Source organism: Panthera pardus, unplaced genomic scaffold (genome assembly GCF_024362965.1).
Source record: "Panthera pardus isolate Hobbes unplaced genomic scaffold, ASM2436296v1 HiC_scaffold_21, whole genome shotgun sequence".
NCBI classification, from domain to species: domain Eukaryota; kingdom Metazoa; phylum Chordata; class Mammalia; order Carnivora; family Felidae; genus Panthera; species Panthera pardus.
Genome location: NW_026526777.1, coordinates 41,842,518 through 41,906,040, shown reverse-complemented (window position 1 = coordinate 41,906,040; position 63,523 = coordinate 41,842,518). Strand labels below are relative to the sequence as shown.

At 50.2% G+C, this 63,523-nt stretch overlaps 1 protein-coding gene across 2 annotated transcripts; it reads right to left on the bottom strand.

The window, feature by feature from the left end:
• Positions 1-4,314: 4,314 nt before the first annotated feature.
• Positions 4,315-46,371, bottom strand: KIAA1614 (KIAA1614 ortholog). 2 transcript variants are annotated; one of them, XM_019428044.2, is made up of 10 exons: positions 45,916-46,371; positions 43,381-44,324; positions 42,604-42,667; positions 32,696-32,839; positions 23,355-24,904; positions 21,567-21,723; positions 19,768-20,026; positions 10,688-10,815; positions 9,617-9,801; positions 4,315-5,527 (listed from the first exon to the last, which is right to left on the bottom strand). In XM_019428044.2, exons 1-10 carry the CDS (start codon positions 45,966-45,968, stop codon positions 5,334-5,336), a joined length of 3,678 nt encoding a protein of 1,225 aa, XP_019283589.2. In that variant the 5' UTR covers positions 45,969-46,371; the 3' UTR covers positions 4,315-5,333. The 2 variants fall into 2 exon arrangements, with proteins under 2 accessions (XP_019283589.2, XP_019283587.2); XM_019428042.2 differs by having other exon boundaries at positions 21,567-21,744; positions 45,916-46,367.
• Positions 46,372-63,523: the final 17,152 nt, after the last annotated feature.

Sequence of the window (63,523 nt, the reverse complement as noted above, 5' to 3'; positions counted from 1 at the left end):
AGCCCACAGCCTGAGAGAGCTGGGCAGAGCTTCTTGCCAAGGAAGGCTACTGCCATTTCTAAGCAGGTGCTCTGGCTCTGTAGGAAGGAGGGAGACTTCAGAGAGGATGGTGGGGAGGGAGGGAGAGAGGGGGAGGGGAGAGAGGGGATCCGGTGACAGCCTTGTGAATGGCTCCAGAACCAACCTGGGGATTTGGGGTAGGAAATGGGTTGAACAGATGGACCAGGGAAGCCCAGGTGTTGCCAGGTAAGTTTGATGGAGGATAAGCAAGAAACTCTATTTGAAAAGAGAGCCACAATAAAGAGCCCTGGCACCCGATTATATGGGAGCACAGGGAAGAGGAACAAAGTCAGCATGCAGGTGTTCCTGGAATGCTTCCCTGGACAGCTGGACAGGCATCTCTAGTATTTTTGAAGGCTGCCAAGGAGTCCGCGGGTGGACAAGGGAAAGGGTGTTCCAGCAAGGGCATTCGAATTAGCAGCAGGAAATGGGTGAGTGAATGCGGGAATCTGGGGCGTGGCCAGATCAGGGATCCAACAGTTCCTGCCCCTAAGTACCCACGCGGGAATCCCACTGCACGGAGGCCGGTTTGGAGGACCAGGAAGTCCAGTCACCTCACTGTACCCTGCCCCTGGGACACGGGCTTCTCGGCGACAAGGCTGTAGGATCAAGGATGCCTCTTCCCCTAGGGGCCATGCACATACGGACGAGCCACCAGTCCAGGAAGGTTCAGCAGAGTTCTGCGGGCAGCGCACCGCTGGAAGAGGTCGCGGAGGTCGGATGTGGAGCTCCGGGTAACAGAGGGAGGACGGAGGCAGCCTCCCCTCCAACCACCACTCCCCCAGGCGGTGCCGAGGGCGTGTTCTCAGCGCGCTCCAGAGCAGGGGTCAGAACGATCCTTTAAGTTACAGCTCAGGACACACACATACACACACACACCCCTCTGAAAAAATTGGTTCTCAAAACCTACACGTGCCTTGTGCGAAACGCTACCTTTTAAAATATTGGTGTCGACCCACAAGACATGACCCACGAGTGGGTTACGCCTGCTTTTCGGAAACTCTGTTCTGGAAAATGATCTTGTCCCCACTTCCTCCCGCCCCCCGCGGGGAGATGGGAGCGCCAACGCAATTTCCCTGCAGAAAAACTGAAGCCGAACCCCTCACGCCGCCCTGGTGAAGATGGGGGGCGGGGGTGCTGGGGGCAGGGGTCGGCCCAACCCGGGTGCTCGAGGGCCTCCGGATGAGGTGAGCCCCACAGGGTTCCAGGAGGGAGGACGCGCACGGGCTGGCCGTCACAGAGGGCCGGGTTCAAATCCATTCTCCGCTAGTAATATTTGCAATGTGACCTTAGATAAATAATTTAACCTGAGTCTTCGGCTGCCAGTTTGCAAGCAGAGATGAGTAGTCCGTTCCTCGCAGAATTGCCTCAAGGATTCAGTACTGAATCCTTAACGTCCCCAACAGAGCTCTGGGAGATCGGAGGAGCAGAGCAGGCTGGGAGACGCCACAGTGACTGCACGCCTTTGAATTAGCCTTCATTTCCCAAATCCGAGCTGCGCCTGTGGTTCCTCCATCCTGAGACTCGGAACACTGCGCGTACCGGTCCCCATTCTGCGTCCCCCGCCACGCGTGCCAGTCCTGAGTCGCCTCGCTTCCCGTCCCATCCCTCCTCCTGCTCAGGCCAGTCCTCCCGGTTGTCCGCTCCCGCGGTCCCCAGCCGTGCGTCCCTCCGGGGCAAAGTGAGGGCCAGCCTCTTCCCGGCCTCCGGCGCCCAGCGAGGGCTCCTGCGTCGTGTGTCTGTTGGGGGCTGGGAGCGTGCAACCCGTCCCCACCCCGCCCCCAGCCTCTGGAAAACTCCCGGCTCCAGCCGTCCTGCGCCTCCAACCGAGCCCGCGCCAGGCCGGGCGGCCCCGGGGCGGGGCAGTGCGGCCAGAGCCCCGTCTCCCGCGCCGGCCCCCGCGGACGCCAGGAAGGACAGCGCGGACACGACAGCGGGAGGGCGGGCGGCGCGCAACAAAGGCCGGGAGGCCGGCGCGGAGGGCACCTCCCGGGCGGCCGAGTAGCAGGGAGGGCGCACCCGCGGGGAGCCAGCCGCCTGTGCGACCTGCCCGGACCCGCGGGATCGCCCCGCCCGGCCGTCCCGACTTGCAGGCGACACGCGCGTCGGAGCAGAGTAGCCTGGCGGGGAGGGCGCGGGGCGGTTGCCTGCGAACAGTCGCTGACACCCGACAAATTTCGGTCCCCCTTCCCAGGGAACCTGGTGCCGGCCGCACTCCGCCTTGGAGATGAGCTCTCGCCCCCCGCCGGCCCCTCCGCCACCGAGAAGAGGCGCCCTGAAAAAAAAAGGTTCTAGCAGGCGACGGTGGGAGCGAGGTTGGTCAGGGACCGCCCTTCCCTCCCAGATCCCCCCACCCCCGGCTTCCGCTAGCGACTTCTGACCTTGCGCCCCACCCCCACCTGTCACCCTAAGGATATTGACATGTCTGAGGCCCAAGTTGGAGCCACTTTCTGTTCTGTGTAGTCCCCAAATCTGATGGCTTCTGTGGAGAGAGCTCTGGACACAGAATACCGATAAACTGCCCTGGGGGGTGGGGGGAGGGGGGAAGGTCATAGGTTAGGTACAGGAAAAAGCCACCTTTGCACACGCTGTTATCTTCTGTGCCTGAACGTCCTTTTCTTCATCCTTCCTGTAAGTTCCTACTCATGTTACAAAACCCTGCGTGGGTGTCCCCTGTCGGTAAGCTCCCTCCCCCCAGCTGATCACTCAGGCTGTCTACCCCAGAGGCCAGGTGCCAGGCTCTCCTGCCGCACACACCAGGCCATGTGGGCATGTTTGTGTCTCCCTGAGACTATGGCAGCTTGAGCCCGTCTTTCTCATCTCCAGGGGATCCTTGCCTGTCAAAGGGCCTGGCTCCTAGTTACTCCACTAGGTTCTAAGCAGGCGCTTTCTGACAGTCCTGGGGGTGACACAGGGCTGACCTGGTTAGCAGCTCCCCAGACAGAGCAGACCTACACGAGTCAGGGCCCCTGGCCTCATGTTACTCAGGAAGAAGTGCAGGTCTAGTTCACACAGTCCAGAGTGTCTACTCCCCTCTGTCAAGCCTTTTTCGGCGGGGGTGGGGGGTGGGGGGGGGGAGATGTCACAGCTGGAAGAGTGGCCTTGAGTCAGAGAGGCCAGGTCTGAATGTCCTGTCACTGTTGCTCAACTCAGCTCTCCATCTGTGTAAAGGCAGATGATACACAGGGCATAAATGGCAGGTCTGTTTTTAAGGACTAAATAAGATGTGTCAAGAGCCTGGCCCTGGCCCTGGGAGGTAACAAAAGCAGATGCCCAGTATTGCTTAGAGACCTTTCCCAGTCCTGTCCTGGCCAGAGCCCCCTACTTTCCCTTCCTTCCCAGCTGGAGCTGGAAAGGCACGTTGTCCTCACCATACAGAGAAAACAGAGGTGCCTTTGCTCCCATAAGTTTTTTTCAATATGAAATTTCCCAAGCTTCATGAGCTCAAGGCCAGGAATTAGGGGTATAGGAGCTGCCAGTGTTTTCCCCATGACTACTTCCTGTCCTGCCATGGGGCCATTTCCAAGCTTTGGGAGCCCCAGGTCGGTCTCTGAGATGTTCCAGCACCCTCTTCACACCCTGAAGGCCCAAACACTTGTTCCACTGGCCCCTCTGCTCACCTGCTGGAGCCACCCCTCCTCATTCCCATCCCAGGTGGCTCAGTCTCCCCATCCTGCAGCACTCTGGGGCTCTGGGAGCACCCTTCACCCCCTAGCCTCCAGGGGGCAGTAAAGAGGGAGTTTTAACTGGCTCCTGCAGGTAAGGCCTGGACCCAGGAGAACATTCACTATACGTTCCACAGGATTGCCAGTCCCCTCCCCCCCATCACCTTTCCCTCAGGCCACATGTACCCTTCAGTGACCTTGCCCAGTGAAAGCTGCTATGAACACTCATTTTAACTAAGGCTGTGTGTTTTATCAAGTTCTAAAACAGTACTGAATTGCTCACTGCACCCCTCACCCCAGCATCACCCACCGGAGGCCCCTAGCTCCATTCTTTCCCCTGTTCATAAACGCACCTTGCCCCAGGCTCCTCTCTCAGCCAGAGGACTGTCCCTGGAGGCTTCTGCATCCACCCTGGCTGTCACCCCAACCCTGGGGGACTACCCTAGCCTTCCCTCTGGCATGCTCAATACAGTTCACTTCTGTCCCTGTGTCCTCCCTCCCTCTGCCCCCAATTCAGGCCCCTGCTCTTGGCCACTCAAGGTCAAGTGAACATCCAGCCCAGAATTTAGCGACTTGGAGTGAGAGAAGCTTCAGCTTTGCTTTTTAATAATTTAAGACTGACACACGGCCATCCATTCCCAGAGAGTCCCAACCCTTTGGGCCTAGAGCAGGGAAGCAACCTGGTGAGATAGCCCATCCCCCTGCCTGTACCCTGTCATTGCACTTCCTGCTGACCCACCCACAGCTGCCACCGGGGAGTCTGGGCAGAGAGCTTGTGGCTGGGGACAGCCTGGCACCAGCCACAGCCGTGCCCACACTCTACAGGAGAAGGAAGACAGGCCCTCACCGCCAGCTCCAGTGTTGCCTTGGGCAGAGGCAGAGGGCAGGCTGGTGGGGGCGGGGCTGGCCAGTCCTACTGGCCCTGGCTGCTCTTCCTGGAAATTCGTCTGGTTTTTTTTTCCCTTCAACTTTATATATCACAAAAATTTCCCAGAAACTCTTAATATTCTGGCTACCAGATAACATCTCCCAGATGTTCTCACACCAGACCACATGTTCCAATGTTTGGCTTGGAATATATGGCCAAGGGCTGTAAGGCTGTCACTCCAGGACACTTTGCCCATTTCCAGAAAAAGAACAAAGGTGTTCAATGGGATGTGGAAGGAATGAGACTTTAAAGGCAGGCTCAAGGCCAATATGGCCAAGAACTTTCTTTGGTTCTGGAGTGTGGAAGGCTGGGGGAGCCCTTGACAGAGAGTGGGACAGGACTTGGGGGTGAAGATGTGGTCAGGGGCCAACCCCAGTACCTGCCGCCTCTCTCTCCTCTTGCCAACAAAGGTAAGGAAAGAGGCTGACCCCACTTCTTGCATTGAAGGAGATCCAGGTCTTTTTTCCCCAGTTCCACGTAAATTAACATCCTTAAAACACACAAGCAGGCTCCTGCCCTCATGTATGGTGGTCAATCACGGACGCCCTGCCACAGGGGTTACATGCCACGGTCATCTGTCTTTGGTCCACAAAGCAGCTTTGTGCAGTGCATTTCCATTCCTCCTAGGCCAGTTCAGGGCTTCTGCGGGAGTGACTGTGCGGGGCGGGAGCACCGCTGGGTCACCGAGGGACGGGCCTCTGCCTCAGCACACGGATTGACAAGCTGTCTGCGTGGGCCAGGAGCTCCTTGATATGAGCCAAGCCCAGCCCTGCAACTTTGGCCCCATTTACCTCGAGGATCTCATCCCCTACCCCCAGCAGCCCTGAGTACAGCTTGGCCATGCTCGAATCAGCTATCTCCTGCACGTAGAACCCTGTAAAGGAAAACAGAACAATTTAACAGGTGAAATCCAAGGACATGCAGCTCTGTGGAACGCTGACCAGGTGGGTGCTGGTTAGCGTGGGGTGGGGAAGCAGGTGCTCACACAGGGCACTTCTCCATGCACACACATACACACACACCCTCGTTATTCTACCTCATAACCACAAGGCTGTCTACATAGATACAGTGTGCCTGCCCTCATGGTATAATTTCATTTTTCTGTCTCCTCTTTTAAAATGCCCTTTAAACTGTTATTATTTGTGTATACCCCAGTGTGAATGAACTAACCTTATCTTTTTCTGGGATGAGCTTTGATTGTAGAATAAGGAGGAAACTGATGTTCGAAAATTAAGAAAAAGACCTACTATGTGCCTGGTACTGTGCTAGGTAGGATTCATAAATACGATCAAGTTGCTGTCTTCAAGTAGCTGGAGTGGTGGGAAGGCTCACTGGAGTAATGAACGTGGCTGAGGTCAAATGCAAATCTGGTTTGCTTCCTATTATTGTCTAGGACTAGCACTAGCTTCAATCTTCCTCGGATGTGGAGGCTCACTTGACCTTTATTCACACACATCCTGTCCCCCACACTGCCCCTAAGAAGGCCCTGCTGGCCAGTATGACCACATCCCCTGGGTCTCTTAGGTGCAGAGCGAGCTGGAGAGAGCCTGCTTCTTCCCCTTTCCCTGGATCCGACTTGGCGAACCCACGTCAGTGGAACAGGCCCTGTGGAGGCTTGGGGCTGGTGAGGCTGAGTTCCCCTTGCCTCTCCTGGCTACACAGTGCAGGGAGTCCTGCTGAGGGACCCTTCTCACCTCAACTTCTGCCGAAAACCTTCCAAACTCCCCTTGGACTTAGAGATTAAAGGGTCTTTCAGGGAAAGCTGGCCACCACCCCGCCTCACAGGCTGAGTGCACGCAGGTATCTGAGCACAAGCCTGGGGTGCGGACTGTGTGCAGCAGACATCACCTGTGGAACTCAGTGGGCAGCTCAGCCCCACCAGAGACACCCTCACTGCTGCCCAGCCCGGGCTGCCCTGGCCTGCACGCTGCTCTCTACTCCTCTTCCTGGAATCAGCATCCCTAGAAAGGGCCACATAGGGCACCTCACCCGGTTCTTCCGACTCTGGCCTGAAGGCATTTAACACACTCGGGCCAGGGGAGGTCCTCCCTCTGCTCCCCACAGCCCCATAGGAGCTTTGCTCAGCCCAGCTTCTGGCCCCAACAGAAAGCAAGCTGTCCAAAGCTGCCCACTGAAATGGGAGTCTGGAAGCACCACCATCTCCTTTAAAGCACCTGAAGGCTAACTCTGAGTTTAGCAAAACCAATCTTCTGACACATTCCCTCTCCCGGGGCTGAGTCGTGGAACTCCCTCTAGGTGCTTCTTGGCCGATCGGTGCCTTTGCCGCAGGGTTGCCTCCCTGCCCGCCCGCCTGCCTGCCATCCGCTGCGTGAAGCTTTTCTCCCAGCCCCATCTTCCACCTCTTCTGTCTGGGGGCTCTACCCGCTTGCCTGCCTCGTCAGTGTGCTGGTAGCGTGGGGGAGGCAGTGTGCTGCCTACAGAAATGGCTGCCCTACAGCAGACAGGCGGGTGCAGAGTGATGAGAAACCCCAGAAGCATGTAGCGGCCAGAGCTGGACCAGACAGACACATCGTGCCAGCGTTCTCGAGGAGTCTCTGAGGTAGGCTTCACAATGGAAAGTCATGACAAAAATGTGACGGAGAGACCGCTGTTGTAGGTATTTATTGCCTGCTGGAAATGGCCTTTGTTAAGCATGTATGGTCTCTATGGTACTCAGAAGCAGAAGACAAAGCCTGCTGTTCTCAAATGCTTGTATACAATCGGATGTGACAGCCAGCAAGTGAACCCCAGCATCCTGACGTTTTAGCGGGGAATGCAGACCAGCCCCAGCTCACGGCCCGCCTGAGGCCCAGCAGAAGTGGAGCCGTGGCTGTTGGAGGCCAGTCTGTGGCAAGGAGGCCCCAGGACCAGTCATGCTCCGGGTGCCTGTGGATCTCTGTGTTATATCTGATGGCCATCTGCAGCAGGAGCAGGGCAGGGGAGAGGTCGTACCAACCCAGGGGAGGGGTGCCGTGGGGGGCAGGCCAGGGTGGAGCCCAAGGAGCCCTTGGTCATTACAGACCCCTGCCCATCCGACATCAACTCCATGACAGGTGGGGGAGGGGCTCCCACTGTCTGCAAAGGGGCCTAACGGGACTTTTGGGGAGCATGAGGCGCATAGCACCATGTCTGGTTGTGTGTGACCTCACACGGACAGGCGGTACAGATCACGGTGGTCCCTGTTGGAGTTCTGCTCCCCAAATACAAGTTCTCTTTCTGAAGAGGGAAGGGGAGAAAAGAGCTGGGCATTTTCCTATGCACATCACTGGATGCTCCTTAGGACCCTTCCAGGTAGGTTTTATTATTTTCATTTTACAGATTAGAGAACTGAGGTTCAGAGGGGTTAAGTAACCTGCTTAAGGTCACACAGCCAGCAGAGGCTCTGGAGTACGAGCCATGCCGTGTTGTCTAACTCTATGCCTCCGTACCTCCCCTCTGGGAGGCCGACCGCCTCTCACCTGAGGAGGGAGGAAGCTGAGGGAAAAGATGGAGTAGCTAACAGTCTGCTGATGATGATCAGTATAGGTTCACGAATGCCATCTCCCTGTGAGGTCATTGTACCCTCCTAAGGTCTAGAGTGGGGAGAAACTCATTTTCTTCCTCTCACGCTCATAGAAAATCCATCAGCAAACTGAGTCAAACTGCCTTCAAGTCAACCAGAATACAACCACTTCTCACCATTTCCGCTGCCCCCCCTCCAGCCCAAGTTGCCACTGTCAAGTTTTTCCACTGAAACAACTTTAAAACCGGTCTCCCTGGTCCACCTTTAACCCACTAACGTCCATTCACAGTCCAGCAGCTGGTCAGCGACAGTGTTACAAGCACAAATCCGGGCACCATGGTCCCTGCTCCAAGCCCCTGGTGGCTCCCAGCTCACTTGGCGGGAAAGCCAAAGCCCTTCTGGGCTCAGCGCTGTCTCTTCCTCTTGCCACTCTGTCCAGATCCACCTCCTTGCAGGTCTTCTGACAGCCAAGTTCATTCCCACCCTCTGGGCCTCTTCGAGCCCCTTCCCTCTGCCTGGAATGCTCTTTCTCCAGACACCATACTGCTGCTCCTTCACTCCTGTAAGTGCTGTTGTGTCCTCTGCACAGAAAAGCTGTCGCCCCTGCTCCCACGGGCACTCCCATCCCCCCACTCTCGGGCCCTTACCCTGCTTTGTTTGGGTTTGTGTCTCAGTACTTTCGGCTCTCTGGCACATATAATGCAAAATGTATACAAATGCAAACGTTTTTGTAGATATAGTCTATCTCCCTCACTGGAATGTGGACTCCTGAGGACAGGAGTTCTGTCTGTTCTGTTTACTGCCAGATACCCAGCATCTAAAACACCTAGTAGGTGCTCAGTATAAACGTGTTGAAACAATGAATGACGGATCAGATGTCAGAACTTGCTGTGGTCTGCATATCTGGCAGTGAGCAGATTTTTCCCAGGTTAAATGACTTTGACCTAGGAGATCAAAGCACAGGACTAAACCCTCCTCAGCAGAGTGCAGCCAGGGCAGGATCCCTGTGAACATCACCCTTTGGAGCCAGCGCCGAGGGAGGGACCTGGACGCACAGACAGGCAGGCACATTCCACATGCCCAGACATACTCAGCAGCTGGAGGAAGGGAACCATTAAACACATCAGTCACATCAAAGGGATCGCCGGGAACCAGCAGGCACAGTCTCCCTTGGGCACTACAACAAAAAGATGGCCTTCAAGATTCTGATTTCAAGACGTCAGCAGAGAGCAGAGGGGCACTGGAGTCAGGCTTGCTATCTCTGCCCCCTCCAGCAGCCCCACACCAGACCCTTCCAGAAGAGTGCCTGAAGGGAGAATTCCAGTCCTTTTGCTAAGAGGCTGTCTGCATTGAGAGCTCCACTTCTCAGCCACAGACTGGAAATGATCACGGCCAAAAGGCATTGCTGTGGTTTACTAAGGCCCCAGGGATGTGGAGCCCAGAAGGGGGCGGGGGGCTTACCTGAGTCCCGGCGCCCATTCCCAGAGGCCACACAGAAGCCAAAAGTGCCCTCCGGGGAGCGTTGTAGCTGCAGCTGGGTTGTGCCATCTGGGAACACCTCCACCACACGACCCACTGTGCGCGCCTGGCTGGGGGCGCTCACATCCTCCACGCTGAGGGCACGCTGGGGTGGGGCCTTGGCTGGCCTGCCAGGGGACCAGAGACAGTGAGTGCAAGGAGGGCTGGGCACTGGGACCCCACCATTCCCCACCTTAAAGGTGACAGATGCCTCTTGACTGGCCTCAACCAGCAAAAACAACCTGCTAGGATCAAGACTGGAGGGTTGTCACAGCGGTGCCCCCTGCTACCCCCGCCTGGACACGTGATTTCAAATCTTTGTGGGTGCAGAGACCTCTCTGAGAATCTAACAAAGCTATAATGTTATATAAAAATTCCAGGGGTGAACAGGCCACCTGAAGACCCTCCATGGGGCCCCGGGTAAGAGCAGCTAGAGGATCTCATCAGTGGGTGGGACTTCTCTAGGCAGGGTCCCAGGTCAGGTGCTTCTTTGGGGGCCCCGTCTCTGGATCTCTAACCTGATCTTTTTTTTTTTTTTTTTTTTAAATTTTTTTTAACATTTATTTATTTTTGAGACAGAGAGAGACAGAGCATGAACGGGGGAGGGTCAGAGAGAGGGAGACACAGAATCTGAAACAGGCTCCAGGCTCTGAGCTGTCAGCACAGAGCCCGACGCGGGGCTCGAACTCATGGACCGCGAGATCGTGACCTGAGCCGAAGTCAGCCGCTTAACCGACTGAGCCACCCAGGCGCCCCTCTAACCTGATCTTTAACTGGGCTAAGGAAGCTCTCTGATCTCAGGATGTTGTTAGACAGCAGAGGGATAGAGGAATCGAACCTTCCAACTCTACCCATTCCACCAACCCCACACCTTCTCAGAGCCCAGTTGCATAGGGCAAGGCATTGAGGTGTGGGTTCCAAGACTCCTCTGGCTCCCGAGGCAGGAAGGAGTTAAGCCCATAGCTCCACTGCCCATGCTCTGAGTTTACTCCTACACCAGTTGCCCACTCTTACCGGACATCTGCACTGTGGTCCCCTGGCTCTCCTACCACGTAGAGGCTGGACCTGTCCCCCTTGCCACTCAGCAGAGAATGGAGGTTCTGAAAGGAGACAGCTTTCCGATGATGGTGAGACGGTGACACCTGGTGGTAAAGGTCCAATATTGCAGGTGAGAAAAGCCATGGAGAGGGCGGGGATGTGGGAGTTGACAGAAACCTTACCCCATCCATGAAACTGAGGGTTTTTAAAGAGAGTAATGATACAAGTTTTTGTCACTACTTCCAAGTGTCCATCAGGAATCACCATGATTTACTTAAGAAGATGGACCCATACAGGTGATCTGCAGGTTCAATTTTCTTTGGCTGAAATAACTTAGTACTACTAGAATACTAATAATTTCATTGATTACGAAAATCTAATTTTCTCTAAGAAAAAAGTGAAAGCAAATTAACTACAGAATAATAAATATGATTTTAGAATTAAAATATTAAATATTTTGTGATTGTTTAGTATCCCTTTTATGGTTATTCACATTAAAAATGTTTATTTAAGGACTTCCAGGGAAAATGGCAGAGTTCAAAGATCCTAAACTCACCTAGTCCCATGGATATAGTTATATAACACCATATTAGATAACCAGAAAACAACCCAAAGACTGGTAGAACAGACTCTCCACAGCTAAATGTAGAGAAGAGTCCATGTCCAAGAGGGTAGGAGGGGTAGAGATTTCTGTGGGAGCTAAATGGATCTACAGGACTGTCCCAAGGAGGGAGGGAGGCTGGGTGCAGAGAGACAAGGGGACCAGATCCTCACATCAGGTACATCAGGCATGAGGAACCTGCACAGGGAAGATGAATCCCCATAACATTTGGCTTTGAAAACCAGATGGGCCTAATTTTGCCAGTTTTTTTTTAAATTTTTTTTAATGTTTATTTATTTTTGAGAGAGAGAGAGAGAGAGACAGAGCATGAGCATGAGCATGAGCAGGGGAGGGAAAGAGAGGGAGGAAGACACAGAATCCGAAGCAGCTTCAGGCTCTGAGCTGTCAGCACAGAGCCCGCCGTAGGGCTCAAACTCACAAACCGCAAGATCATGACCTGAGCCGAAGTCGGACGCTCAACTGACCGAGCCACCCAGGCGCCCCTAATTTTGCCAGTTCTTAAAATCAGCGAGGCCTAACACCTGGAAAAATCAGTGGGCTTGGATCTGGGAGACTTGGGAAGATGATGGGAAACTGAATCCCCACCCTTAAAGAGACAGCACAACAAACAGCCCCACTGAGGTACAGCATAGAGAAGCAGCAATTTGAAAAATGCCTGGGGTATATGGGAGGGAGATTTGTTTACTAATCTCAGAGCCTGTGCTAGAAGGGCAGGGATCTCTGGGAGAATTCTCTAGGAACAAAAAAGTTGATAGGAACCATTTCCCTCCCCTGCCCCACAGCCTAGATACACAGACAGCTGGGGGAACCAGCACAGTGCTGACACTCTCCACCTAACTTGCTAACAGCACTGCCCACCCCCTCATTCTCCTGTGGCCCTGCCCCCCTCCAATAAGCCTCGGTAGGAGTGCATCCAAAAGTGGCGCCACAAGTCTGGCAGTGTGTAAAGAAGCCCTGACAGTGACTCCTACCCTGAAGGGAGGGGAAAACAACCACACACAACAGTGTGTGGCCCTAGCACCACAATCTGGTCTGACATAGGCCCCACCCACTAACAAAAGCTTCTCAGAGGACAATGCAGAGAAAGAGCCTTGTAGTTCAGTGCTACTGCATCTCTGGCAAATGCCTACTCTGACTTAGCTCAAGCCCTGTGGCCACTAATACCACAGGGGCCAAACACTGCCCACAACAGGTAAAGACAGTCATTGCAGACAACTGGACTAAAGGCAAAAACAGCTCAGCCACAACAGAAGGGTAAATGCAACACACATAAGAGACACCCCCAAAGCACCAGGTTCTGGGGAACAGGGGATACTACACTACAGTGCATTACAAGACCTCTTCTTCATAAGGCCACTACTTTCTTTTCAAAAAATTTTTAATGTTTATTTATTTTCAAAGGAGAGAGAGACAGAGCATGAGTGGGGGAGGAGCAGAGAGAGAGGGAGACACAGAATCTGAAGCAGGCTCCAGGCTCTGAGCTGTCAGTACAGAGCCCGACATGGGGCTCAAACTCACAAACTGTGAGATCATGACCTGAGCTGAAGTCAGATGCTTAACCAACTGAATGACCCGGGCACCCCGAGGCCACTACTTTCAAGAGCAGGAGACATAGCTGACTTTCCTAACACACAGAAAAAGACACAGAGAATTAGACAAAATGAGGAGACAGAGAAATATGTCCCAAGTGAAAGAACAGTACAAAATCACAGCAAGAGAGCTAAACAAAATGGAGATAAGTAATATGCCTGATAAAGAATCTAAAATAATGGTCATAAACATACTCAATGGACTTGAGAACAGAGTGGAGGACCTCAGACCCTTAACAAAGAGATAGAAAATATAAAAAAGAACCAATCAGAGATGAAAAGCTCAATAACTGAAATTAAAAACACACTAGAAGGAATAAATAGTAGACTAGAGGAAGCAGAATAATGGATCGCTGACCTGGAGGACAGAGTAATAGAAAGCAATCAAGCTGAACAGCAGAGAGAAAAAAAATTAAAAAAAAAATGAAAACAGACTTAGAAAACTCAGCGACACAATCAAGTATAATAACATTTTCATTATAGCGATCCCAAAAGGAGAAGAGAGGGAGAAGGGGCACAAAACTTCCCAAATCTGGGGAAGGAAACAGAAATCCAGAGCCAGGAAGCACAAGAACCCTCAACAAAATCAACCCAATGAAATGTTGAAGTCCACACCAAGACACTTAGTAATTAAAAAGGTAAAAAGTAGTGATAAAGAGAATTTTAAAAGCAGTAAAGAGAAAACAGTTACATACAAAAGAAACCCTATATGGCTATCAGCTGGTTTTTAGTAGAAACTTTGTAGGCCAGAAAGGAGTGGCGTGATATATTCAAAATGCTGGAAAGAAAAATCTGCAGCCAGGAATACTCTAAACAGCAAGACTATCATTCAAAATAGGAGAGATAGAGAGTTTCCCAGAGAAACAAAAGATAAAGGAGTTCATGACCACTAAATCAGTCCTATAAGAAATGTTGAAGGGAAGTTTTTTGAGTTGAAAGGAAGAACTATAAGTAGGAGTAAGAAAACTATGAAGCACAAAGGCGGTAAAATTAAGTGTATCTATAAAAAAATCAGTCAAGATATTCACAAAAGAAAAAGCTGAAAAGTATGACACCATATACTTAAAACATGGAGTGGGGGAGAGGAGTAAAGAATGGGTTCAAACTGAAGTGACCATCAACTTAATATGGACTGCTATATGCAGAAGATGTTATATACAAACCTAACAGTAACCACAAATCAAAACCAGTAACACATACACAAAAAATAAAGAGAAAGGAATCCAAGTATATGACTAAAGAATGCCAGCAAACCATGAGAGAAAAGCAACATAAGAAATGAATAGAGAAGAACTACAAAAACAACCCCAAAAGAAGTAACAAAATGGTACATATGTGTCAATAATTACTTTGAATGTAAGTGGACTAAACTCTCCAGTTAAAAGACATAGGGTGATGGAATGGATAAAAAAGCAAGACCTGCTGCCTACAAGAGACTCATTTTAGACCTAAAGACACCTGAAGATTGAACGTGAGGGGATGGAGAAGTATTTATCATGCAAAAGGATGTGAAAAGAAAGTCAGGGTAGAAATACTTACATCAGACAAAATAGACATTAAAACAAAGACTGTAACAAGAGACAAAGAAGGACACCATATCACCATTAAGGGGACAATCCAACAAGAAGATATAACAATTGTAAGTATTAATGTAGCCAACATGGAAGCACCCAAATTCTTAAAGCAATTAATAACAAATATAAAGGAAGTAATCGATAGTAATACAATAATAGTAGGGGACTTTAACACCCCACTAATATCAATGGATAGACTGTCCAACCAGAAAATCAACAAAGACACAGTGGCTTTTAATGACTCACTGGACCAAACAGACTTAACAGATATATTCAGAGTATTCCATCTAAATACACATTCTTTTCAAATGCACATGGAACATTCTACAGAACAGATCACATATTAGGCCACAAAACAAGTCTCAACAAATTCAAAAAGATCGAAGTCATACCATGTATCTTTTCTGACCACTTTTCTTATCTTTTCTAGTTTCTAGTTGAAACTAGAAATCAACCACAAGAAAAAAATCTGGAAAGAACACAAATACATGGAGGTTAAATAACTTGCAACTAAGAAAAAATGAATGGGTCAACCAAGAAATCAACGAAGAAATTAAAAAATACATGGAGAGAAATAAAAATGAAAACACAATGGTCCAAATCATCGGGATGCAGCAAATGCTGTTCTAAGAGGGAAGTTTACAGCAACACAGGCTTACCTCAAGAAGCAAGAAAAATCTCAAATAAACAACTTAACCTTACAACTAAAGGAACTAGAAAAAGAGCAACAAACAAAACTCAAAACAAGCAAAAGGAAGGATATAATAAGTATTAGATATAATATATAAGGATATAATAAATATTAGAGCACAAACAAAATAGAAACTAAAAAAAAAAAACTTATTGGCTGATCGATAAAACCAGGAGCTGGTTCTTTGAAAAGATCAACAAAACCAATAAACCTTTAGCCAAACTCATTAAAAAAATTTAAAAAAAAGAGGGGGAGAGGAGAGGATTCAAATAAACAAAATCAGAAATGAAAGACGAGATATAACAAATGACACCACAGAAATACAAAGGATTATAAGGGAATATTATGAAACAAACTGGACAACCTAGAAGAAACAAATAAATTCCTAAAACATATAACCTCCCAAAGCCAAATCAGGAAGAAATAGAAAACTAGAACAGACTGAATGCCAGCAATTAAGTTGAATCAGTAATCAAAAAACTCCAAATAAAAGTACAGGGCCAGACAGCTTTACAGGTGAATTCTACCAAACATTTATTTATTTTTTACTTTTTAGGTGTATTTATTTTTTTGAAAGAGATAGAGAGAGAAAGAGAGAATCCCAAGCAGGCTCCATACTGTCAGCATGGAACCTGATGTGGGGATCGAGCTCACAAACCATGAGATCATGACCTGAACCAAAATCAAGGGTTGAATGCTTAACCAATTGAGCCACTCAGACGCCCCTCTAGCAAACATTTAAAGAAGAAGTAATACTATTTTTCTCAAAGTAATCCAAAAAAATAGAAAAGGAAGAACAGAAAAGAATAGAAAATAGAATAGGAAGGAATGAAGGAAGAATAGAAAAGCAATTCCACTACTGGGTTTTTACCCAAAGAAAATGAAAACACTAATCCTAACAGATACATGCACCCCTATTTTACTGTAGCATTATTTACAATAGCCAAATTATGGAAGTAGTCCCAGTGTCCACTGATAGATGAATGGATAAATATAAATATAGATAGATACTTAGATAAATGGTTATATATATAATGGAATATTACTCAGCCATTAAAATGAATGCAATCTTGCCATTTGCAACAACATGGATAGATCTACAGAGTATTATGCTAAACAAAATAAGTCAGTCAGAGAAAGATAAATACCACATGATTTCAATCATATGTGGAATTTAAGAAACAAAACACATAGACAAAGAGAAAAAGAGACAAACCAAAAAACAGACTCTTAACTATAGAGAGCAAACAGGTGGTTACCAGAGGGGAGGTGTGTAGGGGGATAGTTGAAATAGGTGAAGGAGGTTAAGAGTACACATATCATGTACACATATCCTGATGAGCACTGGGTATTAAACAGAATTGTTGAATCACTGTATTCTATACCTGAATCTAATTTAACACTGTATGTTAACTATACTGGAATTTTTTAAAAAATGTAAGTATGCACCTTAAAATATTCTACATTAAAAGGTGGACAAGACAAAAATACCTTAAGGAGTTCACCCATCAGTGGAGGTGGGGTGAGCACAGGTGAGTTAACAGCCCTAAATACATGTAAGTGCTGGGCTAAAAGATGGATGTGCAGGGAAGCAGAGACAGACTCCAGTTTAGGAAGTTTGGGGACACTAGAGAAACTGATGCCTGAGTGAGGCTTGAAGCATGAGCTCCCCGGGTGAAGACTGGTAAGGGTGCTCCAGGCAGAAGAAACAGCAGGTGCAAAGACATGGAGAGACGACAGAAAGCATATGTTCTGGAACATGGTTTGGGTGGCTGGGCTGCAGAGGTGATAGGAGATGGGCTGGAGCCTGAGGCCGGAACTGGAAGGACCTTATATGGCCTGCTAAGGAGCCAATGAGTGATGTTAATCAGAAGGTTGTAAGATTAGATCTGCGTTCTAGAAACTGACCCAATGAGGAGGCTACTGTGGGGGTGGGGGTGGTGGAGACGTGGGCAGGGAGTAGCAGACTTTTAAACAAATACAATGCATATTATTTATCACATTTGGAACCCACACTCTCAAGCAGTAAGTGATGTTATCAAGAGGTTTAGAGGGGGCCCTAGCCTTATATTAGCATTAAGGAAGGCTTCCTGGGAGAAGTCCTGCTTAACTCAGACCTGAAAGATGAGGAGTTCCCCAAGGAGAAGACAGAGGACAGCACTCCAGATGATGCAAGGTCAAATGTCAAAAAGCCATGGCTGTGGGGTGGGGGGGGGGGTGGTGTCGTGGAAGCCATCAGTGTGGTTGGGTGTCAGAACGGAGCCACTGCCCACCCAGGAGGTGGGCATGAACATGAACACCAGATCCAGCCAGCACCTGTCCACATTTGGCAGCTCCAGAGTCTAAGGAAGTAAAAGACAGTCTAAAGGAGGTAGTTACCCCTGAGATGCATCACAAATATTTCTGAGTGAGACAGAGACTTGTTTTATCTTCCTTGAACAGTTCTCTGTGATGCTCAGTCCGCCCTGCACTTGTTCCCACCCTTTGTTGGCCAGCTTCCTTTCTATCTTTGCCCACGCAGCTTACATTGCTGATAACCTCACTGCCACACCAATGGCACGGTCATTTCCCTCGAGGGTTTACAGAGACCGAAGTTCTGATGGTGATACATCCAGACGCCATGGCTCAGACACACAAGGGACAAATCTAACTTCATGAGGAAAGTGAATTCCTGGAGCACGGCGTCAACTCTAGACTTTTCTGCCCAGCTTACTATCACTTTGCTTCTGTTTCTTAGCCTTCCATTGATTCATCCAGCAAATACGTAGTGAGCACCGACCGCATACTAGGTACGGCTCCTAGTACAAGACAAACTGATGGCATTTTCACTCAGCCTGCATTCTCTTCCCCAATGCAGCCTGAAAAATGGAAGTCTCCATTGCCCCAAACCACAATCACCTGCCGTTGCTCTGCAAAAAGGACAGGGGCAGGGAACAAAAGAACAAACAGAATACCTGGAAACACCTGGAACAGAGCAGGGTTTTCAGAAACTTAGTTGGGAGTTAGCACACCATTGTTGATTTGCTGTTGGTTTATCTGCTAGCACATGGAGAGAGACCTTCGGCTAGCCGCCCTGCATTCATTCATACACTCACTGACTCACCTGTTCATTCACTGTGTCTTACATATATTTATATATTAGCCATTGTACTCAGCAAAGGAGCATCCCCCACTTTTTGAAAGTTTGCTTTTATGAAAGACCTACATTAGTACCTGTTTTGACTAACCAAAAGAAATCCGGAGGATTTTCACTTTTACAAAAAGAGGTGAAAAGCAAAAATAGCATTCAGCATTTGTTTTGCAGTGAGCCATTATGGGGCAGTGCACCCAAAGTGGCCCCACCAAGCTCCTTCCCCAGGGACTCCACTCAGCATCTTAGCATCAAGCCACAATAGCTTTGAACAGTGTCTGTGAGCATCTGTGCTTCATCTCGATTTATTTTGTGTATCCATTAGCAAGATGTGTCCTAGGGTATCAGAAAAGCCTGAAAGAGGTTATTTTTTGGGTCAGGGGGTACTCAAAAATTCTCCATATAACTTAATGGTAATTGCTTCTTCCATGTATGCCATTTCGGGTTATGGAAGTTTTCACAGAAAATGCTCTACTTTCGGACAGCGGGGGAACCTGTCCTAGGAAGAGAAAGATCAAGTGGTGTTCCCTCAGAGAATTCACACCCCAGTGAGGGGAGACAGACAAAAATCAATTAAAATACTATGTGGCAAGTTCCCTAAAGGAGGGAAGCACAGGATGAGATGGGAACACAGAGCAGAGGCCCCTTAGTTCAGCCCAAGAAAGGATTGGAAGTGGCTTCATGGAGGAGGCAATTCCTGAAGTATTGATGGATGAGCAGACGTTAGCAGGGAGAGAAGGTGGGGGAAACATTTCAAGTGAAGGTTCAAAGTCAGAGAGTGTATGGCCTGATTACAGAACTGCAAGGTCAAAGATAACGGGTCAGGTGTTAGAAGGCAACTGAGGAGAGATGAAGGCAGATCACAGAAGCCCTTCAGCCATGTCAGGTGATCTGCACTTTATCCTGTGGGTGGTAAGGGGCCAAAGGCGGATGATCAGCAAGGGGGCAGCATGACCAGATGTGCCCATCAGAAGGACCCCTATGGAACCAGGTGGGGACAGACGTGGCAGGGATGTCAGTCAGGAGGCTGTTGTGTTGGTCTGGGTGTGGAGTGATTTGTGCTAGACTAACAGAGTCACTGTGACCTTGGAGAAGGTTCTGAAATGATCGGGCAGTAGGCTCTAGGTCTTGGCAGAGGGGGCAGAGTTGAGGGAGAGAAGTGGGGGGAGGAGGAGGAGGAGGAGGAGGAGGAGGAGGAGGAGGAGGAGGAGGTTAGGATGAGCCCGTGCTGGGGCAGCTGGCTGGAAGAACAGAACCGTGGGATGCTGCCCACCCCATGGTGTCCAGGGGAAGCCAGGTCTCATGGATCAGCTGTGGGGAGCCCAGTAGCCTCCCTTTCTCCACCTGGGCTCCCTGAGGTGGCCTCCTCTGCACTTCATTCCTCCTGTCACCTTCCATTCCATGGGCAGCTGGTGTCGCCCACCTTTTGGCTGGGGCCCTTCAGACTCACCAGATGCAGGGACTGTAACGATGGGGCTCTCTTCACTTTGGGGGTGCTGGTGTGTGACGCCGGGCCAGGCGCAGGGGTCCGCAGCTGCTCGACGCTGTAGCTGCGGGCCTTGCCCAGCTTGGGCCTTGTGCCCTGGCCCAGGGCCAAGAAGAGCTTTTTCAGCCCCAGGGTAGAGGCCAAGCTGCTGCTGCTTTTCTTGCTCCTGTCGGAAGGGGTAGCGGAGGGCGGGCCGGGTCCTGCACTGACCCCCGGTGATGCTCTGAAATGCAAGGGTGGACATGAAGGGGACAGCGGAGGGCAGGGGCAGAGGCCAGGGCAGACAGCACCTCAGGGCCCCGTGGGCCCCGGCTGGGCCAGCACCCAGGCCTGGTGGAGGCCGAGATAGCGGCTGCAGAAAGAGAGGCTGAGAGGGCGTGTGCAGGATGCTCTGCTAGGGTGGCTTTTAGGGAAGAGAGCTCAGACAAGACCCTCAGAGCCTCTGTGCCTTCTAGGCACTGGGGCTTGTGGTAAACAGACAAGGCCCTTATTCTCAGGAGCTTACAGACAACAGACTAGTGAACAAAGGAGAAAAACCACAGCGACTGTTGAGAAATGTCGAGCAGAGAGTGACAGGGTGGCCAGGGAAGGTCTTTCTGAGAAGATGGTGTTTAAGCCGGAAGCTGAATGATAAGGAGCCATCCTGCCGAGGCTGGAGGTGAGAAATCCTGGGTCGAGGCCACAGCAATGCCATAGCCCTGGGGCAGGAAGAGGCTCTCAGAGTTCCAGAACACAACAGGGCCAGGCCACCAGCACTGGGACACAGCGAACAAGGGGGAAAGAGGGACCGGATGAGGTAAGGCAGGTGTGCCAGATTACCTTGAGCACTTAAGCCAAGGAAAGGGGCTGGGATTCTATCCCAAGTGGGAGAAAAAAAAATCATTGGGGGTTGTAAGCAGGAGAAATGACATTATTTCACTGCAGTTTTAAAAAGATACTCAAACTTTTGACTGCTGTGTGCAGATGGAAGTGTGGAGGCAAGAGTGAAGGCAGAGAGCAGACAGTTGTCAGAAGGAAGTAATGCAGCTCAGACCCAGGAGGAAGGTGACAAAGGAGGACGCAGGAGCTGGAGGCGACATGCCAGTGGGTCAGGGAGGTAGGGAAGGAAGAGGGAGTGGCCAAGATGACGGCACGTGGATGGGATCACCGCGTGGATCGCGTGTCTGCTGGGAAGAGGACCTGGGAAGCGGTTGCGTCAGGGTCTCTCAGGCACCCTCGTGGAGACGTCCCGGGAAACCGGAGGTAGGGGTCTGCAGTTCTGGGGAGCACACAGCGCTGGCGAGGGAGAGCTGGCTCTCGGGGGTGCCAGGAATGGCGTGTAGTGCAGAAAAGAAGGGCCTGGCCAGAGCACTGCCTCACCGAGGCTCCGGGGCCCCAGGGCCAGGACTCAGACCCTCTGCACTAAAGGACAGAACGGAAAGGTGGATGCCGGCCTGTTTCCTCCGCGTCCAAGTCAGAAACAAGCCCTCTCAGACAGCCTCATCCTGGGAGCACCCTGAGGGTTGGGACTGACTGCTCAGCTGTGCCCGGCACAGTACCTGGAGTGTGAGGCCTGGTGAATGAATAAGCAAGTACCTCAGACTGAAAAATGGCTGGGAGAGAAGTGTTACGGTGCCATGGCCAGAATACGTTGAGGAACCCTCTAAGGATTTGGGAGCAGTGAGGTTAGTCATGCCGGCGGGGGGGGGAGGGGGTCTCTTTTCCCACCCAGTGCCCCCGCTCCCCCACCTCCTGCAGCCAGGGCTCTTGCTCCCATTACTCACCGGGTTGACACATGCCCTCTGGAACCCAACTCTGTCCTCTGCAGGCCTCCCTCTGGTTCCTGGCTGGACTGTGACTCCTCTGAGGCCAGGGAGAGGGTGATGCCCACGGAGCTGACAATGCCAACAGCTGCTGAGCCGAGAAAGCCCTGGAGTCCTCCTGCAACAGCCGCAGCCCTCCCTGTCATAGAGCCACCCCCACAGGTCATGGTCAGGGGAGGGGACATGCCCAACAACAGAGGCAGGAGAGCCAGAGGAAGCTGGAGAGAGTTGGGGGCCCCAGGAGAGCAGTGGAGGCAGTGGTCAGGCACCCACAAAGCAGGCCGGGCATGAGGGGTCTTGTTTACTGCCGGGACCCATCACCCGCGGCACAGCGCCTGGCACACAGATGATTCAGAAATGTCTGTGCAGCGATGGAGCTGTTTGTGGTAAGTCGTGTCCCTCCTGTATCAGGAGACACGGGAAAACGCATCAAGACAGTTGGGAACAGGGAAAGTTTGCATTCCTGGGATGAAAACCACAGTCTTGCCGGATGTGACGTCTAATAGTTTTAGTGACAAGTGCCATTTCTGGAGCATTTCTGATGTGCCAGGCAATGAATGAAACCCTCTGCAGAGACTATTTCATGGGTTCCTAGAAGATAGGTTCTATTATTACCCCAGGTCACAGAGAAGCCTGGAGCACAGAGGGCTTATGTGGCGTGCCCAGGACCTCCTGGCTAATGACAAGCGGAGTCTGAGGAGGTAATGGCTAGGCTGCCCAGAAAGGCCAGCAGCTGGTGGAATAGAAGCTCCTCAGGAGTGGTTAGAGGTGGTCAGCAGCTGGCCCAGAGCCCACCCCATGGAAGGAGACTACACCTTAGAACAGGGCAGAAGGCAGCTCAAGGTAGTGCCTGCTTTCTTCAGGTTCATATGAGCAAGGGAGGGTGAGGGAAAACGTCTATGTCCCCTCGCACAGCGAGGGGGGGGCCAACACACCTGGGGGTGGCGGTGCTTGGCATCCACATCCTCAGTAAGGTCAGCACAATCTGTCAGCTCTCTGCCCTCTCCTCCTCCACTGTGTTTCCAAGCCCTGGCTCCCTCCCAAGCCGTCCCAGCCCCGGGGACACATCAAGTCATGGACACATTAAAGAGAGGCTATGTGGCACAGACCTGCTATCTCTGCCTACGAGTGAATGGCCAAGTCGCTCACCTCACATCACAGCATCAGGGATCAGAGCCTAAGGCTACTGATGCCCGACACACTTCTGCAGCCCTGCCTGCTGAAACCACAAGCCTGCCCAGGGGGGCTAGTTGGGGTCTGGAAGGGCTCTGCCCACTGGTCACTGTATCCTCCAGACAGCACGTCTGTCCGGCCACAGAAAGTCTCAAGGGCAGGACTCCGCTGAATTAATTCACTTATGCATTCCCTACAGTGCCTGGTATGGTGCCTGGCATGTAATAGGTGCTCAGGAATGAATGAATGAATGAATGAATGAATGAATGAATGAAATGAAGATATTGAAGGAAAGGGCCTCAACCATGTGATTATTAGGCATTTACTGCTCTAAGCAAATAATAAATCTGGAGCTATTGCCTCTTCCTGCTCCCTGGCTTCTGCCTCCCCCCACCAAGAGTTGGCTAATCTGCCTCCAGGCTGATGTTGAGTCTTGCAGCCAGTCCACAGACCCCATAGCTTCCGGAACACCTGCTGCTGCTCTGAAGAGCTGCTGGGAGGGTGCACAGCTATGTCATCTATTAAGATGAAAGGTAAAGGATGACTCAGAGTGCTTGGCCTGGGGTCTCTGCTTACCATCGCTGCGTTTCTCCAGAGGCGGCTCCTGGCTGCAAGAGCCCTTGTCCATCTTGCCCTCACCCATGGCTCCTCCCCAGGGCCCCTGCAGCCCCAGAGGCATGCTCTTGTTGCAGCTGTTGGTGGACAGGGCCAGCAGTGGGTGACTGACTTGGGGGCTGTAGGGCTGGGTCTGCGTGGGTGAGAGCTCACAGGTCCTGGGAACTGCACTTCTTGAAGGAGGCAGAGGGGTGTCCACAGGCTCTCCCTGCTCACCCAGCCTGCTGGACCCAGGCAGGGCTGCCTTCCTGTGAGACACAGGTGAGGTGGTTTTCCTTGAAGGTGGAGGGGTTGGCAGCCAGCCTCCAGGGGAGAAGAAAGAGGTTAGCTGCTGGGCCTGGTGCAGGGCAGAGGGCTCTGCATGGCTCTGTCGCAGGGAGGAAGCAGAGACAGTCTCCAGAGACTCATGATTTTCTATATCCTGGGCTTGTCTGGCTGGCGCTGAGGACCCCAGCTTCATGGAAGATGCCGGGGCACAGGCTGTCCTGCACAGAGCCCTGGAATCCACCGGGGGAACCCAGTGATTTCCCAGCCCGGCTTCAGGCTGCCACTGGGATCCCAGGGAAGGCCTTTTAGATTCCAGGACAGGAGGCTTAGGGAAAGCATCTTCTCCGGCAAACAGAGTCCCCTCAGGGTGTCCTCTGCCTTCTTTCACCTCATCTGCAACCTCCACGTGATCAACCCCAGGCGAGTAGTGAGGGGTCTGAGGGCTGCTGGGCAGCTGAGATTCAGCCTTCCGGAACCACCTGGGGCCTCCCCGAGGCCTGGCGCCCCGCAGACGCGGGCCGCTGCCTCGGGCCGGGCCGCGGGACCTGCTTGGCTGCGAGGTCCCAGCCTCCTCGCTGTCGGTCCTGCAGCTGTCGGAGGTGTCCGTGCTGTCCAGGGCGGAGTCCACCTCCTCGGGCCGCACCGAGTCTCCGATGTGCGTTTCCCGGATCCATTCCGTGTGGAGCCCCTGCTTGGCAGGGAGGAGCCTGGTGGGGGGGCTCGGGCCCCAAGAGCTAAGGGGCTCCGCCAGCACCCCCTGCGCCCCACGGTCGCGTTCCTGGAGGGACCTCGGGTCCGGGCTCGCCTTCGCCTGGGTGGGCCGTCGGTCGTCGATGCGGCTGCCGCAGGCTCGGCACTTCCTCTCGCCGTCCGGGACGGCCTTCCGGTCCAGTAGGCCCACCAGCCTGCAGAGCGCCCCTTCGCCGGCGGCCCTGCGCGCGCAGCCCCTGTTGACGTAGTGAGCGAGGTCGGGCTTGGAGCGCAGGGGGCCCTGGCCCGCCGGCGCCTGCAGTGCGCAGCTCCGCGCCTGGTCCTGGCGCTGCTGCAGCCGCTCCAGGTAGCGGGACTCCGCGTCGCGGGCGGACTCGTCCTCAAAGCGGACGCGGGACGGGGAGGTGCCCCGCTTCGGCCACTGCCCGCTGGTGGACTCCCCGCTGGAGGAGTCACTCGTGTTCCCGTTCTGGAGGTTGTCTCTGCAGGCGAAGGTCATCCTCGGGTCCAGGGCTGGGCTTCTCCGGCCGTCTCTGCGGGGGGGAAACAGGAGCAGACAGGTGACAGAAGATGGGGAGGACGGCACCACGGGGTACAGAGCTTCCAAGGTGCTCCGTGGTAATATGACTCCAGTTACCCCACACCACGTTCCTGGGGAGTCAGGCAGTAAACCAGAGTAGCTTCCAAGCCCATCTTGAAGCTGAGACATGGCGCTAAACAAAATCAACAGGAGCTTCTTTACTTTTGGCTTTCCTTCTGTTGCCTGGCTCAGCCTGAGCCAAAATAAAACATTACATTGAACACGGGATATACGGAAGGATGATAGCAAAATCCTCATGGTGTGTGTGTGTGTGTGTGTGTGTGTGTGTGTGTGTGTGTGTGTGCACGTGCCTGCATACACACACTCCACTCAAGAGGAAGTGAGCCTGGCGTTCATAGGCATCTGGTAGTGATGAATTCTCCCAATGTTGTACTTGGCTATAAAGATTTAATGGGAATGGGCGCCTGGGTGTCTCAGTCTGTTAAGCGTCCGACTTCGGCTCAGGTCATGATCTCACGGTCTGTGAGTTCGAGCCCCGCATAGGGCTCTGTGCTGACAGCTCAGAGCCTGGAGCCTGCTTTGGATTCTGTGTCGCCCTCTCTCTGACCCTCCCCTGTTCATGCTCTGTCTCTCTCTGTCTCAAAAATAAATAAACATTAAAAAAATTTTTTTAAAAGATTTAATGGGAAGAGTGAATTATAAGTCTCTACACAGACTGTGTGGGACCTGATGTCAGGCTTTCTAAGCATTCTTGCTCCCAAAAGTGTCCACTCTGGGTTCCTAATCATCTTGGTTAGACAGAATTTAGACAATGACACCCATGTTTCTCCTTGGACTCTCTGTCTTGTCTGTTTCAGTGCCCACCTTCTGTACCCCCCCCCCCCCCGCCCCCGCCCCTTCCATGCTGGAGAAAAGCTATGAGGACAAGTACTGTGCTAGGAAGAACCTCTGCATTCTGTCACCAACCTTTGCTCTGGGAAAACACTGTGCTGGCCGTCAAGTCCTGTCCACTCTGGAAAACACCTGCCTAAATCTCACCCTGGGGGCCCCCTGGAGCCAGGTAACCTGAGTCTCCCCGCATTTCCTATCAAAGGCCACCTAAGTAGGGCTCTTCTTTCCCTTCTGTTTCCCTACAGTGACGTCGCACCAATCTACTGCTAAGTGTTTGGGACTCACACCTTTTCTCTCATTTATCGTTTATCACTCGCACTGGACCCCTGCCTCGTATCCAGCCCCCACTGCCTCCTGTCAGTCTTCCCGAAGCACAGCTTCATCACACCATCCCCCAAGGGGGCACAGGATCAAGTTCAAGGTCTTTATGGTAAAAACAGAGGCCCTCCACATTCCTCACTGTTTTCCTCACCAGCTCTGTCCTGCCACCCAGCCACTTGTATGGTCACCAGACTCCTGCCTCGTGCGCCTCATGCAGCACTCTTGCATCAGATCCTGCAGACTCTTTTTCTTGACCTGCCTGCATTTGAATCCTATTTGTTAAATGTTACCTGTTGTATAGACACCACGTGTGCTGGTTAATTTTATGTGTCAACTTCATTGGTACCACAATGCCCAGGGACTTTGTCAGACATTATTCTGGATGTTTTTCTGAAGACATTTTTGAATAAGATTAACATTTAAATTGGTGGATTTTGAATAAAGCTGATTACCCTCCACGACGTGGTTGACCTCATCCAATCAGTTGAAGCCCTTAACAGCACAAACACTGATCTTCCCTGAGCAAGAAAGAATTCTGCCAGTAGACTGCCTTTAGATTTGAGTTGCTATCTTCCCTGAGTCTGAAGCCTGCCAGCCTACCCTGCAGATTTTGGACTTACCATGCCTCCATGATCACATGAGTCAATTCCTTAAAATAAATCTCTCTCTCTCTCTCCCCATATATATATGGAGAAATACACACACACACACACACACACACACACACAGTCTGTTGGCTCTTTCTCTGATGGTTTTTTCTGAAGAAACCTGACTAATACACCATGATATTATCTCCTTCCCATGAACACCTGTACCACTCATTTGTTATGACAGACTCACAAGATGTTAGTGCTGGAAGGCACTGCCATGACCACATGGTCCCTCCTCATTCCTATAAAGGAGAGGCCACACAAGACCAGTTTCTAGGCTGACCGGCACCTGAGCAGCTGAAAAGGCAAGCTGTGGATATTTTTTCTTCTTCAGAAGGAGCCGCAAAATAGAACTAGACACTGACCATGCTGGTAGTCAAGTTTTATCTGGGGAGGAGCCTGGGTTTTAGGGACTTGCTATTTCTTTCCAAGTACCCAGAAGTATACCCGTTGTGTATACACAACTACCTATGCTGGCATACTTCATGTGTTATGTTGCTGTTTTTAGTCCTCAAAGTGTCTACGAAGCCTTTCCTATCCTTGCCTTCCTCCTCCTCTCCCCCCCCTCTCCCCAGAGAAGTGAACTCTCCTCCAATAGCACACTGTATGTACATAGCACTGTTTGCTCAAGCTTGCCTAGACTCCCAACAACTGATTATAATGAAATGTATGTCGACAATTAGTGGATTTACTAATCCTTCCCCTAACGAGATGCTTCAGTGATTCTGGAAGAAGGGTGTCAGTGCTTTCAAAAAGGCTGTCTTAATACGAGTTCCTCCCTCACCAAGTTTATAGCTACCCAACAGAAGGACAAATATGGTACGCAATTAAAAGAAAAGCAGTTCAGATAACAGCAGGAAGAAAACATACATGCTTAACAATTACTATTAAAACATGCTAGCCAGTGGGAAGAGTAGCCATTGAACCGGCTGACATCTAAACCTATTCGCAGCATTTACGGGATCAGACAGTGTGTCCCTTCTCAGCTGTACTTTGTGTATGGATCAATGGCATTGCCTGTCTGGCTCAGGTGAACATGACCTGCGCCCTGGGGGTGTCACTGCCCATTCCTAACCATCCCCTCCCTCTGTGCCTTGACAAAGCCACTGACTAGCCTCACAATCCAGACGGATTAGAATGGTCTGGATTGCTGAGGGAGTGGAATACGATGTATAAAAAATGTATACACTTTGGAATCAACGGGTGGTCTGAGAGGTTAGAGTTAAATTGTCCAAGACTGATTCTCTGCAAAGCTCCATGGGAGCCAGCTATGGCTGGGAGCTTAAGGCACTCCCTCACCTGTGCCATGTCAGACAGACAAGAGGCTCTGATTGGACCCCAGGCCTCTGATTGCAGAGGGGCAGGGCTGGTGGTCACCTAACTGTGAATGCTGAGCTGGCAGGATAAAGCTAGAGCCAAGGTTCCACCATGCCATAGCACTGTGTCCCCACCCCCAGTGCACACTAAGGAGGAGTGAGCACTTCCTAAATCATGCAGCTGAAAGTGCCACTCCCTGGAACCCTCCCTGGAGGCTGCGGCTACGCGTTCACTAAATGTTTACCCTGCCCTAGGAGGCCGTGGGTGATGGGGGCCTGCACATCTGCCGATACTCCTGACTCCAGTGTTTTCTCTCAATAAGCACTGCTCCAGGAGGAATTTCTTTTTTTTGAAGAACTACTGCTAAGCAACTGATCTTCCTGCTTTGAGACTGGAGCAGAGCCTGTGCTTAAAAGGGCTGCTTTGAGGAATTCTGCAGAGTTGTCCATCATCCTGTTTTCTGGAACTCACATTCAGGCTGGGCCAATTTATCCATTAGGCACAGCAGCCACAGTGTCTATGGGCCGGGACACTTCCAGGGACCCATGAAAGTCATTTGTCTTCAAGTCAGAAGAAAACAAACTCTTAAGTCCAAGAAAACATATAATACCTTTTAAACCAGCATGGTCAGAAACTAGAATTTTTAACTCTATTTTTATGGAGGAAGGCAGAGAAGGCAAGAGTGCCTAGGACCCCCCAAAGTCATAATGTGGGTCTACATTCAGAGAGGGGTTCACAGCAGAGATGTGAAGTTCTTCACTAGGATCACCCCTGGTGAGGATGGTTCAGGGTCTCCCTGCTTGTCTCAATATGGCTAGGGTGGTCCCCCTGATCCCTGTGCTGGTGACAGTTTTCTGTTGCTGACGGTGAGGCACTGGAGCCCCAAGCTCTTGCCCCTGAGGATCCCACCTGCACCTGTATGTCTTCAGCCTCTCAGGATCTGAGGAAGGTGCAGTGGGACAATCACTCTGGTCATGTGCATGTGGGGTTCCTGGGTCAGCTCCCCAGGGCATTCTTGCCCAGGAACAGGAGGCTCTGCCAGAGAAACAGCATCACCTCTCCTCCCCCAGAAACAAGAGGCGACCCACTAAGCAGAATCCGCCCCCCCCCCCCCCCCCCAGATATCTGGAGGCATGTATACGCGCGTGCGCGCGCGCGCGCGCACACACACACACACACACACACACACACACACACACACACAGAGGCAGGATACCCTGGTGGCCAGGCCCACCCAATGCAGGGAGAGGCTCACCAGGAGACTCGGTACACTGGCCGGCACACGGCAACCCCTCTGTAGGCCCCAGATGGCACTGCCCTGCTATGCTGACAGGGTGTGGGCTATACTTTGGGGGAGGAAGAAGAAGGCCCAGCTTTAAAGGCAGTACATTTCTAACCTAATAAGGGAGTCCAGGTGCCATCAGCCGCATCAGTGACCTTAACTTTTCCATACAAGATGGTGAATTGAGTCATCCTGGAATTCATGCCAAAGGTAGAAATAACATTTTTTGTTCTAAAAGGAGAAATGAAGGGGAGTCTGATCACAGAAGGTACTTTCAACTCCACTGCTGAAACCAGAGGCCTCTGCCAGCAGTGCTGGGAACACACCACACAGGTACGCTGAGGGCTTTGGAGACAACTGCACAGCAAAGACCCTTCCGTAGCAAACCATACTTGCGAAGCTCCTCAAGCTGCCTCAACCATCACCCCTCTCGGAGAGGACCGTCTGGCCCAGTACCTGGAGTTGATATGGCCTCTGTGGGAAGGCCCCTTTCTGGAGGCCCACTTCCTACAGCAACGCTGTGCCAACCACACAATCAACGCAACCTACACAAGCTCTACTGTCTTAACACGGCTGCTGCTGACACAGGATGACAGCCCTCGTGGGTCACCTTCCCAGGTCCTGCATCTTGCTGACATGTTGTGCCCTCCTGGTGTTAAGAATTCCAACCTAGGTGTGCCTGTCCCCAAAATAGCAAGAGACTGTGTTTCCGGGAGCTGCTCAATTTCTACGCTGATTTGCTTCCAGAAAATGAAGCTACTGATATGTCTTCACCTCCTGGAAAAGCCTGTCTGTCCATGCTTGCCCTGGCCACCTCCAGCCTGGCCGAGGATAAAGAAGGCCTTCTGGAGACTGCTCTGCCCGCCCCTACTCTTCCATCCGTCTTTTACCAAGCTGCTCTTTGGAAGGAGTGATGCCCCTGGGCTGAGGGGCGGGGAGGGTGCGGGGGTGCTCCTGCATCTGACTCGGGCCTGGGGCCTGTGTGGCATCACCATGTTAACTCAGCATGGCTCTCCAGGGTGATTTGACAAGCATAACCTTTAGAAGCATCTGCAGCAAGCCATCTGGCGTTGATTTTTCAGCTGCACCCTCTGAGGATTCACCAGGGCTGCCAAGTCAAAGTAATTCTTTTCTGGACACGGCAGCTGCTAAAGTGGGTCACCTTGCATTTCTATAGCATTTCTATGGCCAGGGGACAGCCTGACAAAAGGGAACATACTTTAAGGTTGGCGATTGGGGTTGTGATGAGCTGCTCGCCTAATCTGGGGAAGAGGAAGTGTCCAAGAGCACATTTACACAGTCACATCTGTTTTGCAAATAGTCCTGCCAATTTTGAGACTACCCAGCCCAACCTAAGTAACCTACAGAAGGTGGAACAGAGGGCTCTGTGAAAGTCTAAGGCTCTGAGCTCCATATATATGAAGAGAAGAATAGTTAGGATGCTTCAGAGAAGCCATGCCCATTCCTAACTAGTCTCCTCCAGCCAGAGTGAGACAAGGCAAAAATGTGGAAAGAAAAGGATAGTCTTTTTGGCACAGCTTGCCCAGATTTAGGATCTCCTGAGCCCCTCTCATAGGGGGGTCAAAATGACACTGAACTCAGAGGCAGGCCTCAGCCCTCTGCTTATGCTGGAGTCATCTCAATGGTGCCACGACAGTCCACGGCCTTCAATGCACAGGCTCAGTGTTCCCCATCAAAGAGCATATGGCCCAGTTCCACTGAGAATCCTCTGTCCCTCCAGTATCACACAGTGATGGAAACCAGCACACCCAGCATGCCCATCATCGTGACAAAAGCACAGGTGCCCTGCTTGGGGCAGGCACAATTTGACATGGGCTGGCAGCCCCGTGTTGGGTCCACCAGGTGTACCGGCCCTGGGGTGTGCATTCCACGTGCAGGGGGTTCCAGGAGGGGCATGGCACATGGAATGGCAGGTGGGGATGGGGATGGGATGTCACTCCAGGAACAGCCACATATGTTAAGGGCTGGTCTGAATGTCCTTCAACTTGTTCTCTGCCTGCCTCTTCACCCCCAGTGAACTTGCCCTCACCCATGGCTCTAGCATCGTGAAAGCAGGGTAATGCCCAACTCTGCCATTCTGACCTCTTTTCCTCCTCTACAGATCTTGTATCCAAATGCCTGATGAACATTTCCTCCATTTGGAGGGCAACCTCCTCTAAAGTGTGACCCTGAACTTCATTCCTTGGCTAAGGCCCCACCAAACCTCCAGACACCCAGTCAGAACCCTGGGCTTCCCCTTAGATGCCTTCTCACATTTCCTATACCCGGTTAACTAAATGATTACTGGTAAGAGGTAACACTCACATAGTACTCACTATGCCCCAGGCACAGTTCTGAACACCTTACACGTACTGACTCAATATAATCCTCACAACAACCCTGTAAGACTGGCACCATTACAATTCCCATTTTGCAGATGAAAAAACTGAGGCACAGAGACTTCCCCAAAGGCACACAGCCAGCAAGTGGCAGAGCCCAAATTCAAACCCAGGGGTCTGGTTCCAGAATCTTAACCACTTAGCTGCTGCCTCAGTAAACCTGCATCCTTCTGGCTCTTGGCAATTCCTTACCTCCACACCCTGCCCTCCCTATCACATCTCACCAGGACCACCATGCAGTCTCCTTACCGCCCCAGGCCCCCAGATCCAACACATCCCTGCAGCCAGGACAGCTATACTGAGATGCAAATGTGATGATGCTATCTACCTGCTTAAAATCCTGTAGTGGCTTCTAGCTATTACTGGAGACATCCAAATCTTTCAGCAAGCCTGGAGGCCTCCGTGACCAGCCTGCACTGAGCTTTCTGGCCTTCAAGCCACTCCCTCCCGTCCCGTGAGCACGGTGTTTCTGCTCATGGTGTCTGCCCTGGGATGCTCACCCCGGCCTCCATCATCCGCCCAGGGAAGGTATACATCTCCTCCAAGCCCCAACTTAGAAGCCACATCCTCTAGAGCCTCTGCTGTCCTTCCCAGGTGGAGGTATGGGTTTCCTGCCCCGCATTCACGTCTATCCTCTCCTACACCACAACTGTATTGACCTGTTTGCCAGTCTTTCTCCCTGGAGACCGTGACATCTGTCCCCCAGGGAGCTCAGATTATGTGTCATTCACCTTCGAATCCTCCATATTTGACACTGTAGGCCCTCAGTCAAGGTGTGTTGACCGACTAAATGAATTAACTCAAGCGCCTAACATGGGAAACACACACACAGAGGGAGCAGTGAGCAGCAGTACGTTGGCTGGATCCTACCTCTTCTCCCTGCCACAGCCCTCCTAGGCCAGCCTGGCCAGGGCCCCACTCACCGGCTGCCCTGGGCAACGGCGGGCACGATATCATGGCTGGCACGGAGGGGCCGGGTCCTGGCCTTCATGCGGGCACGCTGCAGCAGATGCTTGGCTTCCTCATGCCTGGGGCTCAGCACGGACTCCGGCTTGGGACCAAAGGTCCTACAGGGTGGCACACAGGCCAGAGCAGGCGGGGGAGGGATTAGAAGAAAATAACACGGATTAGAAGAGCTTTAACAGCACTGAGCATGGCGGTGCCAGAAAAAGCCCTGCATGTGCAGCCTTCCTTGTCCAGTCCCCACACAGAGGGCACCGGCCTGGGGTCTGGGCAATGGCCCTGAGTGTCTCTGGACAGGGCCGGGGAGCTAACCCACCTTGGACAGATTATCCGCTCAGGAAGTGGAGACAGAAATCTCAGGAGGATCTAAGAAGGGTAGGGGAATCTCCAGATTATTCTATTGTTCCTTCCCTGGGCAGGCAGCCGGAGTTATCTGGGAGGATGGGGGAAGGGCCCGGCGTGTTGGACTGGGCCTGTGCCCAGCCAGATGGTCTTTACACACATCACCTCCTTCTCTCCTTCTGCCTCTCTCTACACCCACACGTACCCATGCAAGCCCCCACCGCAGACTCAAGAAGTCAGGCCTCAGCCTGTCACATTCTGCTCCTTTTGGGGGAATGACATTTCTATAAATCCTGGTGCTTGCTTGCCTCAGTCCCAATCCAAACCCGTTAGGCATCGGCTCAGGGCTGAGAGAAATTAAGCTGGACCCACACCAAGTCAGCAAATGGCTCGATTTTCATAATAATAAGGGTCTTCTCCCAGCCCTCCCCACCTACCAGATGTGCGGCCTCCCCAGCCAGTCCAGAGCTGCGGAAAATGATGGTGGCCCTTTTTCAAAGCTGTCTCGCAGACAGTGACATACAGCCAGTGCCAGGTTACAGCAATAACAGCAGCCCCACAACCTCCCGCTGACAAGCCATTTCTCTCCACAGAGCTCCCTCTCCCCAGCCAGGCTGGCCCAGGGCAGGTGCGCTCTCCACTTGACAGATGAGGGTGTTCCGCAGCAGAGAGGAACATTTGGCATGTTGCTCAAGGTCGAACATCAATTGAGAGCAAAGCAGACGATAGCCAGCCCCACTGCTTCCAGTATCCTTCCCACACCCTCTGTCTCCTCCCTCCTCTCCTCCTTGGATCCCAGGGCAGGCTTGAGAATGTTTGCAGCTGGAGTCAGACATGCTCTTTCACGTGACTTTGGCCTCCCCTGTCCTCACTGTCATATACGCAGGGGCTGTCCTTACCAGGGAGGGTCCACAAAAGGCAGGTAGAGGCCTAGCCAGGCATACCTAGATTTCAGACTGTAGCGCCCCAAATCCCTTGTCTTACCCACCCCGTATGTCACCCGGAGAAAGGGGCCTGACAGGGGGAAGGTACCAAGTAGTTTCCTGGATAACGGAGGACAGATGTGAGTGGAAAATGGCATAATTCCGAGGCGTCCTTGGGACATCCTTGGACAAGCTCTGGGCAGTCTAAGGTCCTTTCTTTCTCTTTCTGTTTCTCTTTTCTTTCCCTTCGCCTTCTCTTCTTTTCTTTCTTGCTCATTATTTGCACCTAACCTTTCTTTGGGGCCCAAGGGGGGGAAAGAGCTGCCAGAATAAAGGCACCATCTGTGCCCATGAACCCTGGCAGGCCCAGGCACAGTTCTGGAACCAGGAGGGTTTACTGGAGTGACGTGAAAGCGAATCTCCAGGCCTGCAGCCCTGTGGAGCCTCCTTTGGCAGGAGAGGCCTTGCTGTGCACAGCTTCCCAAGCAGGCAGCTCCTCCGACGCACGGCTGCGAGCAGCTGTGCTCCCTGGGGCTCCTGCTCCGACAGCAGAGATAATGAGGTTACCAGCCCGAGAGACGCCCCTGCAGCCGCGGGCCTCTGGCTGTCTGCCCGCACACTTGGAGCCTTCCGGTGACAGCTGTGCTTCCCCGGCTGTCTGAGGGCATTTGTCACAAGACCTGGTGGGCAGGCAGGAGGGCCCCCAGGCAGCTGGCCAGATGCTGCCAGGATTGGCCTTGCCCCCAGGTTTTTAAGCCATTTTCCAGCCTTGCTGTTTCTTTTTTACTCCCTCTACTTGGAGCTGTTAATTCTTTCTTTCTTTCTTTCTTTTTTTTTTTTTTTTTCCATCAGCTGCCCTGCTTTGGTTCCTGGCAGACAAAGCTACTTTCTCCACTGATTAGAAAAGCAAGGTTCCTGAAGGCATCCATGCAGTAACAAGCTGAGCAGGGAGGGGAGTGGCAGCCACCTTCACAGATGGCAGTCAAGGTCAGCAGGGTAGGAACTCCTGGCCCTGACCAGCCCTGTGGAGGGGAGAGCGGTCTTCTCCCAGGAGGCAGAGGCAGGCAGCCACGGTGTTGTGGGATGCGGAGCCTTTCCCAGCCAGACTGCCCCCCCTCGCCGCCCCCCCCCCCAATCCATCACTGCATCCTGCTGGTCCACCCAAGGGGCGCCGGCCCTGCCAGGCACACAGGTTCAGACTCTTCCACCTGAGGGAGGCTTTCCAGTCTAATCTGGCCCTGGCCTCTGCCAAGGGCACACAGCCCTCGAGCCAACCCCTTCCCATCATGGACTATACCCCACAATCTCAGCTCCCACAACTGTGAAAATTTCCTGGAAGGGCTGGGGCAGACAGTGCAGGGCTAGATTAAAGCAACTCCATCTCAGAATAACAGCTTTTGCTACCCTCTGGAAAACCTGCATGTCTGAGACTCATTCGTTCAGCAGGCAGGGCATGGGGATAAAGTGGCTAAGTGCTTTTCTCTCCTGGGCTTTAGTCTCCCCATCTGTAAAGAGCGGGAGTTGGATACGGGAGTAGACTCACACCTGCTACCTGTGAGTCTGGGTCTGCCCAGGTAGTCCGGTGCACCACAAGGCTGGGGGAGGGATTTTGAGGTCCTCTCCCTGGGGGGATCCACACCACAGATGTTTGGCCACCAAGGAGCAGCAACACCTACCAGGAACTAATGTGGGGGGACGACCTTTGTTCCACATGAGGATTCTGGCCCTTCCCTCTGCCCCTCCAACCACCAGTGTCCCAAGCTGATTTCAAGGACTTGGGCAGCATGCACCCCCCCATCTGGCTTGTTCATCTAAGCCAGTTTCCTGGTGGAGAGATATAGGCTTAGCTCCAACCTGAGCTCCCCTCAGGGCCAGACAGGTCGAGGTCTCAAGTCAGGACAGACGCCATTCCTCTCCTAGCCAAGGAGGAAGGGGCGGTCAACAGGACAGACTGGCCTCTTTCTGCAGCCATCATAATCCTGGATTAAAATAATAAGCTCCAGCAAGTCCGGGTCTAATGCTTTCATCTCAAGAACATGAATTAGGGAAATAATTTGGACTCTAAAGAGATCTGATATTTCCCAGATTCCAGGATGCAGTGGGATAGAGGGGAAACGTATAGCGTACAGAACATATATAAGTCTTTTCCCCCACCATTTTTTCCACCTCTGTATATCATAAAGCCTCTAGATGACCAAGGATTGAGCTCTCCTGCTGTTATACCGTGTAGTTTCCCAAGGGAGGGGAAGAGAAAAGATGGGCCTGAAACTGATTCCTGGCTGCATGTGCCATGAGGGCAGGATGGTACCCTGGGTGCACGATCACAGCCACCTTCTTCCCATGGCTGAAGGACACTGACAGGCTGCAGCCACAGTTCTGGTTAAAGCCTGGTTCTGGGGCAGCCTAACCAGGTTCTCATTCTGGGCTGTCCCCTCACGAGCCATGTCACCCTGGCAGGTTACTTTGGGGTTAAGCCTCAGTTTCCTCATCTGCTAACTAAGGGCTCAGCTGATAAGTGAGCTTGAGCTCCTTAAAAGAGCTTATCAGAGAGTTGGGCACTGGGTAAGAGTCAACCAAGGCCAGCAATCACTATTACCACTGCTGTGATTATTAGTAGTATTATTTTAAGTTACTCTCGCCCCCTTATGCACAAAGGATGGAATCCCTAAACATGAACTGGAATCCCTGCCGAAGAGCTCACCTTGTCATGGTCTGCAAGGGGAAGGTATGTTTGGAAGGGAAGCCATCTTGAGGCTAGAGAAGCCTTGGTGGTTTTGCTCCAGACAGCCTCTGACAGGGCTTCACAGAAGAGGCACCTTCCATAGAATGGGAGCCAGAGGAGACTGGTAGCAGAGGGAAGCTGCTGATAATAATAAACAGGTGCTTATTCTCTTCTCAACAGGGAAGAGGAGCGGGCTCCTTCAGAATGGCTGCTGTAGGATACACCTGCCTCGCTTAACACCTTTGAAAGGATCTGGGTGGAGGCTCCCAGAGCTTTCTTAAGATGCCAACTTCTTATCCGGGGATAGTAGAGTGGCTGGCTTTGCCACTCTTCTTGAAGGCTTCTTGAAGAAGGCTAACAAACTCCCTATGGGGCTGCCCTTCTGGTCAGCACCGCCTGGCCTCAGTGTGTGGAGGCAGGTGTCCGAAACACACCCACATAGTGGGAAGAGTGGCCGGCTCAACTCTGGAGGCCAGGAAGGAGGGTTTCCTCTTGTTGAATTTCAGACCACCCCCCACAGACGGTCTAGGGTAAAGTAATTTTCTACAGCCTCTGTTTTCACAAAGATTGGGACCATAATGAGAATGTGTGGCGTGTATGTGAGGTAATGGCCTGGCAGAAAGCTCCAGGTGGCACTCGCTGTGCATTAGGGTTTCAGTGTTAGTGTCCTTCCTTCTCCACCCAGGACTTAAGAGCACTAGGTGAGCGGGAGCACAGTAAGCATTTGAAAACACTGGTGGGTGGTTTAATTTTTCTTTTTAGTTTTATTCTTGGTAGGCTTGAGATTGTTAAGGGGGCTTTCGTCCAGTTTTCCTTCGTGTCTGTATATCTTTTATTTTTTAATTTTTTTAATCTTTATTTAATATTGAAAGAGACAGACAGACCGACAAAGTATGAATGGGAGAGGAGCAGAGGGAGACGCAGAATCCAAAGCAGGCTTCAAGCTCTGAGCTGTCAGCATGGAGCCCAACATAGGGCTCGAACCCACAAACCACGAGATCATGACTTGAGCCAAAGTCAGGCACTTAACCAACTGAGCCACCCAGGTGCCCCCGTGTCTGTATATCTGGGTAGGCAGGATGGTGGGTGGCTGGGGATATGCAGGACAGGCTGGCTCTGCCAGCTTTCATTAACCCCTTGCTCTGGGGTGTCCTCAGGTACACCTATAGCCCTGAGCATCCTGGGGATGTGCAAGAGTGGCTCTTCTCCCATGCTCACCCCCAGGACTCTTCACGTACCTCCTAATCCTAGGGGCCCAGAAGATCCAGAACTGGACCGGTAAGCCAGAGTGATCTCAAACTCTCTCACCAGCTCTGTAGCATGGGCACCAGGCCACAGGGGACAGCAACGGTCCCGCACTGTCAGAAGACACTGTGGTCTTACCACAGAGGGAGTGGGTGTGGCAGGAGGAAGATGGTTAACGTCTCTCGTTTTTTACTGCCCTACTTAAAGTCTAAATTCCAAAGCTCTCCATTTATGGAGAGCCAGCTTCCCCACCCTGTATCCCGATAGTACCCATGCATTCCACCTCACCCTTCTCCCACGCATTCCTGTAGGTCCTACCCACCGGGAGTGTCCTCTCCTGTTTCCATCCAGATCCTATCAAGCCCACCTACACTCATGCATATGTGCTTCTGCCAAGAAGCCTGTTCTGTGCAGCTACTTGGCCGGTACCGGGTCCCGGAGATAAGACCGGCACAGTATTTGCCCCCAAGGAGCACCAGGAGGAGACCCACCAGCAACATCTATGGCCAAAGCTGAGGCAGGCAGAGAAGGCAGTGAGCACAACAACGGGCAATTCCCTCTGAAACTATACACGGGGGTCGGTTCACAGGAGACTCTCCAAAAGTGCTAGTGAATACATTAACTTCTAAAAAGCTGGCAATATTCTCGCAGCCGTGGGTCTGACCACTAGAGCCACAGGCAAGGCCTCTGAAATTCTCGGGGGCTCCCTGCCTGCCTCACTTTAAACTGGAGTCTCACAAACTGCTTTGGGCGGGGAGTTTTGACCTCTAGCAATCCCAACAGGGGCCTGAACACTGGGACCCACCAGAGTGTGAGCTGCTGCAGGCTGGCACTCTGCCCTCTCTTTTCATGAAGAGGCGTGGGAACTGGAGACTGGGCTTCCCCTGAGCCTCAGCTTCTGAAGTGGGCACTATTCTACCACAGGGATGGGGTTGGGGTGGGGAGTGGGAATCAACAGCCTAGGGAATCCTCTGAGTTTCCTTCATTGTCAGAGCACAAATAAAACACAGCCCCAGAGACCCTCTCCTCTCCATTTCCCCCTCCCAGCAGAGTGGTAATTAAAGCCCTGCAGACACACTTGAGGACCTGGGGCACTGATCGCGCACACGGAAGGTCCTGATTTGAGCCGGAGCAGCCTCAAGAGGGCGCCCTGGCACCCTGGCACCTCTGGCTTCACACAGGTTTTGCACACGCTGGGATCCCACGCTTCACTTGAGATCCTAAGGCAATCTGTAATCCTGATCTGCTCTCTCCGAGCCTCAAGATAGGGAAAAGGCTGAGCTGGTCCTGGCTATTTTACGTTGTGGGAATGGGATGCTCGCGGGCTGCGAAGAATGGAAGAGGGCAGGGCCAGGCCTGGGCAGAACACACGCTTCACTGTCCTCCCCACTCCTGTCTCTGACGAGCCCAGTTCCCAGTTGGCCCATGAACAGGTGGCTGACAGCACTGGCCCCCGTTTGCCCTCTCTGAAGTGCTTACTGCCCCCCTCCTCTCCCCAAATTCCCACTTCCCAAATCATCTCAACAGTGGCTTGGAAGAAACAAGAATGGCCTGTGGAGCCCGTCACCTCCCCTTCTTTGCCTATCCCTGAGAACACCTGGCCAGCGCTGGAGGAGGCAGAAGACCCCCACTCAAGGAGTGGCCTGCAGGGCGCAGAGAGGACAGCTGTGGCAGTGTGGGAAGAGGGTTAGAGCGCAGGTTTTGGCACCAAGCAGCTCTGCATTCCCATACTTCATAGCTGTATGACCCTGGGCAAGTCATTTAATCTCTCCCCAGAGGGGCCTCTTTGTGAGCGAAACAGGAACAATCCATATAGCTAGTTATGAGGATAAAGTGAGAATGTGGTGAGCACTTAGCACAGGCCCTGGCACACAACAAGAGCTGTGGTCCTCAACAACACCTTGTCCTCCTCCCTCGCATGGTCCTCTGGAGGGAAGGACTGGCCACTGGCATGTTCCAGCTCTCTAGGACAGGACCTTCTCTTGCCCCTCAGTAGAGGGGGCAACACTGGGGTCAGGGGATGGAGGTCAGCATTTGGCCCTCAGCATGCAGGGTCCCAGCACACTTCTGACGTTCCCGCGGCATCACAGGTACCTCACCTCCAAGGCCAACTCTCCCCGTGACCACCCCCCTCAACAGGCTGGCCACACACCCCCACCCCCGACCATCATACAGTGACGACTGTCTTAGGCTCTGCAGTAACCATCATTTCGTGAGCTTCTTGTCTTATCACCTTGCAAAGCAGTAACAATTGTAGACAATTATAATCAAATACACATTGGATTAATGTGTATTTTATAATTAAATACACTTTGGGTTAATTCCATCAAATGGTTACTTGATGCAATACTGAACGGCACTGATGCTAACCTGAGTGTGAAGCAGGACCATTTATCCCTCCAACCCTCAGAGGAGAGGACTCACTGCCCGAGCACGTCCTGACCCCTTAAGGATGGCCATCTTGATGTCCGGCCATAGCTTCAGAACACCCCACTGCCCAGGGCCCTAAGCCTCTCAGTACAGACGCGAAATCCCCAGGACACCGGTCCCATGTGGTGCTCCTGGACTGCAGAGCAGAAAGTAGTATGCCTTACTTCGGAAGTCTCTTGGGGAGGTTAGCTATACAGAAATGGCATCAGTAAATCCACCCCCATCAGGGGACAGATGGAGCCTGCCGTGTCTTAGGGACCACCTTCATATCTGCCATGAGACTCAGTAATAGAATCAAATGAGGAGCCCTGTCCGAGGGGGCCTCAACACATGGCCGACCTTTCTCTCATCCTTGAACTAGACACGTTCCCTGGCCCTTCAGCGTGGGGGTCTACTCAGCAGGGGCCTGACTGTAGATTGCCAATAGAGGTCAGTGGGGCACTCTGACCTTCCAAACAAACCAGAGGATGGAGTTTTCCCCATGCCAACTCTATGCCCAGATATATGCTGGGCACAGTCTGAAAGCTCACTCACACAACTTCTCTCCACACACCCATACCCGCCCAGCAGATACCTACATATCACACAGTACACATATATGCACACATCCACGTATCCTGCACCTACACACATACACTCGACCTGAACCCTAAAATGCTGCAGGTGTCCTGGCAGTTTAAACCACAGTCTAGAAATCGCCATCCTGAGGATTATACACAAATGCCATCTCCTCACGGTGCTGGCGGGAGAATACCTTCCTTTGCTATGGTTGAGGTTCTCCTCCTTTAAAACAGGTATTTTCATCACTTATTATCCAACATGCAAGTTGGGAGCTTTGGCTTCTCCCTTCAAGAGAGAGGTCCGGACAAAGCCCCCAGTGGCAGCACCTTGCAGCTGGGCTTCTCTCCCAGCCCCGGAAGAAAGGGTGTGAGGGGTGGGGGGCAGAAGCAGCCACAGGAAGAGGACACACCATCTTTGCCTGCCTCAGCTGCCTTCTCTGCGGGCTCTCCGAGGAAGTAGGAGGGAGAGGGAGGAGGACAGGGTGTCGCTGAGGACCACAGTCCTTTCTGCGTCACAACCCTCCATGCCGTGGCCGGGCTACAGGGAGACCTGATGAGAGGCAGAAGACAGTGGCCGTGGAGGCGGAAGAAGAGAACTCTAGCAGAGCGGAGTCAACTATGATTCCAAGTCATAGATAGTGAGGGACGAAGGAGCCAGACAGCCCCCTGTCCACCAGGCCCTTGGCCAAGGCCACTGCAAAGGCCAGTAGCCAAGCAGGAGCTGGGTCGCCTGAATCTGGGGAGTCCTCAATTTGTAAAAGCAGGGCCAAGGGGGGCCCCTCCACGTTTTCTGGAGGGCAGGTCAGATGAAGTGGAATTTATGCATGGAATGGCCTGGTGATGAAGAAGTAACAATTCCGATCTCTGACCTCCACAGAAACCATGAGACCCTCAACAAGTGACGTCACTGCACAGCCGGAGAAATGGAGCCTCTCCGGCGCCTGGCGTTCCGGAGCCAGGAGCTCGGCAAAGACTGAGGCCAAGGCCAACCTCTGAGTGGGTGCCGGAGAGAGCCGCTCACCCCAACCGAGCGCACGTTCTGCTGGGTCAGGACACTACCCATGTCAGAAAGTGGCCCCACTGCTCCAACCACCCTGGTGTGCCAGGTCCCCGAGACACTGGTGGAGGGGCTGGAGCAAAGTCTGTGGGATGTCACAGGAGAGACTGGAGGAGGTGAAATCCTTTACAGGAGCCAGCACCCCCCCGGATGGGAAAGGGACCGTGGGGTGAAAGCTCTGCATTTGTGTACCCTCCCTAAGGATTTTCAAAACTCTTCTCTCATTTTAGCCTCACGACAGTCCTGGGAAGTCAACCAGACAGATACTATTTGGGCCACTTTAAAGATAAAGAGACAGAGCCCAGAACAGGGGATGTGACTCCCAGGGAGGCAGACTCATGGCACTGTGCCCTGCACCCTGCAGTTTTGCTCAAGCGGCAGCCAGGCACCAGTGGGCGCTGGGGGTGACTGGCACATTCTGTGGGGTCTCACATAGGAGGATCCCCAGCGGCCCACTGTGCACTGGTCTGCTGGTGTGGGATCTGCCTGCCTCTTGCTTTCTCGAGGTCTCCCACTCTCCCGGTGCTGGGTAAGCGAGGGGACCACAGCAAGGAGGCCAGGAGAGGAGGTGCACACCCTGGGCTCTTACCTGTTCTGGTCTGAGTCCTGCAGGGAGATGCCTGAGTCCCAGTCCACGTCCCCGGGTGGTCGTTCTAGGAGGCAGAACAGAAGCAGAGATCAGGGCAGTGCCAGAAACTGGGCTCTCAGGGGCCACTCAATGAACATGGAGAAGACAGTCTTCTTCACAAGCAGTTTGCTCCCCAGATAAATTCAACTCTACTCTGTGTCTCAGCCTAAGAAGTGGAGGCACGGCCTGTCACGGTGACAGCTGGCAGGCACTGCCATGGGCCCAGGGGACCGTGTGGGTCCTGTCAGGCGTGGGGTGAGGAGTGGACTTTGGGGTGGGAGGAAGGACGTGAAAGAAGGCGCTCTCGGACCTGAACACTTCACATCCCACTGCCCGAGTACGGCCCACCTAATAGAACACCTGACCTGTTTGTGGGTAGGGTTTCCCCCAGGAGGCAAAGAGGTCCCCTGGGAGCTGAGGGCAAGTCAGCGGAGGGAGGTGCAAAATCCCACTCCAGAAGGACCACAAGAGAGAACGAAAGGGAAGAAATCATGGTAGCCTCCATGCCAAGCAGAGGGTGGCCTCCAGTTGGTCTGGAGGTCATGGGGTCTTCAGCAGACAGGTAGAGAATCTATGTCAGAGCCAGAATAAAAGGACTTCTTGATGAATTAGGTGACAGGCAGCTGTGTTCTTCTCCCCTTCCCGCCCCACCCCTCCGCAGGTGCCCTCTTCCCCCTTGTCCCCTCCTGGACTCCCTCCTTCTGCCCCCACCACCCAGACCTACAGAGTGAGCCTCACCTGGTATACCTCTGTCCCGGGATGGAGTCCAGGCTGAGATTTCCACCTTGGTGGGGCCTTGCCCCCCAACACTGAGCATCTCCTGCAGCAGAAGGCGGTTCCTCTCCACCCGGTCAGACAGGGACAAGGCACTGCCCCCAGTGCCCAGAGCCCCCAGGTCTCCAGCTCGCCAGAGCCCCCCGAACAGGGCTGGCCTGGGGACAAAGTCTTCCTCGGAGGTCAGAGACAAGCTGTCCAGGTCTCCACCTGTAACTAGACCATCCTGAAGGGCATATGACCTTCCTTTTCTCAGGTGGGGCACGTGGGTGATTTTGTTACAAGGACCAGGGCCCCCAGGCCGGCCCAGAGTGACTCTGTGGATAGGGCTCTCTGGCAAAGAGCCAGGCCCTGGCATCAGGCTCCTCTCATTGTCCGGCAATGCGCACACTGCTTCTGGAGGCCATGGGCTCTTCCCGTTCCAGCACTCAAGCCCAGGAGAAGGCGGCCTGGGCGGTCTGGGAACCTCCTTCCTGGCAGGTTCACTCTTGTTGACAACACTGTCCATCTGTGCATCAGTCAGGTTCTGAGCAGGGAGGACCACCTCAGCATCCAGCAAGGAAGACCCCTCTGACAGAGTCCCAGCTCCACCCACCCTCACCCGCCTGCATTTGGATTTCTTAGATGGCCTCTCCTGAGAAGTGAGGCAGGGGCTCACCCCCTGTTTGCCTGCTGTCATCTTTTCCTTCAAGGCCCTCACCTTGGACTCCAGCACAGAGGGACCTTGGCGGTGTATACCCAGTGCACCGGGGTGCTGGGGGACCATCAGGTTGGGTGTTCTGTCTTCCAGAGAGCAGGACCAGGGTCCTGGGAGGTGTCCATTATCCAGCCGTGGCTCAGGGCCGCTTCTCTCCACACCTGAGGTCATCTCCATGGAGCTGGCTGTTCCGCTCCCTGTTTTGGTCCCTCTGGAAAAGAAAACAGACAAAGCTCCTGAAACTCAGCATATGGCTAGTAGCTCCAACACCCTCCTGGGTCCCCAGAGTGCCTTGGTTTTGAGCCCTGTCCAGATGAGAAAAACGTGGGGACAGAGCTTTGAAAAGTATAAATCATTGGATGGGACAAACAAGTTACTATTGAGTTTTTTCTTCCAAGTCTGAGGAGCGTTCTAGTTTTTCTACCCCCATTTTACAGATGGAGCACAATGAAGCTTCAAACAACAGCCAACTGTGGACCGGAGTGAAAACAGGGGCCAGATTTCCCAATCCCTGGCCTCTTGCTTTGCTGACAAGTGACCACAGAGGATGTCAACCTCTGCCAATAGCAGACACGCTCTTCCCTTTTTAAGGGAAGCCAGTGCAGATGAGGGGCTTCAGGAAGATACCCCAGAGGATCTGACTCTCTGGTTCAAGGTGCCCACCTGTGTACAAGCCACAGGACTGCAGCATGGGGCTGCGCTCAGAGGGTGGCCATGATTAGTCGCCGACTCCTGTCCACATGTGCTGTGTACCAGGCAGGCCTGCAAGGGCTTTCAGACACTCTCAAATAACCCTCACACACTCTGCCAGGATGGGATTACCTTCCTCATTTTCACAGACAGGGAAACTGAGGCACACAGAGATTCGGTCACGCAGGCGGAGGCCGGGTTTGCAACGCAAAACTTCTCCTTCCAAGGCCAGGGCTTTTTCAAAGCACTCAGTGATCAAGTGATCACTTACCCCCCACCCCCCTCATTCTGTAGAGGAGAATATCCAGACTGGAGGGGTTAAGTGACTTGCCAGAATCACAACACTCCTTGGTGGCATGGTTGATGTCACAGTCTTCACAGGGAATGAAAATGAGCACGGGATTTTATTCACCAAGTGGTTCAGTGCACACATACGTGCCACGACGTGTTAATATCCACCCGCTCTCTGAGAAAATGCTCTGAAACGCCATACGTTTATATACGTCTCACTTGAAGTAAACGGCTTGTGTAGAAAAATCCATATTTACTGAAGTTACAAATTAGGAGTTAATTTTTCACTTCATATATTGACTAAAAAGTTCACAGAATTCCCCGAAATAGTCGTTTACGACCAATCGACTTAAACATGTTGCAGGAATGTACACACTTCATAAAGCAAAGGACACAGTGCAAATGTCACATCAGCCTTACGCCGGGGAAGCGCAAGGGGTATCGTCAGGCGGGCGAGATCATTTCCTCCACCGGTTGATCTAGAAGTTACCAACTTTCTCCTGCAGCCCGGCCGCCGAATCCTCTCTTGTAAAGTTCAGTTCAGAAAACAGGGGGTTCGGGGCAATCCCAGCCAGGGGAAAAGCACTTGCGACGGGGAGCCTCTGGCACTGCGTCCCCGGAGAACCCGTCTCCTCCAACGGGGGCTCCCCGGGGCGCGGGCAGCCTTCCGGGGAGGCGCCGGCTCTCGCTCCCACAGGCTGAAGCGGGAAGGACTCTCCGCGCCCTCCCCCGCGCCCCTGCTCGCACCCCCCCCCACCCTCCCCCACCCTCCCCCACCCCTCCGCCCCGGCCAGCCCGGCGCCTCGCTCCCTCGTACTCACTGGGGGCCGCCGCCCGCCGGCTGGGCCGCCGCCGCCTCCGGCACCCCCTCCATCCCGCGGCGCGGCCCTGCTCCGGCCCTCCGCCCTCCGGCCCCGCCGTGCGGTGTGGGGTGCGGGCCGCCGCCTGCCTGCGGGGTCCGAGGGCCAAGCGGGCGCGGCCCGGGCTGGAAGGAAGCGGCATGGGCTGCCAGGTCCCGGCTCTGCCCGCGCGGAGAGAGGCCGAGCCGGGCGCGCCCCGGGCCGGGAGCGGAGAGAGGGAGCGCGGAGGGCAGAAAGGCGGGGCGGCGGAAGGGGCTGGAGGAGCGGGACCGGGCCCCCACCCAGGCCTCCGCCGCCCTCCGCTCGCCTCCTTCTCGCGGCGGCGGCGGCGGGGCGTCCCAAGGGCGGGAGGACGAGCGGGGCCCGGGCGCCGGGGGACCGACTCCTTGGCGCGGGGCCGGGCCAGGCTTCGGGGCGTGCGCAGCGGGGGACGCGGCTCCACGCGGGCGAGGGCCAGGAAGACCCCGCGTTCCTCCCCGGCTTCCCGGGGAAGCGTGCAACTCCACACCCTGGGCTTGGGGAGCAGGCTCGGCTGTCCCGGGGGAAGCTAAGGAATGCCCTTTGTTTAGACAACTTTTCCCGAGGTCTCGGTCCGCCCTCCCCGAGGTGCCCTTTCCAGACGCTCGCGGGTACCCGGAGTGGAGGCGGGCTCCCTCATCCTGCCGGGTCAGGGGGAGAGCCTGGTCCCTGCGTTGCCAGCCCCTGGGATAGGGATCGGTTCTCAGAGTCCTGGGGACTCTTGAAGAGACCGGGTCGCTTCTTCCACACCCGGGAGCAAGTAGCAGCCAAGGGCTTTACCTGCAGCTGTGACCCAAACCAACGGGACTTTCTTTCTCTTTCCACCCAGAGGGAGGTAACAGAATCTCACCTGTTACCAAACATTTCTACACAAAGGACGGGAAACAGCAAAAGAGTTAGGACCCAGGAGATTCCAGAAATCTCTACAAAGGCAAAGTGCTCATCCATCTTTGCTTCAGATGATAAGCTTCTCACTCAAAATGGTTTGCTCTCCTGTTTGTACCTTGCTCACTACCATCACCATCCAGATGACAGGCACGGGCACGATGAGGACCACACAATGGGGCGGGGGCGGGGGGGGGGGGGGGAGGATGGTTTCCAGAGGAGGCCTGGCTCTGGAGTGAGCAGGACTTATCCTGCAGCAGGTGGGGGCATCCGGGCACAACCCCCCAGGCCTGAGAGCAGCCGTTTGGGGAACTGTGCTAGATTGGCCTTGGGCTACTTTAGGAACCCAAGGGATTATCTAGGGCAAACCCTTTGTGTTACAGAACACACGCAAGCTCAAACAGCTCTCTCCTGTCAGGTGTCCAAAGCCTGGGACCAAAGCTCTTGCATCCCCTCTCTCTCCATTATTCCCAGAGCAATCAGTTCCTCCAACAGGGCACTTTGTGCTGTTGATTAATCCTGGTCACTTCATAATACGGTTATGTGCCGTCTATGGAGGGTGTACAGAGCATCCTTTCTACAGATTAGGAAACTGAGTGAGGTGATCTCGCCAGGGTCACAGAGCTAGTGAGCGGTAGGCTCTCTAGAGTCCGAGACCCTGCCCTCAACCACACTGCCCAGCGCTGTCGCCAGCCTTCTGCTTGTGCACATTCAGCATGGAAGGATTTAAAGAATCAAAAACTTGTGAAGTGCTGTAAGAGCAAAATTACGCCGCCGCACAGTCTGGCCCTCCCTGTCTGGATACCTTCTGCCATCCTTATTCCTGAGATCCGGGGTAAAGTCCCATAAACCTTACAAGCCTCTCTTCCATGTGTGGTGTCAAGGCTAACAACAGTACTGTTACGGTTATTGGGGAATTTCTATGAGCTAAATACTCAATATAGGATCCTTTAGGTCTTTACAACAATCACAACGTCAGTATAGTACATCTCCACTTTAGGGATAAGGAAATTGGGGTACAGACAGGTTACACGACTTGCCTGAGGACCCACAGCTAATGTAGTCAGAATCTGAATCCAGTCCTGTATGGCTCCCTTCTTCCAGAGGCTCTCAGAGCTCAGACTCTTAAGGGTAACTTTAGGACTCCTGCTCCCCACCCCCAGAAGTTAATGATCTGTAAGGCAAGTTTCTGAAAGTTCCAGCAAAAGCTTAATGTTTAAAGGAAACCTGCTCCCCCCCACCTTTTGAGATGCAAATAATCACCTTCAGTTGACTCATTACGTTTGTTACTTTACACTTAATGTAGGGGGAATGGGTGTCACATCTCTATAGAGGTTTTAAAAGCCATCTAAAAATACCAACAGGCAAATCCTCAGAAGCTATTAAATTATCACGGCATTCACATGTCTGAGAGCGCTTCTCATTCATCTGGATTCTGTCTGGTTCAGCAAATATCTGTTGAGTTTCTACTACGTGCCAGGCACTGAAAAGACACAATGTAATACCATAAGCCCTGTCCTTGAGGAATTTCTGGTCAAGTTGGGGCAGGGGAAGGGAAATAAAACTTCCATGTGAGTGCTCCCCAGGCAGGGTAGCACAGGGTGGAGGTATAGGTCTGCTCCCAGGAACAGCAAGTCTGAGGTGTGTGTTGGGTGGGAGGGGTATCGCAGAGAGTGGGTCTTGGAGTTAGCCAGACAGAGGGGGAGGGGTGGGAGAGCCATTTCTGTCAGAGAGATTAGCACAACCACAGGCATCCAGGTGTGAAACTGCCTGGTTTCACTGTTCTAAAGTGCAAAAGTTACACTGGAAAAGGCAAGGGCAGGGCTGAAGCTGCAAAGCAGGGGTGACTCCTCTGGGGTCCGGTTGAGGAGCTTGGGTGCTGTTCTGTGTCGTGGGAACCCCTAGGAGGTGGGCTACCTTGAGCACAGCACGTTTCTGGACTGGAGAACTAATTTACGTCCTGTGTATCAGAATCCATCATTACCATTTTCTGGAGAGAAGTCTAGGAGGAGGGACACAATCACACTAGGAGGTACGAAGCCATCACATAGCCTTCTTCCTAGGGCTCGTACAACTAGGGAACCGCTTTGAACAACTAAGGAAACCCACCATCCCAAGAAGCCTCCTTCCCCTTAGCCTGGGTGAAAACATGGCCTCAGTCCTCCTCCTCACCTTCCCCCAACACGTTCTGAACACGCAGCTTGAATAAGGAGCCGTATAGGATGTGGAAATCGGGTTTCATGTAGGATGAAGGGATGGGTGAGAGATGGTCCTATAAGGTGACACCGTTAGGGATGAGTGGAGTGGGAATGGGGTGGGAGGGACACCTCTCCCGTCCCTCTACTGTACTACCTGAAGGAACTTGTCCAACCAGAAACCCCAATTCTGTGCCTGCCCCTGTCTCAGTCATGAGACACCTGGTCTCAACACACAGGCAACGGACCCTGGCAGAAGCTTCTGGGGATGCTGTTCATAGCCCCAGGGACTTTTCTTTCCAGCAGAGGCCCAGGAGAGCACTGAGAGTTGTCTCCCTTGTGCCTGCCTCTCCCCTGCTTAGAACTCCCCCACCACTTCCTTGGGCCTGTGCGGACTCTTCTGAGACACGGCGAAGGGTTGATTCCGAGGTCTGACTCGTGGAGGTTCTGATTCTGTAGGCTGGAGTAAGGCCCAGGGGTCTGTCTCCTAATAGGCTTCCTGAGTGCTTTTCAGGCTCAGTCAGTTTGGAGAAGCACGGGCCCTGTGTGCAAACTCAAACCCCTTCGTATGGCCCTGTGGGCATCCGGTGTGAGCTCACGGCCCGACAGCCCATCCTGCACGCCTGCCACACGGAACTACTTCCAGCACCCCCCAGCCCCCCCACAGGCATGCTGGGTCATGTTTTCTTGCCTTTGCCCAGCCTTTCCTCCAGCCTGAACCACCTGCTTCCCTCCACATACGTGCCAACTTGACTGTCTCTTCCTGGAACTCCCACACAGCTCACATGGCACCTTCTCAGGAAAGCCTTCCCCAGTGCCTGCCACAGTCCTCCTAACCTGGGTTACAGCGCCCTGGGCCCGCTGCTTCCAGACCATTTGTCACACTGGCACTTCACAGAGCACTTCCTGATCTGGATCTGTGTCCCTGGCCCCTGAAACGTGCCTGCCACATAAAAGGTATTGACTAAATGCCAGGCAGTTAAAAGAAGGAAAAAAAATCCTTGTCAGGTAAGGATGCCTGACAGGAAAAGAGGGGCGCTGCTTGTTCAAAGGATCAAGGTCACCTTCCAAAGGATTTGGTTCATTCTCTTGACTTGGCCCGTCCTGCCCCAGGGTCTGTGAGAAAGTAGGTCACTGGCAGGGCCAGGACCAGCACCCAGACTTCCTGGCCAACTCTGATTTTCACCTGATGTCCAGGCCTACTTGCCTCTGCCCTTCCTCCCTCTTTTCCAAACAGCCGTTTGTCGCCGGCAGTGTTATGGGACTCCAATTCTGAGTGAGCCTGGAAATTTGGAGATAAAATAGCTCCCAGAAGAAGAAATGGATGGGGGAGGAGAGAGAGCAGATCATGAGAGGGAAGCACAAACAGGGTGGGAGAGGATCCCAGAAATACATACGGTCAGGCAACGTGACATCTGGGCCCTCCAGAGAGCAACTACCTTGTCATGCCTCTCTGCACACTCCAACACACACACACACACACACACACACACACGTGCGGGAACACATACCATGCCATGCTCTCCTATGCCACACCTGCCTAAATGGACCAAGTCCCAGGGAGAACAGAAGCGTGGTTCTTACCTGGCCTCAGTTAGTCTGAACCACTCCCCCCAGCAGGGAGCCCACTGGGGCAGGACAGGGACCTTCCCTGAAGATAAAGACTTTGGACATCACTGCCTTTGATGCCCACTCACCCCACATCTGCCCTGACTCTGCTAGGCATCTGTTCCTATGCCCAAGTCCAAACAGCAGCTTTTCATTTCATAATCCTAATCACAGGGAAATGACTAGGATTAGGAAAATATTTTAATACTCTCCCTCCTACTCTACCATGGCCTGCTCTGTGGTGGGGGCATCAATATGAGGAGAGGGCACCTGGCTTTATCTTATCTGTCAATAATCACTATCATCTTGGCTGAGTCAATTTTCTCATCTACAAATGAAAGCAGATTCAGGGAGAAAGATATTGGAGGATGAACTCAGCCCTGAAGTCATGTTTGTGACAGTTTTTCATCTTGAGAAAAGACAGAAAAGTGCTCAGAAATCTATTAATAATTTGCTTAAGACATATGAGAGATGATGAAGGAATATATTAGTATAATCTGGAAAAGTAATAGCCCATTTAGAAATAACTTTTATGCCAAAAGACATTTACAAGAAAGTTAATGGCAACATTGTTCACAGTACAAAACATCTGAAGACCATCCAAATGTTTATCAATAGTAGAAAAGATAATTTTAGCATATTTGTAAAATGGAATATGAGATATCAATAAAAATGAACACATGATAGCTACATAGAACAACGTGGCTGATTCTTACAGGTTGTTGAGCAAACAAGTCAAAAAAGAAACAGATGGCATTAAGCAGAAAATTCTTTAGAGACACATATCCTACATAGGCGGTCAAACTAGTGGAAAGCAAGAGAATTATTAAAACAGATAATATAATGGCCTCAGTGTGGGAAAAAAATGTCAGATGACAATTGGAGAGAAGGGTATGAAGGGTTTCAAAGGCAGAGGTAATGCTTTTTGGAGTTGGGTGGTGAATATATGGATGTTTACATTGTACATTATATATATATATATGCATATATATGTATATATACACGTGTATACACACACACCATATAATATATATAATGTATGTAATATGTAGCATATATATAATGTGCATACAACACATGCCATAATTTAAAATATATATAATGTACATACAACATAATTTTTTACAAATATAGAATCTATATATGAAAAAAAACCCTCTTTACCATTTATGTGAAAGAAGACCTGGGTAAATGGAGAAATATTTACTCCATGTTCCTGATACTTATTGTATATTATGAAGATGAAAATTTTCCTTGTATCTAAAGAGTTAAATATAATTTCAGCCAAGAGTCCATATATAGGCAAGAATATTTAAGAGAAAAAAATGTATACAAGAAAGAGAAGGAAAGAAAAAAAAGAAATGAGAGGAGGCTTACTCTACAAAATACAAAATTGTACTGTAAGTTTATAATAATTAATATAGAGATGGACTGATGCCAAAATAAACAGAGCAATGTAACAGAATGAATATAGTATGTATATATATATATATATATATATATATATATATATAGTATGTATGTTGTATATGTACATGGTATACACACAGTATATTTATGCACATAGTATAAAAACAGATCCTAAACTTTCTTCATCTAATAAAGGGCATGTACAAAAAATATATAACCAGGATGATACTCAGTAGCAAAATGTTGAACACTTCTCCTGAGTTTGGGAACAAGGAAAGGACATCTAGTACCAGCACTCCTCTTCAGTGTTGTAATGGAATCCCTATCTGGTGCAATACAGCTAGAAAAAGAAAAGAAAGCATGAATAATGAGACAAAATTACTTGCCAATTGCATGATTACAAAACAATCCAAAAGAAACTCTCAAAATTTAGAAGTAAATTCAGCAAGGCTTCTGGCTACAGAATCAATATATAAAAATCTATTGTATTTCTATGCACTTAGCAACAGGTAGAAAGTGAGATTCATAAAAAATACCATGAGCGAAAGCATCAATCATCAAATGCCTAGGAATAAAATCTGACAAAGATCATTGGGAAGACTTTACATTGAAAACTACAAAACGTTACCGGGAGAAATTAAAGAAATGTGAATAAGTGGAGGAATACGCCACGTTCATTGATCAGAAAACTTACTGTCGTTAAGATGTCAGTTCCTCCAGGATTGATCTAAGTATTCGTTTTATAGTTCAGTAGGGCTGTGGTAATGAAGTGCCCCAAACTGGGTGGCTTACACAACAAAAATGTATTGTCTCACAGTTCTGGAAGCCCGAAGTCCAAAATCAAGGTCTCAGCAGGGCCATGATCCATCTGAAGGCTCTAGGTTCAGGCTTCTCTTCTAGCTTCTGGTAGTTGGCTTGTGGCAATACAACTTGAGTCTTCTCACATGGTATTCTCACTGCATGAGGGTCTGTGTCCAAATCTCCTGTTCGTATAAGGACATAGTCATATTGGATTAGGGACTCATCCTACTCTGGTATGACCTCATCTTAACTAATTACATCTAGCAACGGTCCTATTTCCAAACAAGGGCACATTCTGAGGTATTGAGAGTTAAGACTTCCACGTATAAATTTTAGGGGACACAGCTCAACTCATAACAGTACTCAATGCATTCTGATCTGTATTACAACAGATTTTCTTTCTGGTATCAATTGACAAGCTGATTCTAAAGTTTATATGGACATGTAAAGGATATAAAATTGTTAAGACAATTCTTAAAAAGAACAGTGCTGGAGGACTTATGCTAGTAGATCTCAAGACTTACAATAAAATGACTCCAATTCAGACGATGTGGTATTGGTAAAAGTATAGACAAATAGAATAGAGTGTCCAGAAACAGACTCACACAGGCACAGTCTCCTGATGTACAACCAAGGCTCTACAGCAGTGCATTGCAAGAGAGGATAATCTTTTCAATTATCAATGCGAGGTCAATTGTATATCCATATCAGAAAGGAAATAAACCTTGACCCCTTGACCCCTACCTCATACCATTCACAAAAAGTAATTTGAGATTGATTATAGAACAAAATATGGAAGCCAAAACAATCAAGCTTCTAGGAGAAAACAGGACAATATCTTTATGGTGTGGGTCAGGAAAATCTTCCCTGGGGGGCACAAATAGTACTAATTTTCAGACAGAAGTGATAAATTGGACTTTGTCAAAATTAAGAATCTCTGTCAAAAATCATCTTTAAGATACTGAAAAGGCAAACCACAGACTTGGAGAAGATGTTTGCAATATCTATATATGGCCACTATATACCTGAACTTCTTAAAATCAAGGAAAGACAGAAACCAATTTTTAAAATGGACCAAAGACTTGAACAGGTATTTCACAAGGAGGATATTCAAATGATCAACAAACATGTGAATAGGTGCTCAAAATTATTAGTCATTAGACGAGTGTAAATTAAATCACAATGTGATACCACTACATTAAAGAGCAGAGGAAAGGGACCCTTGGGTGGCTCAGTCAGTTAAGCTTCAGACTCTTGATTTCGGCTCAGGTCATGATCTCACAGTTTGTGAATTCTAGCCCCACATTGGGCTCTGCACTGACAGTGAGGAGCCGGCTTGGGATTCTCTCTCTCCCCCTCTCTTTCTGCCCCTTCCCTGCTCACGCACTCTCTCGGTCAAAATAAATAAATAAACTTAAAAAAAGTAAAACAAAATAAAGAAAAGAAAAATGAGCAAAGTACATAAACAGTTTATAGAAGAGGGACTATAAACAGTTAATAACCATAAAATGGTATGTTTAAAATCATTAGAAAACAGAGAAATGAAAACAAACTATCCCAAAGTTATCATTTTAACACTTTAAAATAGCAAAACACGTTTCAATGTTAATACTGAACATTGGGGAGAATACAGTTAGATGAGCTTTCTCATATACTGCTTGTGGGGATACAGCACTTTTAAAGACAATGTGGCATTATGAAACAGGGGTCTGAAGTATGCTAACAGCTCTGGACAAAGCAATGTTTTTCTTTCTTTCTTTTTTTTTTTTAAGGTTTATTTATTTCTTTTGAGAGAGAGACAGAGACAGCAGGAGCAGGGGAGGGGCAGAGAGAGAGGGAGAGAGAGAGAGAGAATCTTTGCTGTGCTGTCAGCAAAGAGTCGGACAGGCGTTTGATTTCCTGAACCATGAGATCATGACCTGAGCCAAAATCAAAACCTGAATGCTTAACCAACTGGGTCACTCAGGTGCCCCTGTCTTTCTTAAGATCTGTGTTAAGGAACTAAAAAATGAGGACAAAGATTTGATAAAAGGAAGTTCATTTGGCATTATTTATAGAGCAAAATATTAGAACAACCCAAATGTCCAACTAAAATGGAAATTATGATATCTTCAAAAGGTAGAGCATTATGTAGCCATTAGAAGTAAGCCCTATTTTGTTTTGTTGTTTTTTTTTTATTTTTATTTTTATTTTATTTATTTTTTTTTATTTTATTTTATTTATTTTTTTTTTATTTTTTTTATTTTTTTATTTTTTTTTTATTTTTTAATATATGAAATTTACTGTCAAATTGGTTTCCATACAACACCCAGTGCTCATCCCAAAAGGTGCCCTCCTCAATACCCATCACCCACCCTGCCCTCCCTCCCACCCTGCCCTCCCTCCCACCCCCCATCAACCCTCAGTTTGTTCTCAGTCTTTAACAGTCTCCTATGCTTTGGCTCTCTCCCACTCTAACCTCTTTTTTTTTTTTTTTTTTTCCTTCCCCTCCCCCATGGGTTTCTGTTATGTTTCTCAGGATCCACATAAGAGTGAAACCATATGGTATCTGTCTTTCTCTGTATGGCTTATTTCACTTAGCATCACACTCTCCAGTTCCATCCATGTTGCTACAAAAGGCCATATTTCATTTTTTCTCATTGCCACGTAGTATTCCATTGTGTATATAAACCACAATTTCTTTATCCATTCATCAGTTGATGGACATTTAGGCTCTTTCCAGAATTTGGCTATTGTTGAGAGTGCCGCTATAAACATTGGGGTACAGGTGCCCCTATGCATCAGTACTCCTGTATCCCTTGGATAAATTCCTAGCAGTGCTATTGCTGGGTCATAGGGTAGGTCTATTTTTAATTTTCTGAGGAACCTCCACACTGCTTTCCAGAGCGGCTGCACCAATAGAAGTAAGCCCTATTTTGAAATGTGTGTAATAGGAATATGCTCATGCAAAAAATAAGTAAAAATTTTTTAAAAAGGAACATGCTCATGTAATAATAGCGTTAAGCAAAGAAGCAGGATATGAAACAATCTACAGTTTGATTTTAAGTATATAAAACATGTATGTGAAATCTACATTTGTACGTCTCTATCTGTATACAAAATAAGACAGAAAATACATCAAAATATTCATCTCTGAGTTTGGGGGCCTGGGTAATTTATACTTTTTGATATTTTCAGGCTTTTTACATAGGCAGAAAAGGAGTCATTATAATGTTATAAAAAGCATTTAGAGGAATAACTTTCCTCCCTGAGAGTATCAATCAACATTCTCTCTGCCATTTAATTTTAGAGGACCACTTATCACTGTCTTCCTTCTGTAAGCCATCAAATAAAGGAAGTGGCTCTTCTTGTTTTAAGTTTACTGGGTCAGTAAGCATCTTCCCTGATTGGTGGTATTGTCCCTTGCAGGGAACAGGATGAGTCTCCCGGGCATAAGGGAGATAGAACTGGGTAAACAGTACTCCACAGTGGGGTAGAGATAAGGAGTCAGAGAAATATACCTCACCCCTCTGAGTCAGATCCCTATTCCTAGGTGGAGGTTAGATATTATAGTCAATAATTATTTTATTCAGTAACTTTATTAAAATATATAATAATATATATTATATATTATATGTATATTATATTATATATATATATATATATATATTATATATATTTAGTTTACATCCAAGTTAGTTAGCATATAGTGCAATCATGATTTCAGGAGTAGATTCCAGTGATTCATCCCCTACATACAATACCCAGTGCTCATCCCAACAAGTGCCCTCCTTAATGCCCTTTGCCCATTTAGCCCATCCCCCCACCCACAGCCCCTCCAGCAACCCTCTGTTCTCTGTATTTAAGTCTTTTCTGTTTTGTCCCCCTCCTGATTGTATATTATTTTTGCTTCCCTTCCCTTATGTTCATCTGTTTTGTATCTTAAATTCCTCATATGAGTGAAGTCATATGATGTTTGTCTTTCTCTAACTGACTTATTTCGCTTAGCATGATACCCTCCAGTTCCATCCACGTAATTGCAAATGGCAAGATTTCATTCAGCAACTCTCTTTCTTATTGTCCATCTCGCCTTCAAGAATGTAAGCTTTATGAGGGCAAAGACTCTGTATTTATCATTGTATGTCTCCTATGACAAAGAGAAATCAGGTCCCATAAGCTTGGGTAATAATATAGGCTATCTCATTTTCCTGGCAGGTCATTAGGCCCAAAGGCATTTCAGAGGTTCAGGGAAGTTTTGAACTAACAACAAAACAAAACAAAAACAGACTAAATGAGTTTGCCTTTGTTTCACCCTGCCTTCCTCAAAAGTAATTGACCATAGAAGCTGTTTCCCTCAAAATAACAATCGACATCCTGGGATGTCCACTTTGGGACCACCTGACCAGATGGCCTCTTAGGTTTCTTCTCACCAGGATCGGCCAGGCCTCTCCATCCCGGGGGTTGGGGGGAGCAGGCAGCTGCTGTACAGCACTTTCCAAGATCCCACAGAAAGGTCCACACTGCAAGCAGAGAAGCCTCCCTCAGGGCCAAGGAGCAGCCCCTCCCAGCTCTATTTTATTTATTTTATTTTATTTTATTTTATTTATTTTATTTTAGAAAACCTAGTACTATGAGTTAGAGGCCAAAAAGGGGAGACTTAAAAAAAAAAAAAACAACCCAACCCAATTTATACTCTGATTCTTTGTCAATTTGATTATGTCAATGCACCTTAAAACTAACAGCCTCAGTTTGCCCATCTGTGAAAAGGGAGAGCTAGGGAGACTTGATTGGCACCCATAAAGCATTAGCCCTCAGAAGTTCCCAACCTGGGGTCCTCAGACACCTAATGGGGAGAAAAGCATAAGCTATTTCTAATATTTAAAGAGGTCTAATGGAAATTATACATTTACCATGAGAAGTGTCTTTGCTTTTGACTGGTATTGTATCAAGTCAGTATGGCAGCATTGGTTGTCAGGGGGACAAGGATTATTATGCAATAAATATGGTAGGTTTGTTGGACAGATTTTTTTTTTTTTTTTAACAAACTTAGTATCTGTGAAAGTAATAAAGAGATCAGCTGGTAATGAAAAGGTAAGGTGCTCCTGACTCAAGAGGTTGGGGCCCCAAACCAATTTAAAAGTGCTATGGTAGGGAGCAAAGGGGTGGGTGGGACAGTGGGGACGTTAGGGTGTCCTCAAGGAGCTCCTGGGAGAGGTCTCAGCTTGTGTGTGGAGGTGTGTGTTTAAGGTATGGAACGGCTGTGACACAGTGGCCCTTTTCAGAGCATCCTGGGAAAGGGTGTCAGTGGGCCAAGACAGGGTGCCAAGTACCATCTGCAGTGAGCTAAGGGAAGCAGAGCTCTGAGTCAAGTAGGCTCGGAGATCAGGCCCAAGTGGATTCTGTGCAACTTCTTAGAAAGCCTTCTGGCAGGGCCAGTGTCTGGGGGTTTTCAAGCCCTCGAAAGCTCTGATTTTATATGTGCGAAGTCCTGCCCCCATTGAGCCCCGCATCACCTCTTCATAAGCAGCCATGTCTACAGATGTAGTCTGTACAGTTCATTGCTGTTTACTTTTCCCTTCAAGATGCTGTTCACTTAAGGGGCATCCGGGTGGCTCAGTCGGTTAAGCATTGATTTCGGCTCAGGTCATGATCTCACTACTGTTCGTGGGTTTGAGTCTCATGTCCAGCTCTGTGCTGATGGCTCAGAGCCTGGAGCCTGCTTCGGATTCTGTATCTCCCTCTCTCTCCGCCCCTCCCTTGCTTATACTCTGTGTTTCTCTCAAAAATAAATAAACATAAAAAAAAAAAAAGATGCTGTTCACTCAGAATCACCCCTCTGGATTCCTATTTTCCCTTCTCTCCCTTGGGTCCCTCCCCCGACATTTCTCCCCCAACATCCAGCTCCATTTCTGCACCAGCCTTGGGAGCTGGGCCCACGAGTTTTCTTTCTTCCCCAGGAAAGCAGTGGTGAAAACCATGTTTGGTAGATCCCTACACATCACCAAAAAGATGGTTAGCTTTTTCTCACTCTTTGATATGGAGCATCTAAGACAAAAAGTCTTTCCCTTGCTAATATTGATATTGAGATGATATCTAAGTGTTGGGCCATTTCTGTGAAGATTTAGAGGAAACAAGGACAACTGAAGGGGATTCCATTTGCCCCAGGACCTCAACCAGGCTGCAGGCTTTAGCTAACTGGCTAAAGCTGAAAAGGATTTTTCTCTAGGGTTTTTGAGACCAGAGCATTTTGTTGTGTGGCTTGTAAAAAGTTGTGTCTCACGGCTTGATAAATAAACGTATAATTTGGGGTGGAGGGGTTAGCCATTAATTAAACTATAGGGGAAAACGTGAAAGATGCTGACATGGACCAAAAAGATTATTGGGGGGACCATCTAGTGCCTCCTTCCAGATTATCTAAGTTACTTTAGAATTCTATAAGTTGTAGAAAAATGGATAGTAGTACAAATGATTTTTATCCATAGAAATGCCAGTTGTGTTTAGAGAAATTGCCCCATGAATATTGACCAGCCAAATATTGCTGATTTTGCATTTATTTATAAGTTTTTCTCAACGTTCCAGATGTCTATATGTTTGCCCGTGTTTTGGATTCTCTTTTAAGTAGGTTGTAACATTTTACTGGTTCTCTCATTAATTAATGACCGAAATAAAATTTCTGACGTGTGTCCATTTTATAGCTATAGGAGAGGCATGATTACACTCTCTTTTAAAAACTATCTTTTGACACATCCACAGAGAAAGGGCCATGTGAGGACACCGTGAGAAGATAGTCATCAGCAAGTCAAGAAGAGAGGCCTCTGGAGTAACCAAATCTGCTGATACCTTGATCTTGGACTCTAGAACAATAAAAAATAAATTTCTGTGGTTTAAGCTACACAGTGTGTAATATTTTGTTGGGGTAGCCTTACCAGACTAAGACTATATACCCAATTTGTTTATTCATTTACCTATAGATGGATATTTTCTTGTTTTCAGTTTTTGGCAATTATGAATAAAGCTATTAGCATTCATACACAAAAAGTTATCTTTTGATGAATTTGTTCAACTTATTTATTCAATTAATCTTTCCTAATGTAAGCTAGGCATTATGGCTGGACACCAAAGACAGAAAAATATGATTCTAGCCCTTGAGAACAGTCTAGCATGAAGGGGGGCGGGGGTGTTGAAGTGGTGGGAAGACTGAAAAGTTACCAGATTTATTTTTTTATTTAAAAAAATTTTTTTAACGTTTATTCATTTTTGAGAGACAGAGAGAGACAGAGCATGAGTGAGGAAGGGGCAGAGAGAGAGAGGAAAACACAGAATCTGGAGCAGACTCCAGGCTCTGAGCGGCCAGCACAGAGCCCGACGCGGGGCTCAAACTCACGAACTGCAAAATCATGACCGGAGCCAAAGTTGGACGCTCAACAGACTGAGCCACCCAGGCGCCCCAAAGTTATCAGATTTAGTAAAGATAAGGAGTGTTCTATCACTCAGCCATAAAAAAGGATGAGATCTTGCCATTTGCAACAATGTGGATGGACCTAGAGGGTAAAATGCTAAGTGCAAATGTCAGACAGAGAAAGAAAAATACCATACGATTTTACTTCTATGTGGAATCTAAAAAACAAAGCAAATGAATGAACCCAAAAAAAGCAGAAACAGACCCATAAATACAGAGAACACACTGATAGTTGCCAGAGAAAAGGGGGTAGGGAGATGGGCAAAATGGGTGAAGGAGAGTGGGAGGTATAGGCTTCCAGTCACGGCATTAATAAGTCATGGCGATGAAAGGTACAGCATAAGGAATCCAGTCAACGACAATGGCGTCGTGTGGTGCCAGATGGTAGCTACACTTGTGATGAGGATAGCATAATGTAGAGAGGTGTCCATTCCCTATGTTAATGCACTTGAAACTCATGTAACATTGTATGTTGACTGTACTTCAATTAAAAAAAGTAAAAAAAAAAAAAAAGATAAGGAAGCGTTCTAATGGGGAATAATAATGGAGGCACGTTAATCTTCTTGAAGGAGTAAGTGAGAAGTAGTGCTTGCTGGCACTGCCTGGGCAGGTAAAGAGCAGGAGGGGAGAGTTCTCTGGAGAATCAGCCTCACGCACAGAGACAGAGACACATGCCTTCCTAGAGGTTCCATTTTGAGAACAGGCAGAGATGAGGGTGGCCTAACAGACGGAGGTAAGTTTCCAACGGGCCTCGTGTCCTACAATGCATAGAACTGATCGTAGGTAACGTTTAAAATTACGGGAGAGTACAGTTTTTGACTTCTCATATCTCCTGGCATACCTAGAGGAACAAATACCCTGGTTTGATAAGTCACTGATGATTTTGAGTCACTGATGAAATGACACGGTTGGATGAGTGTTTAAAAAAAACAGACCCAACGACGTTCCAGAGGGTAGAGGCAAGATGGATTAGCAGCAAGGGACTAGCACTTCAGGGTGGGTTTCCAAAAGAAGGCAGTGAGAGGGGGTTGGGGGTGGATGGTGTTTGTTAGAGATCTGCAGCTGTGAAATGAAGGGGGAGAAGGAGGATGGGGACAGGGAGAAGTTGAACTGCAGTGCAGGGCTGACAAAACCTTGGCCAACCCAGCATGGAACTCTGGAGCGAATGCGGTAGCTCAGAGTGTCGTGTGTGGGGACAAGATGGCTGTGCTTTTATGTGCCCGGTATAAAGTACACTCACTCCATGTGGATTTGTCTAGTCACTGAACGTGTGTGGGTTGCCCCAGGAAGGGCATGGTTTTGGGTGAGGCAGCTCTCTGCCGCTGAGGCAGACCTTGAAGGAGCTGTCAGCTCAGACACTGTTTCCCGTAGCCCCCAGACCTGTGCCCACATCTGCGAAACAGGTCCTTTCTTGGAGAGAGGTCTGGGCAGTGTGTTTCTGTGTCCACCATAGTTCACTCTTTGTGCCATTCAGTTTGCTTTTCCATACATGTTCAGACAGCAGTTTTTTTCAGGATTCTGGTGAGCTTTTCTTCCTGAGAAGAAACTCAGAAGAGAGAAATTAGTAGGATGAGCCAGCCCCAAATGGTGCAGTGGGATTCTGGGTCACAAGTGATGCTCATCCATTGTGGATGCCTTTCATCATCACTTACCAGTCCTCCTGGCTTCAGAAGCTAGTCTGATAGGACCCAGACCTCATCTCTAGGGGCGCGAGCCCCTTTGTAAGCTGAGGTTTCTATAGCTCTCTATTTACAGCCACTATTGGGCAAGAGAGTACCAGATGTGCCCAAGTCACATACGTTAAAAGATAATTTTATTTTTAGAAAAAAAAATCAGGACTCTCAGCCACAAAGATGAATGAATTATATGTGTATTATTTTATGTGTGTATTCAAGAAAGTCAAAAGAGCACAGGCATACTTGGCATTAAGGAATGTTGGGATGAATTGCAAGTAGAGACCAATTTTTTTTTTCCAACAGGGGGAAGTCAATCAAAATCACTACCAGACGAGACAGCATTTACGTATAATTACCTACAATTTACAAAGAGTTGAAAAAGAGCTTGAAGACATGGAACATGACCAGAATCTGATAATCTGGAAAAGTATGCTATAAATGATGCATAGCGTCCACTGAAACAAAAACATCTTTTCTACACCTGGGTGCCAAACAGATTCTTCTCTGCCCACATCGTGTAATAGCAGCCCTTCCTCTTCCTGATGAGCAGGTCAGTTACACTATTGACAAGGTTACTCTTGCCTGCTAGTGCTTGGACATAGGAAGCTCACGATTCAGCGGGACTGCAAAGCCTGCAGAGCTCAGAGTTAGGGGGAAAGAAAGCAGAAAGTGGATTAATAAATAGGATGGTAAGTGCAGCTACTCCTTGGTACTCAGACCCTTGTGTCCTTTTTGTGGGCACAGTACCATATATAGGTTTTTGACTCAGTGCATATACTGAATCCTGGAGGGTGACACCCATACTCACAGAATGTTACCTCTGATATGGCACTTTAGCTAGGTCAGGCTGGCAGCTTCTAGGTGATGAATTGTATGCTACGATAAAGTGAATCCCATGGTCATGAGCTCTTTCACATAACTTCTATGCTGTTAAGTTGGTCTTCTAGTCTGAGGCGATATTATACGGAATCCCATGCCAGTGGATTGAACATTCTGTAAGCCTTCACATGGTGGTGCTATTTGAGACTCTGTGGTCAGGAATCCGTGACCTGAATATGTACATGTGCTGAGAACAAAGAACAGACTTCTGACCTTTCCAGGATGGAAAGGGCTCAATGCGGTCAACTTGTTGCCAAGTGACGGGTTTGTCTCTTGAGGAAGAGCAACCAATATGGCGTCATACTGGGGACTTGGTGTTGCTCACTGCAGTAGGCGGGATATCTCCAGTGGCAGCAGTAGCCAAATTATCTTTGGTAAGTGAGAGTCTGTGCCATTGGCCCGTGGATAGCCTTCATCTCTGCTCCGACACTTTGTTCATATTTCCATTGTGCCAACACTGGAGTGGCCGATGAGAGAGGCTGGTTGAGGTCGGTGGGCTGAGTCATCTGTCTAATTGCTTGTCCTCTTCCTCATCAATGGAGGATGCTCTCTGGGGATGTAATCATGTGATACAGAGATGTTCCTACTTTAAGTCCACTTCTAAATTTTTTTTTTGAAGTTTATTCATTTTTGAGAGAGACAGAGCGTGAGCAGGGAGG

Excerpts from the sequence above, each read along its gene's own strand:
- KIAA1614 (XM_019428042.2), bottom strand. The coding sequence starts at position 45,968 with ATGGAGGGGGTGCCGGAGGCGGCGGCGGCCCAGCCGGCGGGCGGCGGC. Across the intron at positions 24,905-32,695 it reads GCCGTTGCCCAGGGCAGCCG|AGACGGCCGGAGAAGCCCAG; the intron begins GTGAGTGGGGCC and ends TCCCCCCCGCAG. Across the intron at positions 21,745-23,354 it reads TCTGGAGAAACGCAGCGATG|GGAGGGCTGCGGCTGTTGCA; the intron begins GTAAGCAGAGAC and ends GCTCTATGACAG.